Source organism: Mixophyes fleayi, chromosome 6 (assembly GCF_038048845.1).
Source record: "Mixophyes fleayi isolate aMixFle1 chromosome 6, aMixFle1.hap1, whole genome shotgun sequence".
NCBI classification, from domain to species: domain Eukaryota; kingdom Metazoa; phylum Chordata; class Amphibia; order Anura; family Limnodynastidae; genus Mixophyes; species Mixophyes fleayi.
The window spans coordinates 203616186-203688274 of NC_134407.1; the positions used below are offsets into that span (position 1 = coordinate 203616186).

At 41.2% G+C, this 72089-nt stretch overlaps 4 protein-coding genes across 8 annotated transcripts; 3 read left to right on the top strand and 1 right to left on the bottom strand.

Annotated features, from left to right (window-relative positions):
- The first annotated feature begins 947 nt into the window (after positions 1-947).
- On the top strand, positions 948-37777 carry MAP2K4 (mitogen-activated protein kinase kinase 4). 5 transcript variants are annotated; one of them, XM_075178135.1, is made up of 14 exons: positions 948-1129; positions 6277-6309; positions 15330-15395; positions 17063-17156; positions 17955-18116; positions 19352-19526; positions 20610-20729; positions 21148-21267; positions 21675-21726; positions 24078-24205; positions 34499-34576; positions 34762-34910; positions 36181-36226; positions 36757-37777. In XM_075178135.1, exons 1-14 carry the CDS (start codon positions 1027-1029, stop codon positions 36868-36870), a joined length of 1440 nt encoding a protein of 479 aa, XP_075034236.1. In that variant the 5' UTR covers positions 948-1026; the 3' UTR covers positions 36871-37777. The 5 variants fall into 5 exon arrangements, with proteins under 5 accessions (XP_075034236.1, XP_075034239.1, XP_075034237.1 ...); XM_075178137.1 differs by having other exon boundaries at positions 949-1129; positions 18003-18116; XM_075178138.1 differs by lacking the exon at positions 15330-15395.
- Positions 37778-44121: 6344 nt separating this feature from the next.
- LOC142095240 (E3 ubiquitin/ISG15 ligase TRIM25-like) lies at positions 44122-46500 on the top strand. Its single transcript, XM_075178145.1, has one exon. The coding sequence runs from the start codon at positions 44136-44138 to the stop codon at positions 45789-45791; it is 1656 nt and encodes a 551-aa protein (XP_075034246.1). The 5' UTR covers positions 44122-44135; the 3' UTR covers positions 45792-46500.
- A 9719-nt stretch (positions 46501-56219) lies between these two features.
- Positions 56220-58675, top strand: LOC142095239 (E3 ubiquitin/ISG15 ligase TRIM25-like). The gene has a single exon (XM_075178144.1). It carries the CDS (start codon positions 56363-56365, stop codon positions 58058-58060), a length of 1698 nt encoding a protein of 565 aa, XP_075034245.1. The 5' UTR covers positions 56220-56362; the 3' UTR covers positions 58061-58675.
- Positions 58676-61463: 2788 nt separating this feature from the next.
- LOC142095241 (E3 ubiquitin/ISG15 ligase TRIM25-like) lies at positions 61464-64121 on the bottom strand. Its single transcript, XM_075178146.1, has one exon. The coding sequence runs from the start codon at positions 64082-64084 to the stop codon at positions 62498-62500; it is 1587 nt and encodes a 528-aa protein (XP_075034247.1). The 5' UTR covers positions 64085-64121; the 3' UTR covers positions 61464-62497.
- Between the last annotated feature and the right edge of the window lie 7968 nt (positions 64122-72089).

The following is a 72089-nucleotide window of genomic DNA, read 5'->3' on the forward strand; positions in this document are numbered from 1 at the left end:
TAAAGTACAAAAAAAAAAAAATGCAGGTAGGCCAGGACCCAGCCCAAGGTCCCCGGGTGACATATACCCCCCTGCCCGGCCAGCCCCTGCGGACAGGTTGTGTTTAGATGTTTGGTTCTGCAGAGAATCCTCTTGGTGGCTTAGTGGTTAGCACTCCTGCCTCACAGCACTGGGGTCATGAGTTCAATTCCCGACCATGGCCTTATCTGTGTGGAGTTTGTATGTTCTTCCTGTGTTTGCGTGGGTTTCCTCCAGGTGCTCCGGTTTCCTCTCACACTCCAAAAACATACTGGTAGGTTAATTGGCTGCTATCAAAATTGACGTGTGTGTGTGTGTGTGTTAGGGGATTTAGACTGTAAGCTCCAATGGGGCAGGGACTGATGTGAGTGAGTTCTCTGTACAGCGCTGCGACATTAGTGGCGCTATATAAATAAATGATGATGATGATATCACCAATACTGAACTAGAAGCTACAGCTCCAGTTATCAGAGGAGCTAAAGCAGCTGAGATCTTGGAGTTCTGCCAGTGACTTATTGTTGCTAGCTCAGGCTACAAGAGAACATGGCAGCTGTTACCTGCAAGAAGCTCTGCAGCAGCTCAGGCCCAATAGTATTTAGTATTTAGTGATAGTGACCTGCAATGGGCAGCTCTAATGAGGGCAGCTCTGCCCTGTAACCCTGTCAGCTGACAAGATGTTCTGCAGCAGCCAGGGCCCTGTCAGCTGACAAGATGTTCTGCAGCAGCCAGGGCCCTGTCAGCTGACAGCTGCTCTATGTCAGCCATTGCATGTAAATAAATGTGAACTATCCGGCCAGTGACATTGCCACATACTGCAGGAGAGGGATGCAGCTGCCAGCACCACCCCGGGCAGTTCGAGCTCTGGCCCTTCCTGGTAATCTGCAGGAGGGGTCGTGACGTCACGCCGGGAGGCGGTGTTGTGACGTCAGACTGAGGGATTCTGGGAGGGGGCAGGCACAGTGGGGGTTGCTGCATTGCAGCCTTCATTTGGAATCTAATATATTAACAATGGCGACTTCCAATCCCAGTAACAGTGGCAGCAGCGGCGGCAGTGCGGGCCCCGGGATCCCAGGACACGGCCAGCAGCACAGCACAGTCAGCAGCATGCAGGGTAAGTGCGGTGCCCAGGCTCAGTGTGTGCCATCCTCTGACCTGTGCCCAGGCTGTGTGCCACCCTGACCATGGCACATCTGCCCAGTCCAGGCCCCCTGCCCCCCTATTCAATGTGCCTCTAACCTCCTCAGCTCTCCTGACCCCCCCCAGTTCCTAGCAGTGCCCCCCTAATCCTGTGATCACCCATGTCCAGACCCCCAGTGACCCCTCTAATCCTGTGTGCCACCCTGACCATGGCACATCTGCCCAGTCCAGGCCCCCTGCCCCTGGCATATTCAATGTGCCTCTAACCTTCTAAGCTATCCTGACCCCCCAGTTGCTAGCAGTGCCCCCCCTAATGTTGTGATCACCCATGTCCAGACCCCCAGTGACCCCTCTAATCCTGTGTGCCACCCTCATGCCAGGGTCTATGTGTACCCCCTCTCCCCTGAGTATCAGCTCACATATGTCTCTAGCTAGAGCTCCCTGTTATGATCTCAGTACCAGTGAACCCCCAGATACATTGTATCACCCTGACCTGTGACTTGGGCTGCTGTGTGTATAATTGGTTTGCAGAGACTCCTGTGAATTTGATTACCAACCCTCCCAAAAAAACAGCTGTAATATCTGGTGCCCAGGATGAGAATTGTTGTTTTTCCTATAATTTCCTGTGCCATCCTGATCTCCTCTGCCTAGTCTAGGAGCGGTGCTCATCTTGAGATTCTTGTGCCCTTCTGATGCCATGATTGGGTTAATGATCATGTTACCCCCCCCTCTCTCCACATACATGACTGAAACATGCTATGCACAGACATGGTTAGTGACAACAGCAGCACAGATAATGAGGTGATCATGCACCCACAGTGCCGGTACCTATGGGCTTTTAGAATAGACCCTCATATCCTCCGTCCGGCCTGATCACCCTTACACAATGTGTTAACCCCCTGATTGCTGGCATGCTAATCAAACCACCAGCAGATTGCAGTACCCCCTCCCCCCTACCAATGTCAGTAGTACTATGTTGCCTCCCACGTCTCCTAACATGGCTTTCACACAACCTTTTCATCTCTGCAATGTGAGTTTTTATCACCCAAATCATGTGTTTTACTACTAGCAGATGAATGAGCCTTTGCTGTTAATCTCTTCCCTTCATCCAGTGCCATGAAGAGAAAACTCCCAGTCCCCACAGTAGTACACAGTGCCCCCCACCCCTGAATCCCCCCCAGTGAATATTGTGAGGAGCCTGGGCATCCAGTTTCATCTGCAGATCATCGTCACATAGCCCTCTCTTTTACCTCTGATAGTGCAGTAAACAGTGTCAGACCTTGTGCAGCGAGCTGCCAGGAATTACAGTGTTACCTGACCCTTGTTTAATGCAGCAAGCAATGTGGGTTTACATGCCACCCTATGCCACTGTGGGCGTCAGAATCATGAGTGTTATAGATTCACGGTATAAACCCACAGCTAAGAGCAATACACAGAATTGAGCCACATGCTTTGGAAATGCCCAGCAATGATTAGCCAGGGCCAGTCTATTACTATCTATATATATATATCTATCTATATATATATATATATATATATATCTATATATATATATATATATATATATATATATATATATATATCCATCCTTGGAATAATGCATAGTACAGCAGTGGCTCTTGTCATTCTTTTCTCAGAATCATGCGGTGACCAACCTGATTGCTATGTCATCCTCTTCCCCAGAATAGTGTACGGGCAGATTCATTGTATCGCTGTGTATTCATCACAATAGTGTGCCAAAGGCCCCTGATTCATTTTGTCTCCCCACTCAGAATAGTACAGTGATCAACCATTGTCCCGGTGTCACCTTGTCTTTGACTAGTGAGCGCTCCTGTGCCCTCCGTGTCTCCCTCTACAATATTACCATGGCCTCTGTTATAATTTTTGTGTTTACAACGGTGAAAGAGAGGTTCCTTGGGTCAATATGGCACAATACTACCCCCCCCCCCCCAAAAAAAAATCTGAGTTCCCTTATAAGCCACATTTTCATGTGTCCATATCCATCCGTGGCCTACTTGTGGGGTACGTAACCCTTTTCCCAGTAAGCAGTTGCCTGGTCTTGGAAACCCTACCCCTGTCATTCCACACTCTCACCCTAGCGGGCTGCTTTCCAGCTTTGAACGGGTTAAATTGCTTGTGTTACAAAGAGTTGAGTTCTATAATTACTCGCACTCTCTTTTGATGTTGGTTTTATGTGGTATTGTCATATCTTTGTTTTGGATCCCACTTGTGTGGCCAGCTCATTGGTGTTTTTTCAGCCGTGCTCCTTGTCAGTTTATTTTGGTGAACGTGTGAGAAATGTTATATTATTTGGGTTGTAGAAAATGCAGGTAAATCTATTTAATTCTTCATTAATGGGCAAACAGTATTTTAAGAACGCCTGTCACCTATAGACATACGGGCGACAGCCATTTTGTGGCCCGAACCAATATTTCTGAGAAAGCAGCCTATGGGTTTGTTAAGAGCTAGTGACAACGTTGAGATACTTCGCATACAATGTTAATGACGTATTAAATATCTTTTGAGTTCCTAGTGAATAGATAGGCTGCATTTTCAAGGATATTGGTTCAGCTTTCAAAATGGCTGCCTGCACTGTGCATGTAGGTGATAAGTGCTCTTTAATAATAATTTTTCAATAGATAAGTAACAGTGTAGTCATGTCTGAGTTTAAATGTTTGCCATTATATTATGACACACCTTGGCTAAAATACTTTGTTGCTGCTGAAGGGTTCTTTTGAATATTAAGGGCTTGTTCAGAATTACAAGCTTAGAAAATGGGTAAGAAACGGTAGCAAGCTTTAGTATTTTAGTTATGTGCTTTTAATAATGCAATCTATTGTAGCGTGGGTTAAAGGCATGAGAAGCGGATCATGTGGTGTCCTAACATTTTAAACTAATATTGTTAGAACATAATAGTGGAATTCTAAAATCTTAGAACATAAAAGTGGAATGAGCCTATAAGAAACCATTCAATAACATTCATTCATTAATTATTTTTTTTTAATGCACTTTTTAGACATTTTAGTTTAACAGCAAATAGGTGCGATCAATTGTAAACCGCTACGGAATCTGCTGGCACTATATAAAAAAAAATGATGATGAACACGCTCTAAAAGTTGTGCACTGTGCATGAAAACTAACATGCACTTTTTAGGCATAATTTGCACTTATACCAAAATAATCTTTGTACTAGCAGTATTTTTCCTAAAATGGGAACCACACACTTTTTTTTTTTAATGCACTTTTCAGGTGTTTATTAACGTGTGAAATGTGGGTAGGTGTGAATGAGCCCTTAAAGTAGTTTCTCTTTGTTGTGGTGGGTTAAAGCAACCTGATTGGTTGTTTTAGAACAGGCCTGGTCTGGTCTAGAACATTGGGATCATCCTATTAAATGACATTTCATTCTGTTTTACACTGGCTGCACAAATAGTTGTGTTGTGAACTAGGCCGACTGTCAGGTGTTGAGAAACTATCCTGCTTTTCTAGGCTGTGACTTGTAGCTGACTAATATTAAGGCGCTCCTCCTTTTATTTGCATTAAAAATCAGGACACCCATGTCATCTGTTTGCAGAGGCTTTAAAATCCACCCCGTACTTGGTTATAGGTCCCAAAGGAGGTAATGCATTATAATAATCTATTCTATTTTGCCCTAGGACACCTGTGAGCCTTATTCAGCAGCTGTTATAGGCTGACAGGTCTTCAAGGTCATTTAAAGGCAATCTGTCCTATTAAACCAGAGGTCAGCAACCTGTATCTTTCCAAGTCCCAGCTGTTGGCTGGCAGAGAATGATGGAACTTGTAGTTCTACAACATATGTATAGCCACAGACTGCCCAAGGCTGTATTATACACTGATGGCAACTGAGAAGGCCTACATATAGACTTTAGTTATAGCACGTATCTTTCAGACTAGGGCTAACAATTTATATTTTGGCTTCCTCACTTCTACATTTCGTCCTCCCAGTTTCACCGAGGATTGTGGGAGGCTCTATGTCATTGGCTCAGTGCTTTTTCTTTCATTCATTCATTCATTCATTCATTTATTCATTCATTCTATTCTTTCAATGTAGAACTAAACACCTGATAATTACAAATATAGGTATAATGTCCCTTTTACTTGACCATTTATTTAAATGAAACATTGCTTATTTATTATATGTCCGGTGGTATCTAAACCAAGATAATGGTTTCCCTGTATCTAGTAGATTGTGTGTTCAGAGGTCACTGCTTGGTTTGATTACAGTGGAATTGTTGCCTATACAGACTTTAAGCCGCCATTTTCTGGGCAGAACCAACATTTCTGACTATGCAGTGTGTCCATTTACCTGGAACTAGGGGCATCTCTGGCACAAACGCCACGAACCAGTGATGCCACTAATTACTTAATATATAAATGCAAAATAATTTTATTTGACTTTGGTACCTTTTTTTGTACACACACAGCGACCGCTTTTTATTTGTAACAGAGGTTTTTAGACGGCGACTAAGTTACTTCCTTAAAGACAAGGCTGCAGCTTAATTAACGTTAGCGGCATTTATGCCACTGGGTGGTCCTTTAATATAGTTTTGTCCCCCATACCATGTATTGGTAAATTCAGCGTCCCTCCCATGGGCCCTCCACCGTTACCTGATAAACTGGACTGTGCCATTTTCGTGGCATAAGAGGAGAGAAACTTTAGCGCAAGAGATTTCTCTGTGGTATGAGATTTAGATTCCTGTAAACAAGTGTTCTGATTGGGTGACTGCTGCTTCCCCTACACCTGTCCTTGGTCCTCCAAGTGTGGTAGCCTCTTCTCAAATGATACAATCCAGAGTTGATTCCTAGTTACTGGTGAGTGCCCAAGGAGAAGGACCCCACCAAATTGCTACGATTCCCTATGTTTGGGGGGAACATAAAAATGTTGGAATTTGTTTTCCATTAAATTGTTAATTTTATTAATTTAGATGTCAAGTTTTTAATAAAAAAAATATATATTATTTTTGTGTGAAATTAAAGATCTTGTGGGTGATAAAACGTAATTTGTGCATTGTAAATGTGATCTCTTGTGTATCCCCCCTGCTGATATTCTGTTTTGTTTAGCTAATGCTGTGAATGAACTAGAATTTGTGTTTTCCACTTTAGGACTTCAGATAAACTTCTGTGAAAGTGCACAAAGTAAGATCTGGTTTTCTTTCAGCATTGTGGTGCCTGTCACCTCCATCTTGGTATTGGGAATGTATCAACTGTCGCTCCAACTAACTGCTGTTTAAAGTGAACCTGTCAGCCCCTTATAAACATTTTTGTCTAGTAAATTGTCCTAAAGACAGAGCTTGTTGTTATAACGACACGATGGTCATGAAATGATTGCAAAATAAATACATAATCTATTGCACAGATTAATGCATGTTCATAGTTGGAATCATTTAAACAAGGAATCCACCTAAATCTGAGAATTCAACAAAACATATAAATGCACAGTATTGCCTTACTGGACACTGGCTGGGGGGGTGGTCTGTTCAGTTGAAATTAAAAAAGTATTTTATTTTGCATTAATTAGAAGCACTGTACCTTCAGAAGTTGCTAGTTTCAGATTTTTACTATGAGCATAGGTCAGACAGCACAATGTTGTGGTATTAGCCGCTTTCTAAGTCAAAGTTTTGCTCGATAAAGGGGTTAATATCCTGAAATATTGTTGCACCGTGCTAGCATGATAAAACTGCAACTTCTAAGTTGTTCTGCAGCTGATTTTCCACTGTCCTGTCTCACTGGGCAGATATAGGGGCACATTTATCAATATTCACATAAAGTGAAAAGTAGTTTTCAATCCTTATCGCAATGATAAGGATTGAACTACTTCTCACATTTATGTACAGCCGTGCACAGAAACAGCAGTTCCGAAAAACTGCTGTTTCAGTGATAAAAAAAATCATACTTATACCCCTCTTAGGAAGCGCTGTCTTTGGGTCTTCTCTTCAATTGCGCATGTCCAGTTCCAAGAACTGGACATGCGCACACAGATCCCCTCTCTGTCTCTGCAACGATAGTTGCAGAGAGAGAGCGCTGAGTGACAGGGAGGGATCATGTGATCCCTCCACACATGCGCTGTCCAGCTCTGCTCTCCGGAGCAGAGCTGGCAGCATTAGATTTCCTCAATTCAGATGGCGTACATTAACATGACAAGTTCCCGAAAAAAATGTTTTTTCGGGACTTGTTAGATTGCGGCCAGGAGCAGTCACCATTCTGTTGAATGGTGACTGCTCCCAAAAACGAAGAGGAATGCAAAGCAGCAGATATCCATGATATCTGCTGCGATGCCCCCTTAATAAATTTGCGGAGGACACTGTGGGACCTTAATGACCCGTTAAAAGCACTATCGTGTTTTATTAAATATGCCCCATAATTTGGAGCAAAGTGCCGCTATATCTCTCCGGAACACTCTGCGAAGACACATCGCCTCGATGTTCTGACTGAAATCTCTGCCCATTTCCCCCTCGCGTAACATAGACGTGCGTAGAAAAATGAGCGGATATTTCTTATCGTAATAGGGGGCAATATGTGCAGCTGAACGTCGAAGCGGTTTTCGGTGGCGCCTCACACTAAATTGAATCTGCCCTCTAGAGTACTGGTGCAAAGGACTACTTACTGTGTGCGGGGAGCTGTAAAATGACGTGAGCTTGAGATTCTGCAATCAGCTCACTTAAATTCTACGCTCCGGAACACACCATAGCATCACAACATTGTGTTTGGGTTCAAAACGTACACTGGGCCACCGCAACCAATCGGCAGTAAGCTTTTATTAGTCTAGTACAGAGTAGACAATGAAAGAGAGTGTGCAATTGGTTGATGTGGTTTGACAGGTTTTGTAGCGAAGTGCAGTGTTTGCAAACAAGCCCTTGTGATAACAAGACAGAGCAGTAGTTATACAGTGATGTTTAGGACTATTTAAAACAAAAAAAAAAATATAGATTTTTTTTTTTTTTTTTTTGTTCCTCCAATTGTGAAAATGCTTTAGCTGTGCAATGAATGATCTATACCTGTGGCTCTCTAGGTGTTGTGAAACTACAAGTCCCAGCATGCCCTGTCAGCAATCGGCTGGCTATCTACTGGCAAAGCATGCTGGGATTTGTAGTATCACAACACCTGCAGAGCGACAGGTTGGCCAGCCTGATCTATAGTGGCCATCTTTCTTTTCAAGCTGCTTGGTTGGCTTCTGAATCTTTCTCCTCCCTCTGCATATTGCTGCTGACATTGGGGAGAAGCAAGTTCCAAAGCCATATATCCAGCATTTCTTGAAAAGTAATTAGCATGGAATAAAGGTAGGTTTTTTTTTCTGGTACACTTGAATCAGAAAATTTTGGTGACAGGTTCATTTTAAAGAGACTTACCATAAAAATATATATGTTAAACTTGTCCCTTCTAACTAGCAAGCTGATATTCTGCACACGTTATGGAGTCGTGTATGGTTTTATATTTATACAGGACTGGTCAACTGGCTAAACACATCCAGCTGAAGTTTCTTGTGATGACCCCAACCGTCTCGCAACCAGGGATTAATTAATACACATCCCGGGTTTGCCTAGAGTTGGCGACGTATATATGTCACATACACCGATCAGCCACAACTTTAAAACCACCAACAAGTGAAGTGAATAACACCGATTATCTTGTTACAATGGCACCTCTCGAGGGGTGGGATATAATAAGCAGCAAGTGAATAGTCAGTTGAAGTTGATGTATTAGAAGCAGGAAAACATGGGCAAGGACCAAATTGTGATGGTTAGATGACTGGTTCAGAGAATCTCCAAAACGGGTGGGGTGTTCCCAGTATGCAGTGGTTAGCATTTGCCAAAAGTGGTCCATGGGATGACAATTGGTGAACCGGTGACGGGGTCATGGGTGCCCAAGGCTCATTGATGGGCGTGGGGAGTGAAGGCTAGCCCATGTGCTCCAATGCCACACAAATTGCTGAAAAAATTAATATTGGGTATGATAAAAAGGTGTCAGAACACACAGTGAGTAGGCGCGGGCCGGTCAGAGTTCCAATGCTGACCCCTGTCCTCTACCGAAAGTGCCTACAATGGGCACGAGAGCACCAGAACTGGACCATGGAGCAAAGGAAGAAGGTGGCCTGGTCTGATGACATTTTCTTTTACTTCATGCGCACGGTCGGGTGCATTTGCATTGTTTACCTGGGAGAGAGAAGGCACCGGGATGCACTATGGGAAGAAGGCAAGACGGCAGAGACAGTGTACTGCTCTGGGCAATGTTTTGTTGGGAAACCTTGGGTCCTGGCATTCATGTGGATGTTACTTTGACATGTACCACCAACCTAATCATTGTTACAGACCAAGTACATCCCTTCACAACAACAGTATTCCCTGATAGCAGTGGCCTCTTTCTGCGGGATAATGCGCCCTGCCACACTGAAAGAACTGTTCAGGAATGGTTTGAGGAACATGACACAGAGTTCAAGGTATTGACTTGGCCTCCAAGTTCCCCAGATCTCAGCCCGATCGAGCATCTGTGGGATGTGCTGGAAAAAGTCAGAGCCATGGAGGCCCCACCTCACAACTTACAGGACTTAAAGGAGCTGCTGCTAACATCTTGGTGCCAGATACCACAGAACACCTTCAGAGGTCTTGTGGAGTTCATGCCTCAACGCTTCAGAACTGTTTTGGCGGTACGAGGGAAACCACAATATTATATAAGTGGTTTTATTGTTGATGCTGATCGGTGTATTTTCTCTTGGGTCCTAATAAAAAAAGGGAAGAAATAATATTAGTTTTATATTATTTAGCACAGAGAGCTATGCCAAAGACCTTCAGCTGTTGAACTACAATTCCCAGCATGCACTTATTCAACAGCTGGAGAGTGTTGGGCCTACTAATGAGTATATGAATGAACTATGTAGTTTCTGAAGCTTGTGGAAAAGTCTTGAAACAGGCTCCAGTTGTCCGGCTCTCCTACAATTTGCTAAAACCACAATGGCTTGCTGGTTAATGGGACTGAATTTACATATTTATGATTTTTGTTTATTCATTTTTATTTTTTTTGTTTAATGAGGAGTGACCCTTAATTTGCATTAAAGCAGCAATCCTTGTTGGTGTAAACCAGGCCTGTCCAACCTGCGGCCCTCCAGATGTTTGTGAACTACAAGTCCCAGCATGCCCTTCCAGCTATCAACTGGTTGTCTACTGGCAAAGCATGCTGGGGCTTGTAGTTTCACAACACCTGGAGGGCCGTAGGTTGGACAGGCCTGGTGTAAACTATCCAGGACGGCGGCCTGGCCACTTTCCCTTAGTAATCTATATGGAATCTCACTTTGCATTGACCACTTCTTGCCTCTCCATAGTCTATCATTGATGCAGAAATATAGAAACTGTGACTGATTTTAATGCAGAAAGAGCCTAAAATATGTATACAGTTATATGGATTGCTGCTTTTATTTTAAAGTTTTATTTATCACATTATCATTATGATCATCAATTGCTTTTTTTCCCCATGTGTTTAGAGCTGTACTAAATGCAGGATACAAGGAAGGTATAACTAAAGACACAGGAACCTGTTAAATGTATATATAAATATGTGTATATTCTAGCCAACTGTGTATATTTCATAAAGATATAATCAATGTGTGTTGAGGTGGATGAGAACCTTTTGTATGGTCGAGTATATGCGTACTAACACGGTATAATATATATAGCTGAACGCATTGTGTGCCTTCTGCGGACTCTCTCCTGCGATTTCTAGTAAAAAATAAATGTGCCCACTACCTCTATATCTATATTCTAAAAAAAAATCTTTATTGCACAAATATTACAGCACTGTTCTGATAAGTTTAAATGTGTTTAACCATATGACCTTGTGTACAGACACAAGTGTTAATTTTAAGCATTTAATTCAATTCTGACGGCCCATTAGACACTCATAGTACATGGATAATGTAAACGCATGGACATGTGTACACACACTTTCTGACAAGCGTTTCGTTCGTGTCTATTTGGATCTTTCGCCTGCAGCGTTCAGATGGGTTGTCGCTCCGTAAAATACAACGGAGATCAATGGAACACCTATTAAATCCACAATACTCAATGCTGCCGGGAAGCTTTGAGATACAATAATGAACCTGCTTCTAACGCTTTGTTGAAGTACATGGTGTTGTCTATACTTTAACTCGTGCTCTTTTTCAACACCCGCATGTGTGAGCCCTAAGGGAAACGGGAAATGAATACAAGATTTGCCAATCCTCTCTTTAGCGTTTGGAGGGTTAGAATTAAATGTGAAAAAAGGTTTTAATCCCCATTCCCACCATTGGGGCCTAAAATTTGAATGCCAGACTTAGGGCTAGATTTACTAAGCTGCGGGTTTGAAAAAGTGGAGATGTTGCCTATAGCAACCAATCAGATTCTAGCAGTCATTTTGTAGAATGTACTAAGTAAATGACAGCTAGAATCTGATTGGTTGCTATAGGCAACATCTCCACTTTTGCAAACCCGCAGTTTAGTAAATATACCCCTTAGTGTTTAAACGTGAGACAATTTGTCGATAATGCATTACCAAGCGCTATCCGTACAATACATTGTATTGGTAAATTGAAAACCTGTCCGAAGCGCATGTAAACAGTGTTAATATGCATTACTAAAATACACTTAAAGCATGTCCATCACCCATGGTATGCAGTACTAAAACTCAAGGTATTTAGTCACACCAATAGCATTCAATCAACAATTGGCTTTCATCTGCCCAGTGTAGGTTAGACAATGAAAGCAAATTTCTGATTAATTGATACGATTTTAGTGCAGATTTGGACCTATGGGCATGCTTAGTAAATAACCTTTAATGTGAGTTTGAGCCTGCTCAGCCAACCAATGCTGCACAGTAATATCATGGGTGAAAGGAGTGGCGTTTTCCGAAAAAAAAAAAAAGAAAACCTTAGTCTCCACGACATTGGAAAAAAAATAATAATAATCATGCTTATTCTCTCAAAAAATGCCGTTTGGTTCTGTATTGTACATTGTAAGTATTAGCCCACCTTTGGCTGTGCTTCGGTCGAGCAGGTGTCTGCATGGCTGCCAGTGGGAAACTACTTTCTAAGCAGCAGGAGGAGGTGGCGGTACGGAGCGGCACCAAGATCTTGTAGAACTCTTATGGAACCCAGAGGTGGTATGATTAAACCATGCACACGTTCCAAAGACTAGTAACAATAACTTCACCACTGTCACTGTTCCATTGTAGGATATGTTGCCTCAACCAAATGGGGGCTCGTCCAGATACCTTACATATGTATAAAATTTTTATATATATATATATATATATATATATATATATATATATATATATATATATATATATATATATAATCAAATTTTTTTTTTTTTTTTACACATACACTGCAGCAGTGAGTGGGTTTGAAAATATTGTGTCTTAGGATGTCACACACTTTGAGCATAAGAGCTATGCGGACAGCCAGCCTCCCACACACAACACGTCTGCAAGATATGAGGTTATATAATGCAGGGAAAGAAAAAAAAAAAAAAAACATTGATATTGCTTCACTCTTTTACAAAGGGCACTTTGCTGCCATGTCACACTGAGGAGCTCCTGTCACACAGAGCGGAGGCAGCCATTTTGTGACAGAACATTGCTCAGAATATACATGACCATGCTGTTTATCAGTGTTATGGGAGTTTTCAGGAATAATTCCAAAATGAAGTCTCTTCAGTATATGTTCAGTTTATTCTTGTATGCGCAATACATACCATTCAATTCAGTCAGAATAATAACTTTTCAAGCATTTTATGCCCTAAAACCACAAACTAATACGCAGATAAAGCATTATATAAGACTTTAACCAATAATATCACAACATCACCCCACATCACCCAGATACAGGCATAAATCCAAGAAGACCCTGCCACATCTTATCTGGTGTAGACTAGCAGTACCCACAACTTCCCCGTGTCCCATCATGAACAGTGGAGGGCACATTTCAGTTTAGATAAGTTACGCTATATAACATTCTTTTAGACAGGTTTCCTCATATACCTTAAGCAATACTGTCCAAGGAGCAGAAAAACAACTTAATTTGTCAATACATATATGCACTGTAGCTTTGTTAACTCTTAGGCATCCTACTACTATCTTATAACTGGCTTTAATTCAACTTCTATTTGTATAATTGATTATCCATATCAGTCAGGGCATAGACCACAATGGGGTGGGATTGATATGGCTGCTGAGATTGGGCACTGGATAACTGATACAATGGGCATATGTGGAGATTACACCTCTGTGTGGCTTTTCACTGATATGGTGCCTTAGCTACATGAACCAGTGTAAGCTTGCACACACACAATATTATCTTCCAAAACCTAAATACCAGTACCTGTCTCTAAACCATTCCTGCCTGAATAACAAGCAGTACCCCCATGGCAGAAATAACCACTGAACAACTGTACCTAATTTCTGGCTTTCAGTAACCAACGGCACAGAATATTTCCTCTTATTCTACATCATCATTGTTTGTTTATTTACCTGTGTGACATGCATGAGAACAGTAAACCTAATAACAGGTACATGGGTACAGTTTAAGCAGAATAGTAAATTTATGGATGCAATTAATAGAAAAAAGGCATTGCGTAGAGAGAGAAAAAGAAATGTGCATCAGATATAATTAGGGACATATGAGGTAGGCAGAGAACAGACTGAGGACATAAGGTAGAGAGGAGCCTGCCCATAAGAGCTTACATTCTAAAGGATGGGGTGAAGAGATGTAGAATCGTGTGGGACAGTTTAGTTTGGGGTATGGAGCATGTGGAGAGATGTGGAAAGCCGTAGCAGTGAAGCACTGAGGCACTATCCGTAAGGACATGATCAATCGGAGGTTGTAAGGGTCAGCAGGCTCCAATGTGGCTGTGAATGCGGTTTGGGGGAGGGAGGAGCTAGAATGTAGATACAACAGAGCCTAGCCACCTGTTATAATGCCTCTGGTGGGGTGGATAGAGTCAGCCTTATGCTGTGGATCTGCTTTTCGTCACCCCAAAATTGGAGGCCGATTATAGAACCCACAACTTGGCGCTCTGTAGGGACTCGTCGGCCCTTTTGCAAACACAATTAAACAGAAAATAAAATATATGTACATGTAAAGATATCTGATTCTATTTAGACAACACTATAGATGAGACGATGCTATTGATTACATGACTACACCTTGACACCATGTATGTAGGCACAGATGCAAATAACAGTCTGAAAGAGTCTAATGTGCTGGATGGGAAGAACATTGGATGGAGGTCGAGGAGGTGGGATGTATAGTAGGAGAAACCCATCCAAGGTAGTGGGGGCAGAGGGTGGATTTGGAGCCACAGCTTGTGTCTGGCAGTCTCTGTGAGGTGAGCACTATGAATGCAGACCTACAGGATGGATGGGCCACGGTCCGGTGTGTCGTCTATGCAGTGGGCCCTAGAGAGTCTACATACTGGGTGCTCCTCTCATGCTGCCATCCTATAGCCCAGTGACAGGGTCACTGTCTAATATGGCCACAGATATAGACCAGCAGATCAATGGGGTTTATCTTCAGAGTGTATCTACTAACATGCCCAATAATCTTATTTTGAACAGATGATTGTTGGGCAGGACGGGTTGGATCCAGAGATAACGTCTGCAGAATTATCCTGACCCTACATGTTGCAATATTACAGACAATTATTTGGAATGCAAAATAATGACCTGACATCTGGGTTCAGTAAACAGGATATTATCACAGTATGGATTGTAGTGAATTAAGGTTGTCCGATGTGGTCATGCTTTGTTACACCTGCAAAATGGACCTATAAAGTATTTTTCAATTTCTATGGAGTTATTATTTTATTATTATTATTTATTATTATTTTTATTATTATTATTATTTTTATTTTTTTAAACTGAGGTGATGGGGTAGAAGAGTAAATCATTTAATGTGAACTTTACCGGAGAGAAGAGAACCCTTTTTGTCCCGTCCCCCCTCTGATTTGCGTGTTTTTTTTTTTGTTTTTTTTTGTATTCAATGAGCAGCCCTTATAGAATAGAGACCTTCTCTATTTTTCGTACATCACGCCAGTTTGAAGGCAAAACCAAACGAAGATCACCTTACATGAGCTAATTATTATAAATATATTAAAGTTTTTCTTAATTTTTCACATTTAATTGTTTTCTAGAAGTTAATGAACAAGAAAAAAAGACAAGAAATATACAAAAAAACTGCATTGAAACAAACCTTAGTGGTAAGAAGAAGAAAAAACGTGTGTTTGTTTTTTGTTTTTAATTTTTCGCTTGTTGGTTTTACTGTTTTTTGTTTTGTTTGTTTTTTATTTTGTTTATGTTTGTTTTATAAATCCGACTGAATTGTCAGATGCAGGCCAAACACACAAGTGTTGATGATTTTAAAACGATAGACTGTGTGTGTTTTTTGTTTTTTAGTTTTTTTTTTTGTACTTTATTCTTTTCTTCGCATACAATTTAGGGTCCCTTTTTATATCATTCTCGGCAGCATTACCTAAATATAAATACATAAGAGGCATGTTCTTGCCATCACCTAGTTAACTCTACATAAGGATAGCACGCCATCTATTTTTTATTTATCCGTTTAATCCACACAAAGCCGCCATCTCTGGCTATTTGTGTGCATTGCCCCATCACCCCACTGAGGCTGTACATCTTTAAATGCACCAGCTGCGTACACAGAGAGCCTGCGGCCGATCAATAATATATATGGCATGTGACGGCATTGTCCTTTATGGGAATATCATTGAATATTCATCAGCTGTGCTCCCGAGGTGACGCTTACTAAATTTCCGAAACCGTTCCACTTCCCCTGCGTCTATCAGAGCTGAGAAGCAGGCCGCAGCCTGCCCTCGTTTCCAGGAAGCTGATTATCGGAGCTGTGTTAAGCTGCCCGTCTGACCGTAAAGGGGCTTCTATGCTTAATTAAGACCTGCGCTATTAGGCTGCCTGTGTAACATCTGGTCGCTAAGCTGTGTCACTTCTGAGAACCGGACAAACCATTAGCTGATTCCTGGCTTTAAATCTGTTTGATATTGAGTCATAATGTCACTGCTTCATCAGGTGACACCCAGCACGATATTGCGGCCTTCTGTTATGTTTTAATGTTAATAACCCTTTTTTTATTATTATTATTATTATTTGCTATATTATTTGGCGAATAAAGGTACTTTTGATCATTCCTTTAATGGAAAATTAAATAGTGATTCTAGTCTCTTCTGCAATAAAACCTTGGTATCTTCAGATTTGTTTAATGTTCTAAATGTGCGGTTTCTGCCATTGGGGTGTTTTTGTTTATTTTTTTTTGATAATTTTTTTTTTGTGAGTTATGTGTGTTGGCAATTACTCTGGTGTTTAAGTGTAAACAGGAGGAGTCTATATATTTTATGTACCCCCCCCCCCTCCTGCATGTACATTGTTTGATGTGTGTGCAGTGTTTTTGTTTTTTTTTCTTTTTTTTTTTTTGTTTTCAATTTTGTTTTTTTTTTGTTTTTTTATGGATGATGTTTATTTCAAAATCTATAACTAAAGATTAAATAATATTAAATACAGTTTTGGGTCAAACATTTAACACAAGTTTCAGGCAGCGTAAAAAACCCCAAAACTTTTCAGCAAAGTTAATGTATAGGCAGGAACTTGTCTGTCCTTATATGCTCGCTTTATAGACGTATCTCCTTTTTATCACCCATGTTTTTTAATTTTTTTTTTTTTTAAAGTTCTGTATTGGAATGCATTTATAATTCAGTGATTTAATAGCAAAGATAACAAAATCCTGTATACTGATTTTTATTTAATTTTTTTTTAATTTATTTATTTTTTTTATATTTTTTTAGTGATTATGGTAGATAGTGTTGGTTTGTAGCTAATGTTCCTTTATATGTCTCCTCAGGTAAACGCAAAGCACTGAAGTTGAATTTTGCCAACCCGGCTTTCAAATCCACAGCAAAATTCACACTGAATCCCACTGTTCAACCTGCGCACCTGTAAGTAGTTCTGTCTGAAATTTTTAGCAAAGGACCCTGACTTTATAATACACAAACAAATACCCTCTATACTATTAAGTGTTTTAATTAAAAAAACAAACAAAAAAAAACAAAAAACTGTCTTTTGCCGAAGGAGATAAAAAGATGTTATACATCGTCTCCATGTAATGTCTTCGGATTAAATTGTTCCTAGACAGAAACTAGGCGCTTTTTTCTGCTATATGACGGTAGCTGTTGCCATGTTGGTGTGTGCTCTCTGGCAAACATTGTCTGTGGTCATCGTGTACAGCAATATATATCGTTTGTTTTGTTGTATTTCTAATTAACTCTGATATTTTGCCGAATGTTTCTGTGTGATTTTGACGAGAAAAATAACTCCTGAACTGTTAAAAAATGTATTTTTAAATCTTGCATGCCAACTATTTGCTAGATTTGGTAGAAAAAAAAGCCATCATAATTTTCTTTGTGTAGGAATTAATAGCTATATTAAATGACAGTGCAAGAAATCATACCCTTCATACAGTAGAACTTATGTATATATTTTTAAATGTTAGTAAATGTTTCCATATTTTTATGTTTGTGATTAGTGGCCCATTTTAATAATTAATTTCTTTCCTCCCTCTCTCCATGAGTGGAAAATTAAATCTATCGTCCTGTGTAGAAAGGGGGAATTTGTGGGGGGGCCTGAAACTGCTTGATCGTCTTTAAAAGTCCCTCCCGTTATCTAGGATTCTGGGTAGTGTTGTGTTAAAGAGTGTAAAACTTGACTATGAATATTTATACCCTGTCATTACCCAGAAAACCCCTGGGTAACCCCTTTCTTTGTGTCTCCTTTCACCTGCCAAGGATGCAGAAACCGGACGCCATCAGGAACCTGGAGACATCGTACCAAAAACAGGAAGTGCGGTTGCCTTGTGCAAAGACGTACAGTTCCAATGAGCAGGCTACAAAAAACAGACTGTAAGTTTCTTACTAAAGGGGGCCCCCACCCCGTTACCTCCCCACACTGGTGGCAGCCATTTTGTGAAGGAGACCATTTTCATGACCCAGTGACCTCACGGAGTTCCAAAGCGGTAATAACTCCGGTCATAAAATGGCTGCCTCCTCTGTGTGTAAGTGATAAGTGCAGTCATGGATTATTTTAGTATATGCATGAAGAATTAAAGAACACCCTATGTGGGATGTCCTGTCATGGTTCCGCCTATCTGTTATTAACTAGTTTTGCGCGGTGTCATAACGGCCTTTGTTTAACTTGAAACCAGCAATAGATTTGATCAGCTGAGATTTGGAACGTGAAACGCGCAGAGTCCCAGAATTGCATTAAAGGAATATTATTCATTGCCTTTTAGATGTTTTATCGCTCACAGCAAAGACACTCCGGGGAATATTAGACACACTAATGACTGCGGATTGGTTAAAGGACATTACCCAATTAACAATTTAACTGTTTTAGCATCCATACAGTTGTAAGAAAATTGTTCTCTGTAGGAAGAAGTGTTACAGCAAAGTTAGCTCATCGACTGCTAAACTTGCATTTTTATTTTATGTATCTCACACACACACACACACACACACACACACACACACACACACACACACACACACACACACACACACACACACACACACACACACACTATTTTATTTAAACTCCACACAGATCAGGCCATGGTCTGGAATCTAATTAATGATTCCAGTCCTGTGAGACAGAAGTGCTAACCACTGAGCCACCATGCTGCCCCAGATCTATTTGGCTATGTTGCTCTCTAGAAATTCTCTCCAAAACTGTGGACACAAAAATAATCAGGAGATGAAGAATTAAAGCAAAATGGTGCTCTGCTCACAGTCAGATGTGTGAAAACTGCATTATTGTCAAAGAACACGTTAACTACCTTCCGTATAACCATATATTAAAGCCTGTGTATGACTAACCAGTTATATGGTATCTGAAATAACTAAAATATTTACAGTACACTTGGCTAATTCTGTCCAGTATGCTGTCAAGAAAATTTGAGTGTTGGTTTAGGGGGAGAAGTTGAAGATAGGAGGGGCCAGGGTGGAGGAGGGGTGGGTGAGCGTGACGGTTTAGATAAGTCTGTTAATGTGTGTAACGGGTTACCTGCATATGTTTAAATAAACAGAGAAAAAGAGTGAACTGACAGTAACTTATCATGTTTTATTTTACATCTGGACAGAGAGCGATTACGAACACACAGCATTGAATCTTCAGGAAAATTAAAGCTTTCCCCGGAACAGCACTGGGACTTCACGGCCGAGGACCTGAAGGATCTTGGCGAGATTGGGAGAGGCGCGTACGGCTCTGTTAACAAAATGATGCACAATCCGAGTGGGCAAATCATGGCTGTCAAGGTGGGTGCCATCCTTTGGGAGGGATTCTTTAAAATAGAGGAACGTAGCAGAGAATTCCATTAATTCTTGATATTCTGGCATGTCGGGGCAGTTGATATGGAGACACAGTTGTAATATCAAGTTGGATTATAGGAACTTCATTTCGGATACAGGTGCAATTTGGCATCACAATCTTCCTGCACAGTGTGACTTTAACTAATATAACCCAATATAACAAGTACTGATATAACCCATGCAAAATGGTGACACATTGGCCTCATAGTACGGGGACCGTGGGTTCAATTCCGACCAGGATCCAAACTGTGGGAGTTCGTTTATTCTCCTTGTGCTTTGTGTGCTTTCTCTGTAAGGTTCAATTTAATGCTTAAAAAACAGGATACACCCAAAACTTAAAATTTACATTTGGGTCACGGGTCAGACATCAAGCGGTGTTGTAGGCGCCCCCCTCTCCTCGCGGGTCAGGCATGCAGCAGCGTTGTAGGCGCCCCCCTCTCCTTGCGGGTCAGGCATGCAGCGGTGTTGTCGGCGCCCCCATCTCCTCGCGGGTCAGACATGCAGCGGTGTTGTCGGTGCCCCCATCTCCTCGCAGGTCAGACATGCAGTGGCGTTGTCGGCGCCCCCGGCTCCTCGCGGGTCAGACATGCAGCAGCATTGTAGGCGCCCCCCTCTCTTTGCGGGTCAGGCATGCAGCGGTGTTGTCGGCGCCCCCCTCTCCTCGTGGGTCAGACATGCAGCGTTGTTGTCGGTGCCCCTCCTCTCCTCGCAGGTCAGACATGCAGCGGTGTTGTCGGTGCCCCTCCTCTATGAACTTGTCATTTATGTGAATGAGCAACTCACAGGGCAGAGGTATAGACAATACCACCGCATCTGAAATAAGCGTCACTTAGCAGCATGGGACGAACTGTTGGAGACATTGCTGGACCCCACCAGATCAGAAGAATATTACTTTCTCACTATGTAATACTTTTTTTTTTTTTTTTTTTTTTAAATTTGGCATAATGAACTGTTTGAAAGTAAATGTAGTTTTTGGGTGGTGTTCCTTTAAAATTCTCTTAATTCTTGTTCCTCTGTCTCTCTTTTCAGAGGATTCGATCCACTGTGGACGAGAAGGAACAGAAACAGCTCCTAATGGATCTTGACGTCGTGATGCGGAGCAGCGACTGCCCGTATATTGTTCAGTTTTATGGGGCACTATTCCGAGAGGTGAGTTTTGGAATCATGTCCTGCCAGAGACCAGAATGTTGGAAATGTAGGGTGGACAAGATTTCCCCATCACAAAGTACAGGCCATTGCTCAAAACGCTGCTGGCAGTGGTATGGATTAATAAAGTTAAGCAGATCCCTCTGTCATTTAAAGCTGGGGCCATTTATATATAAAACAATCCTTGCTTTAACCTTTCTGGGTGATCCAGCTTGTGAGAGTTGTTTTAGTGCAAAAATGATCTATGGGTAAACTAAATCGGCCGTTCTACCATCTTTCTTCTGGAGTACTGTTCTGTTAGTTCTATGGGATGAGGTTTCAATTTTTCATCAGCCTATTTTATTTTACTAGTATGTGTCTTATATCATCCATTGACTGTTACAAGGTGGCTGAATTCCATTGTCCTCTTTCTCTATTCCAGGGTGACTGCTGGATCTGCATGGAGCTCATGGCTACCTCGTTTGACAAATTTTACAAATATGTATATAGTTCATTAGACGATGTTATTCCAGAGGAGATTTTAGGCAAAATAACTTTAGCTGTGAGTGAACTTTTGTCTTGTATCCTTACTACACCTACTTACTTACATATTTGTGGCTGATTGGTTGGTGTGTGGAGATGCTATATAAGAGATATAAATTGGCTGCCTACTTTATCACAGCTGTACTCAATGAACGCTACCTTTTATTATAAAAAAGAAAAAATTCTGCTTTGCCACGAGTCAGGCGGGTTCCCGATGTCTGCCGCTGTCTGGGTATATAAGGCAGGATTGTACCCTACAGGCATAGGAGCTGGGACACTTTCCCTGATCACGGCAGACATGGGGGCACCACCAGATCCCATGGATCCGCAGTAAAGTAATATTTTTGCATTTTATGTTTTTAATGTTTTGTGTTGAATTGGCCTTCGGTGGTTGCTCCTTTCGTAACTTTTCTCTTTCTCCGCCAGACTGTGAAAGCATTGAACCACTTAAAAGAAAACTTGAAAATAATTCACAGAGGTGAGGATCCTTTCATAATGCCTTTCAGTCTAAAGGGATTTTCTTATGTTCTGTGTTTAGATAGGGTGGTCGGTTACGTTCAAGCAGTGTACTGTAACTTGATTGTCTTCTCTGCCGTTTTAATTTATCTTTTTTTTTTTTTTTTTTGTTTTGTGTTTTCGTGCCCGGACAACTTGCATTGCCTTGATATGTTTTCAGTTCATGGTCTCCTTTAGGGTCAGTGTCTTGGGTTTAAAGGTATAAGTCGGATAGAGGTACTATCTGCTTTCAAAGTTAAACACATAAGTTTGAACATTAAGGGGATAATTCATTAAGGCACGCAAAGTGTACGCACCGTGCGTTGTTTTTATATTTAAAAACGCACGGAATTCAACTACAGGTGGATCTGAAGAAGCCTCTTGTTGAATACGGGTCTAGGTACATCAATCATCACTATCACTCGGCACGTACACCTGACCTGTAGCTGGTTCAAGCGACTGAAAATCGCGTACCTGACAGATGTCCAAACTTGGACTCCGTTGTTGCTGCGTGCTCTTGACCTTGGCTTGTCCTTGGTGTACATTAAGTGCACACGCCCTTTCCCCTCCCTGTTCCGCCCCTGAAATCTTAGGCTGTCGGAAGTGTCCTTTATGTTTGAAGATGAATTGCGCACACTGGCATATAATCCGTTTCTAGCTATGCGCAGAGCAATTTAACGCAAAATATAGCACGTATCAGCATTTACGTTCCTTAATTAATCTGGCATTTGCATATTGTGTGCCAAGTTTATGTTGTATATAAAAATAACCCAGCAACTCAGCCAGGCTCTTCCATAGGAGTACTTTTTATTCCATAATAACCAAAGTATACAATATTTTGAGAGGGTCTTCCTCAGTGAGATTTACAAGTGCGGTCTTTAAATAGTGGACGCTGAACTTGTAGACATTTGATCAATCAATAAGCTGTTATAATCTTTATACATATGTTTAAGACACATATTAAAATACAATTTAATATATCACACAAGTTATTACAGAATAAACTCATATATGGAACTAGAGCCTATCACATATTTTAATTCTGTTTAACTATCCTAATATTGTACCGGGGATCCATATGCATAAAGATTTCACCATTTTCTAAAGGTACATGGAAAATGGGTATACAACAACTAGTGTCTTTTATGGTGTCAAATAAATTATAATGAATATGTCTCATCTAGTGGATTCTTCTTTCAGTCATAAACACTTAAAATTGAAAGCAAGGTAATCAACTATACTGAGATGTTCAGGTCATAAACGTCAGTCATTTATGATCACTCCCAAGAGTGACAACAAGGTGATCAACGATACCAAAATGTTTAGGTCATAAACTCCCTTATTAACAAACGTCACATAACCGACCAGAAGAGGGACTTGAAGAAGCAAATTTATATCACGCTATCGTATATCGCAAATCACATGGTGGAAAACAATGACCTTGTTTGACTTTCCCCATGCTGTTAAATAGATTATATTGTATATGTCTCTCACAGTAGCGTCTAAGTGTCATACGTAGTTCCTATACTCACACTGACATTGTAGAAGGTAAATTACATTCATATAGCTGCAAGTAAAGAGGGTTCTGCACTAAGCATGCACCATTCATCATATAGGTGAAGCTGGTTTAATAGGACGGCTGCATCTTGGACTGTTTCTATGTTTATCACGTACATAGATGTGTTAATGGCCTTTCCGATGGGCCATGGGGATTAGGGTAAACTGAAGGAGTTCTCTATCTTGCTTGCTGTGACCTTTAAATAGTTTGCAAATACATTTGTATTTTTGCACTATGCCAGGGCCTGATTACCCAATAGGCTGACTAGGTTTCAGCCTAGAGTCCATGGCTTTGAGGGGGGGGTGCTTAATTTTTTGGGGTGCAAAATTGTGACAGTAGAAGGTATCAACAGAAATGTATTTTAAAATATAATATAGTTGTTCTCAAAAGTAGAAAATAAAACTTGAAAGAAAAATGTAGGAAGATTTTAATCTTGATGATAGGGGGGTTAGGGAGTTTTTAATTACCGCGTATTAGCCTGACATTGAAGGTGAGGGGACGATATGAGCGTATTAGCCTGGGAAGGGGGCCTGAACCCTTAATCGGGCACTGCGCTTTGCTTAACGATCATGGTGCACAGTTGAGAGATGTATTCCGAGCACCTTGTGCCATCCAACGCAGACCTTTTTCACTCTGCAAAAGAAGCTGTCTAGAGACACAAAGCCGTGTGCAGAGGGTAAAATACGACACAATGTCACAACGGAGAGAAGATGACATTTGCCTCTACACAGATCAATGGCCTCAGTAATTCTCATATCTTTCTCGCTGCATTACAGACATCAAACCTTCAAATATCCTTCTGGACAGAAACGGAAATATTAAACTGTGCGACTTTGGTATCAGCGGACAGCTCGTGGATTCCATCGCCAAGACCAGAGACGCGGGTTGCCGGCCGTACATGGCGGTAAGTCCAGACATATGTACCGTTTTTTCTGTGGTTATGATTACGCTTCTGGCTAACTGTGGACTGTTAAAGGGACTGTGATCTTTTTTTATCCCCCATGTAATGATTGTGTCTGTCATATTGTGAGTGCTTTCCGCACCTAGCCTTGACCCAATGATGTCCCGCCTGGCCTCCAGCGACTACGCACTTATGCCTTACCGCTAGGGCAGTAGAAGAGCATTATAACACCACAATAAGATTTGCCAGCAGAGACCTGGGAGCTATTCTGCAGAAATATAAACCAACGTCATCTCTACTGATTGGAGTTGCTAGTACAGCATAGAAACCAGCTAAAGCTCCATAACAAGAATATTTTCTTTTTACATTCATTTAAATAAATAGGGTTAAAAGAGAAGTAAAAAAAATAGTGTCAGAGTCCCTTTTAAAACCTTATGCCAGACGTAGCCAATCGGAATGAGCTGTGTGCACCGTTGTATTTCTGAATGTAGAAGAGAGTTCCAAAGTATAACTTGTTGCATTTGTATGTTTTTTTCCTTTAAAGGATATCGGATAGTTTTAAAATATTTTTTTTTTGTCTAATTTTCTAAAATTAAAACACCAGGTTAAAAGCTATTTTTTTTTTTTTATTTTTTTTTTTTAACCCCCTTTTAGTATAGTTTATTTTTAGTACTACCCACTGATCTTGGACCTTTAAATGTTGGGGTCCCTACCGTATTATCCCATCATCCACACTGTTAGGATCCCTGATGGAATTGGGCCTACACAAAAGTGAGCCATTTCTACAGTAGACCCCAGAGGCTGCTGGGACGGCACCCTCTCTCGTTGCATTATCATGCTACTTTAGCCGCTGACGTGATACCCATAAATTGTTCTGTGGGTGTTGGGGACCTCAGCATCACAGTGGATGCACACAATTCATATAAGGAGGTGTGGGATTGGGTTTGAGAAGCGGCTGTAGCCTCTAATGTTTTTCTCTTTTTTTATTAACTTATCTGTGCACAATTCCGCCATCTCTCCGCAAGGATCTTGCGCAGCCGCCAGGCCCGCAAGATGGGAGACCTATCACAATAAACAGGGTACATTTAAAAGAAAAACTGAGCCAAGACTGATGCAAAATGATCATTACTAGAAGTGTTGCCTTGTCTGAAGACAAACGTAATAGTGAAATGAAAAAATAGAACCTTAATGACCCTTTTAGAACTGGTGCAAGATATTTATTTTTGCGTTCCATGTGAGGTCATGCTGCCTCTTATCCCAACCCCCCCCGCGTGCACGAGCATCTGGGATCTCTCAGTTTCCGAGCCAAGTTTGGCAGTTAAGTACAGGCGTCGGGGGCCCGGCACGTATCCACGTCACTCAGAACTTGTTGGGTCATTCCCAGAGTGAGCTCAGTCTGGTGGAATGTAGAGGCTGCGAAAGCCAGGGCTTCCTATCCAAGTAAAAATAGGAGCTGACGTCTGGCACTTCGCAGCTCGAGTTCATCTTGGAGATGTTAACCCTTAGCCGACGTGATAGAGACATTCTTTGTATTGTTTTTGCATTACGTAACTGTATTGCAAGCAGAAATGATTTAAGGGGAACACATTGCATTTTAATTTGTCATGAAGTATGATTGATATTTTTTTATTTGTTAAACGATAGCCTTGTCCGTCAGCTATTTATTAGCAAAAGCATTAAACGACTGGACAATTTTTGCCTGACTGGAGGATTGTCCAGGTTTCTGTGGTGGAAATTGGTTCTAATCGCTTTTTCTTTGCCTGCTTGAAGTTTTGCGCTCTCTCGGATTAAATAAGTAATTCCCTGTCAATGGCGCAAAGTGGTGACAGGGAATCTGTGTTCAGCCCATCAATTTTAGAGACCCGAGCCAAAATGGCTGCCCCAACGCACCTTTTATACCTGAATCTTTTTGAGGTCTAAAGACTTGCAAATGTGTGCCTCAAAATGAATGTCATCATGGCAACTTACAAGTATTTGTTCTGTGTATGTTTCCCGTTTAATGCATTAACATGTCTCTGTTATAATGGTAAGGGATCTGTTACCCAGGATGCTTTGGACTTTTTTTTGTGGTGGGGGGGGTGGGGTGGTTTGCTGTGCCCAAAATATGCTAAATTACATTTACCAGTTTTCCAAAGCACAGCGGATTTTCTGTCAGAAAATGTCAGATATCAGAGAACAATAGCTTTCACTCATAGCAAATGTAAATGGGTGTTGTCAATGTGTGAGACTGTTTCCATATGTGTGTGTATATGTTACTAGTTGTGTTTTTATAGAAGGCAACTTGTTTACTGACCCTTTTAAGTTCCAGGAGAAAACTATACCCCCCCTACTATACACGAACACGAGGGTAGCGTACAAATTCCACACAATCGGCAATGCTAACTCTGTGTACTGATCTAACATATTCCTTTTATAAGGGCAGCCTCCGATAGCGAAAGAGCATATTATGTTCTTATACTTTTTGCCCCCCTAAATCAGAATTTATGACGAGCATGAATTCATTAAAATTGTTCAAATGTTACCGCAGCGCGTCCCAGCACGGACCGCTCACAAGAAAGCTAACAACATGGAGGGTCTGCCGACATAGAATCCATTGCACCAACTGACTGTACAAAGTCTGTGGGGAAAAAACTGGGTTATTTAGCTAAAAGTCCATTATTCGTAATCCCTCGAATGTTTGGTACACTCTGGGAATGGGTGGGGGCACCAAAGATTGTGACATGCAGAGAACTCTGGGCTGATATGCCAATGAATGTGACGCACACACAGGGAACTAGGTGGGCGACAATAATTGTAACACCGTGGAAACTTGGGGCGGGTGGGGAAATTACCCTCTACATTGTAAGCTCTCTACCCTCTTTCTCATGTCTGCACCATCTCAGCCAACCTCATATTTCCTTGTTCTGTTTCTGTCTATGATTTATTTTTCTATGGTTTATTATACTGATAGGTGATGCAGAGCTGTGTAATCCTTCTAATTAAACCATGAGGAGATTGGTGACATTAACACCAGATAGGTAGAATAAGTGACCTGTGGGTGAGAGGTCGGGGTTTTGGTCACAATCCTCGAAACCCTGTGTTATACCTAAATCTGGCAGAATTTTATGTATTTGTTGATTTGATTGTGTTGCTTTTGAGTGTTTTGTAGCATTTTGGCTTCAGAAAAGCCTTGGGTTGAAAGGATTATACTAAGGTATACAGGAATATGTTTATGCAGGTTGTAGTTATATATTTTTGAGCTGCAACCAGCATGGTTATGGTGAGCGCTGTGTGTTTACCAGGGCTCGTAGACACTCATGGGGTTACTTAAGTGTAGACATGAGCTAAGCTCGGTAATGAAAGCTGTTTAGCATGGGCAGAGAACCAAGTGATGTAATGTCCTATTTTTAGACTCTCCACAGTATTATAACACGATTGAGTTTTCCAGACCCCCCCCCCCCCCTTCCTCTCTCTTACTGCTTCCGAATGAGTAAGCTGAGGTATTTTCTCAGCCGAAACCGCTGAAGAATTTGGGTGATGACATCGGCATCCCCTCTTGATGTAGGACGCTTAGTCAGAGCCTCAGCGTTTCTGGCGTTAATCTGCAAGGGGCTGATGTCACAGACATGGAACGCAGACACGTTCCAGGGCTCTGCTATCCCTACACATCACTACATCCTTACAAGTATTGATCCAGGGCAGCCAGGCTGCCTGATGGCCTTTGCAGCTTTCTCCAGCTAAGCGTGCACAGCAGCCATATAAGCCGATGGTAAGTCGCAGACGCCAGCAGGTTGACCCCTCGCCCGGATTATGTCACTGGGAGAAGAAAATAGCGCAGTGCTCTAGTTTAAGTGTCCGTCCCATCTATTGAATGATAAACAATATACGTCTGTGTGATTGGTTAGTGCAAGATGAAGAGATCAGTCGGGTTTTGTGAGCAGGACAATTCAATTTTTATAGAATATTTATTAATATATATATTTACTATAGACATTGGTATAGATTTATTTCACATTGTGGGTACGGAAGGAAGAGACGCTGGACGTTAAAGAAAGTCTGTATGAATGAAGTCAGCAGCTCACAGACTAATAGTAATAATTCACTTTTATATAGCGCTTTTCTCCCAATAGGACCCGCAGCACTTTGTGTTAGGTTTTTTAATCTGCAAATGTAAACATATATAGGGTTAACTGAGTATAGAAGGAAGCTAAGCATTGGGTGGTTTAGAAAATGAAGGGGCAGTTATGAAATGATTGCGTAATCAGAGAATCTGTCTATAGTCTGATTTTAAAGAATTCTAGTGTAGGAAGCAGCGAGTTCCAGAGAGTAGGAGCCGCAAAACTAAATGAAGTATGGGAGGTTGTAGGAACTGTTCGTAGTCCTTCATCTGCAGGTCAGTGTGAGTGAGTGGGAGATACGCACGTATCGTACACCTACACTACTTACCCCCATCTATACACACATATCATATACCTATACTACTTACCCCATCTATACACACCTATCATATACCTACACTACTTACCCCCATCTATACACACATATCATATACCTACACTACTTACCCCCATCTATACACACCTATCATATACCTACACTACTTACCCCCATCTATACACACATATCATATACCTACACTACTTACCCCCATCTATACACACATATCATATACCTACACTACTTACCCCCATCTATACACACATATCATATACCTATACTACTTATCCCCATCTATACACACACATCATATACCTATACTACTTACCCCCATCTATACACACATATCATATACCTATACTACTTACCCCCATCTATACACACATATCATATACCTACACTACTTACCCCCATCTATACACACATATCATATACCTATACTACTTACCCCATCTATACACACATATCATATACCTACACTACTTACCCCATCTATACACACATATCATATACCTACACTACTTACCCCCATCTATACACACATATCATATACCTACACTACTTACCCCCATCTATACACACATATCATATACCTATACTACTTACCCCCATCTATACACACATATCATATACCTATACTACTTACCCCCATCTATACACACATATCATATACCTATACTACTTACCCCCATCTATACACACATATCATATACCTACACTACTTACCCCATCTATACACACATATCATATACCTACACTACTTACCCCATCTATACACACATATCATATACCTACACTACTTACCCCATCTATACACACATATATACCTACACTACTTACCCCCATCTATACACACATATCATATACCTATACTACTTACCCCATCTATACACACATATCATATACCTACACTACTTACCCCATCTATACACACATATCATATACCTATACTACTTACCCCCATCTATACACACATATCATATACCTACACTACTTACCCCCATCTATACACACACATCATATACCTACACTACTTACCCTATCTATGCACACACATATCATATACCTATACTACTTACCCCCATCTATAAACACATATCATATACCTATACTACTTACCCCCATCTATAAACACATATCGTACACCTATACTACTTACCCCCATCTATACACACACATCATATACCTATACTACTTACCCCCATCTATAAACACATATCGTACACCTATACTACTTACCCCATCTATACACACATATCATATACCTATACTACTTACCCCCATCTATACACACATATCATATACCTATACTACTTACCCCCATCTATACACACATATCATATACCTATACTACTTACCCCCATCTATAAACACATATCATATACCTATACTACTTACCCCCATCTATAAACACATATCGTACACCTATACTACTTACCCCCATCTATACACACACATCATATACCTATACTACTTACCCCCATCTATAAACACATATCGTACACCTATACTACTTACCCCATCTATACACACATATCATATACCTATACTACTTACCCCCATCTATACACACATATCATATACCTATACTACTTACCCCCATCTATACACACATATCATATACCTATACTACTTACCCCCATCTATACACACATATCATATACCTATACTACTTACCCCCATCTATACACACATATCATATACCTACACTACTTACCCCCATCTATACACACACATCATATACCTATACTACTTACCCCCATCTATACACACATATCATATACCTACACTACTTACCCCCATCTATACACACATATCATATACCTACACTACTTACCCCCATCTATACACACATATCATATACCTACACTACTTACCCCCATCTATACACACATATCATATACCTACACTACTTACCCCCATCTATACACACATATCATATACCTATACTACTTACCCCATCTATACACACATATATACCTACACTACTTACCCCCATCTATACACACATATCATATACCTATACTACTTACCCCCATCTATACACACACATCATATACCTACACTACTTACCCCATCTATACACACATATCATATACCTACACTACTTACCCCCATCTATACACACATATCATATACCTATACTACTTACCCCCATCTATACACACATATCATATACCTACACTACTTACCCCCATCTATACACACATATCATATACCTACACTACTTACCCCATCTATACACACACATCATATACCTATACTACTTACCCCATCTATACACACACATCATATACCTACACTACTTACCCCATCTATACACACACATCATATACCTATACTACTTACCCCCATCTTTACACACATATCATATACCTACACTACTTACCCCATCTATACACACATATCATATACCTACACTACTTACCCCATCTATACACACATATCATATACCTACACTACTTACCCCCATCTATACACACATATCATATACCTACACTACTTACCCCCATCTATACACACATATCATATACCTACACTACTTACCCCCATCTATACACACATATCATATACCTACACTACTTACCCCCATCTATACACACATATCATATACCTACACTACTTACCCCATCTATACACACATATCATATACCTACACTACTTACCCCATCTATACACACATATCATATACCTACACTACTTACCCCCAGCTATACACACATATCATATACCTACACTACTTACCCCATCTATACACACATATCATATACCTACACTACTTACCCCATCTATACACACATATCATATACCTACACTACTTACCCCATCTATACACACATCATATACCTACACTACTTACCCCATCTATACACACATATCATATACCTATACTACTTACCCCATCTATACACACATATCATATACCTACACTACTTACCCCCATCTATACACACATATCATATACCTATACTACTTACCCCCATCTATACACACATATCATATACCTATACTACTTACCCCCATCTATACACACATATCATATACCTATACTACTTACCCCCATCTATACACACATATCATATACCTACACTACTTACCCCATCTATACACACACATCATATACCTATACTACTTACCCCCATCTATACACACATATCATATACCTACACTACTTACCCCATCTATACACACATATCATATACCTACACTACTTACCCCCATCTATACACACACATCATATACCTATACTACTTACCCCCATCTATACACACATATCATATACCTATACTACTTACCCCCATCTATACACACATATCATATACCTATACTACTTACCCCCATCTATACACACACATCATATACCTATACTACTTACCCCCATCTATACACACACATCATATACCTACACTACTTACCCCCATCTATACACACACATCATATACCTATACTAATTACCCCCATCTATACACACATATCATATACCTATACTACTTACCCCCATCTATACACACATATCATATACCTATACTACTTACCCCCATCTATACACACATATCATATACCTACACTACTTACCCCATCTATACACACATATCATATACCTATACTACTTACCCCATCTATACACACATATCATATACCTACACTACTTACCCCCATCTATACGCACTTACTGTACACCCCAACTACTTACCCCTGTCTATACTTTCTTATCCCACACCCAAATTACTTACCCCTGTCTATATGCACTTACCCTACACCCAAACTATTTAATTATCTCGTGCAACAACACTTACATTTTTGCACACTTACCTTTTAACATCCAGCCTGTTAAATACTGAAACGAACTAGTCATCTGTTGCAATAATCATCCATAGTCACGTACCATAAAGTCAAAACTAATTACTCCATTCATTTATGATTTCTTTAACACCCAAACGTATTGCCCCAATTAATTTACATGCCCAAACATATTAACCCCATGCACCGCTGCTCTGCTTGCTCCCAATCTATACACCGTTACCATAACTGACATAGCGTCTCATACACAACCATACCGTACAAACTCAATGACCTAAGTTCACCACACTTACCATATCTCAGATTACCCCTAATCTGTGTACTCCTCTAATTACCCCCATTCATCCTCCCATATCACAAGGACCTCCATACTCGGCAGGTGTTTTGTGCTGCGGTTATTAAGTAACTTCACTGTGACCCAGTTTGTGGTTGGGTTGTGGAGCCCACGCTGCATAGCACAGCAGTCATGTCACACATACTTGTAGTGTGTCCCTTCCTCTCTCCAGTCTGTATGGAGTGAAATGAGGGAGGGATCCTTTGGCTCCATGCTGGGCTCTGGCCAAGCTGTACTTGGTAAAAAATGAGACCCAGCCTATTTCTCCGGCTGATGTCATCACTACACAATGACTCCGTTTGTCTGAGGGAAGGAATCTCATCTCTGTATGATGGTTCCATGTCTGTCTATTCTGCTATTCTTAGAGAACTTATCATGATCTACCTTCTATTTCTTTCTTTTTTTGGGGGGGTAGGGGGATACCATTTAATTGCTATGAGTAATCTGGTGGGGTGAGGGTAGGGGTTTACTGTGTCTGCCACCTGCTTTCTTATGGTCGGTCATATTTTGTCCCTTTCTGGGTTGAGCAATGGCTCCAGTGATGTCATGCCAGTCCTCCAGTGATGTCATGCCAGTCCTCCAGTGATGTCATGCCAGTCCTCCAGTGATGTCATGCCAGTCCTCCAGTGATGTCATGCCAGTCCTCTAGTGATGTCATGCCAGTCCTCCAGTGATGTCATGCCAGTCCTCCAGTGATGTCATGCCTGTCCTCCAGGGATGTCATACCTGTCCTCTAGTGATGTCATGCCAGTCCTACAGTGATGTCATGCCAGTCCTCTAGTAATGTCATGCCAGTCCTCTAGTAATGTCATGCCAGTCCTCTAGTAATGTCATGCCAGTCCTCTAGTAATGTCATGCCTGTCCTCCAGTGATGTCATGCCTGTCCTCCAGTGATGTCATGCCTGTCCTCCAGTGATGTCATGCCTGTCCTCCAGTGATGTCATGCCTGTCCTCCAGTGATGTCATGCCTGTCCTCCAGTGATGTCATGCCTGTCCTCTAGTAATGTCATGCCTGTCCTACAGTGATGTCATGCCTGTCCTCCAGTGATGTCATGCCAGTCCTCTAGTAATGTCATGCCAGTCCTCCAGTGATGTCATGCCTGTCCTCCAGTGATGTCATGCCAGTCCTCTAGTAATGTCATGCCAGTCCTCCAGTGATGTCATGCCAGTCCTCCAGTGATGTCATGCCAGTCCTCCAGTGATGTCATGCCAGTCCTCCAGTGATGTCATGCCAGTCCTCCAGTGATGTCATGCCAGTCCTCCAGGGATGTCATGCCAGTCCTCTAGGGATGTCATGCCAGTCCTCTAGGGATGTCATGCCAGTCCTCTAGGGATGTCATGCCAGTCCTCTAGGGATGTCATGCCAGTCCTCTAGGGATGTCATGCCAGTCCTCTAGGGATGTCATGCCAGTCCTCCAGTGATGTCATGCCAGTCCTCCAGTGATGTCATGCCAGTCCTCCAGTGATGTCATGCCAGTCCTCCAGTGATGTCATGCCAGTCCTCTAGTGATGTCATACCAGTCCTCCAGTGATGTCACACACATCCTGTGGCTCCGGCAGCACTCCGCTCGTTATCGCCACACCCCTGCTTGTTCCACGTGGTTCTGATTTATCCATATATAGCGATCTATCTGTGAGCCATTTGGTGCTTTCTGCTGTACAACAACCTGTTTTCTTTTAATAAGTCTGCTGTTCACTTCTGTTAGTAACTTCTTTTTGTTTTGTGTTTTTTTTCCTCCCTCCAGCCGGAAAGGATAGACCCCAGTGCTTCTAGACAAGGCTATGACGTGCGTTCAGATGTGTGGAGTCTGGGAATTACATTGGTGAGAAATTTAATTTAATTGTTTGAACGTTTCGATATAGATTTCCTTTTGAACAGCTTCAAAACATGTTCAGTGATTTACAAGAGAACGGTCGGCAGTGACCCCTGGTGTTGTCGTCTCCGCACAACCTAGCTATTATCTCATGTAAGCTGCATGTTGTTCAGCCGCTTTCTTCTCTCTGGCAGTATGAGCTGGCCACGGGGAGGTTCCCGTACCCCAAGTGGAACAGTGTGTTTGACCAGCTGACGCAAGTAGTGAAGGGAGACCCGCCACAGCTGAGCAACTCTGACGAGCGCGAGTTTTCCCCCAGCTTCATCAACTTTGTTAACCTGTGGTAAGTGCATGAAATTCAACACGTAAATTCGGCTATATATCGCTCATAATGCCGCAGGAAACAGCATCTGTAAAGCGTGCGGGCTAATACGTACACTTATGCGAGTACATTAGAATCGCTTGTCCGCTTGCTATTTTTTTTTGTAAACATAGGCGGCGCTCATAGAGCATTCTCGTGAGCAAATGAGTCGCCGTATTTGTTAGAGAGGCAACAAGCTGAAATCGAAAAACCTTCGCAGGCAGTCCGGGCGGCTGATCTTTATATGTGGTTTGACGTACCAATCAATCCAACGCATTGTTACTGAAATTCATTATGGAGTCATTTTATCACACCACTGGGGGGCGCCCTTTCTCTTATGGTAGGACTCCTACTGATTGACTGGTCTGTTAGTGATTTACACAAATGAAATGGCTGGTCTTCTTTCCTGCCGCATGAAGGGTGGCCATCCACTTTAGAGTAATGTAAGAAGTGGTATTTTACAACCCTACCAAGAATCGTTACTAAATGCAAGGGGTGTGTCTTTATACAGCGGTCCCGTTTGCAGCGCATCGGGTAACAACACTATCATATGGAGCGTCCATCAGTATCCTATGTGGATTCTGTAAATACTAATACTAATGTCTGTCTGTGAGTGTGTGTCTATGTTAGGGAATTTAGACTGTAAGCTCCAATGGGGCAGGGACTTATGTGAATGCGTTCTCTGTACAGCACTGCGGAATCAGTGGCGCTGTATAAATAAATGATGATGATGATGATACTAACCATTTAACTTTCATGCCATCTTCCTCTGATATTTGTTGCAATAACATTTTTGGGGGGGGGGGGGGTATTTTATATTCCCAGATTGTGCATTATTTTATTTATAACTTCATTAATTTTAACATCAGTGTGTGAAAGTTTCCTGGGGAAACTAATCCTAACCAACCTTAATTAATGGATCTAAGCAAAATTGTTACATATTATGTGTTTTCACTGCCACCTACTGGGCAATAATTGTTCTACCGCCTATGTTTTATTTTAAGGGAAATATAAAACTCATGAAAGTTGTGCTGCTGCCACCTGTTGGCGAATTCCACTTACTGCCATCTTGATTTGTCGTTGGCTGTTTACAGATGGTGTAATAGGGCTAATTTTTTATATTTTTGTAGTGTTCTAGTTGATAAGAGATTTGTTTTTGTTTTATTAGAAAAAAACAAGTGTTTTATTATTGTTACAAGACTTCTCTTATTTATACAACACACATTTTTCCTTTTTTATTTTTTTTTTGCAGCCTTACAAAGGACGAGTCTAAGAGGCCAAAGTACAGAGAGCTTCTGGTTAGTATGAAGAGATGGCTGACCCTGAAGTTGTACCTTTTTTAAACCGGAAAGTTTTGGGTGGGGTTCCCTATGTTAAAAAAAAAATTACCAAGTGAAAGCTGGTCGCCAAACTTTACCGTCCAGCGCACAGGAAGCGCTGCGAGTTCGCTTTCCTCTCTTCAGCCGCTACTTCCCGTGCTCGCGTAAGCTTCCGCCTTGATGAAGCAGTGGAAACGGCAGGGAAAAGAAAGAAACACTTCGTATTTTGCTTTTCATAATAGTTAGAACCAGAATACCTACCGTCAACTGTACAGCTTAATGCTGATGATTTGTTCCTGCTTTTCTAATATTTTTTCCAAGTGCTATAAATTGGGTTGAATTACTGCCGACCTATGACGGCAGTATACACTCCTGTTCATGTAGTGTTCCGTTAAACGTGTAGCACACTTCAGATCCCCCATCTCTCCCATGTCACATGACTCTCGCTAATAGTGTTTTTTTTGTTTATAATTCCTATGATGTGTAAATACTCTGTTCTGTCCACACAGAAACATTCTTTCATCATGATGTACGAAGAGCGACCTGTGGACGTTGCTACATATGTCATCCGAATCCTGGATCAAATGCCAGCCACCCCCAGCTCCCCGATGTATGTCGATTGACCCTGCTGCCATCCAAAACTCTAGCAAAACCACATAAAAAAAAAAATATATATAAAAAAAAAAGAAAGGGCTGGAAGCTAAACAAGACCTAGAGAAATGCCCATCACGCGACCAGTCGTGACCTTTTCCTCTATCGCGCCAGCGCCACGTGCAATAAGATCCATGTTTGTTTCCTATCTTTCCATTGTGTCTGTATGCTAAAAGTCACATGTAAAACGCATCCCTTTAAACTGCTGGTCACACGGCCCTCGTCTGGTGGATAGAAGGGCGACTTGTTTCAGCTCTGACCCGCTCAATGGATCTCGGTGAGACTGGAAAACTTACCTGCGCTGCAACCTCTTCCATCTGCCCACCGAAAAAACAAACTAAAACTAGACCGCTGAAAAGGTCAGCCTGGAGGTTCGGCCTTGTAGCAAGGAGGAGAGGGGTCGAGATCTGGCGTCACCGTGCAACCATTTTCCCGCTGCTCTCCCAGAGGCGGGGCAAGGCAAAGAATATGAATTATATAAATATATATATATTTTTTATTATTTTTAAATAAAAAAAACAAAAAAAATTTTTCTTCACAAAGTGCAATAGGTTAACCGATTCTCCGCCAGGCGGTCCTGTGACGGTTCTGGACACTATTTTTTTATTTTTATTTTAATTTTTAAAATTTTTGTTTTTGTGGCCCCTCTGGCAGAGAATGGAGTTAATGAATTTGAAATCATTTTCTGCTATAGTTATTTTATGTTGTTGAGAGTGTCGGTTGAATTTTTATTTTTTTTCCCTTTTTTGTTATTTTTATTTTCTATTTTAAAGAATCATAAATATAGTAAATATCTCTACCAAAAACCACAAAAAAACACAAAACAAATTATGTTGCATTGAAGAAATCTAACATTAAATATTAAGAGATGGAGTATAACTTTTTGTTGCAATGCTCATTCCTTCCTTTGCATTAATGTGGCACGGTCTTCAGCAAACTCTAGACATTCGTTCATATCAGAGCCTGTGTATTATTCAGAAAAATAGTGTATATGAAATAATATATATTTATGCTTGGCATATGGTACTGGAAAGATCTACCTGGCTGTGCAATTAATCTACTGAAAGCTGACATGTTAAAAAAAAAAAGCTGTTTCGGGGAGGAAGGAGAGGTGAACGGTGCACTGAATCCTAAAGCTTTGTAATTTATTGATGGCTTGATCCCACGAACAGTGATCTCACAGAAAGTTTGAAGGGCTATGCTCGCCTTTGATATTGAAGCTTTTATATATTACTGCGGTTGACTACACAGGACAAATTGAGTGGGAGAGGGTTTCTGTTAGATGGGATGTCTCCAAACATCTTTACAGTAGATTCATTTTCTGTCTTGCTCATTTTTTTTTTTTTCAAAAATATACGTAGCTGTCTTGACAGTCAGATTCTGTGAATGTCCAGTGTTCTATAAGTCACGTGTTAAAACCTAAGTAAAGCAGGGTACACATCTATGTAATTATCGTGCAGATCACACGATCAATGAGCGTTTGGTCAGATATTGCTTTATTGTGTACGTTCCCACCATCATGTTGTATCGTACCAAAGCACATCACATCTGTTGATTTTGGTTTTATCAACTTCCTAAAAATCACGATGAACGATGTCGGGCAAATGTGGAAGTGTGTACGCACTCACGAACAGTAGCGTTGGCAGATATCTGTAAAGTGCGTACAGAGTCACAATCTTTTTAGCAGATAGTTATGCGAGATGAGCACAGATTTGAAGGTAAATCATATAGGTGTGTACACATAACTCTACATGCTCATCGGGACTTTCAGTCATTGGTAAAACGGGTACAGAAATCGCATGTGCAGTTATTTTCTGTAGTGTATACACAGCTTAAGGCATTTGTAAGATACTGTGGTGGTTTTCAAAAGTTTTGGGGGAAAAAATGTATACATTCTAGACCAGGTGTAATAGATGATAAGGTTCTTGTAACCTATCTATTTCTTTAGTTCTAAAAAAATTTTTATGATGGCTAATTATTTTGAATAGGTGTCGATATATTTTTTAACTATGAGAAATCTATAGGAAGAAATGTCATTACTTGAGGTTTACATCCAATATAAGAATTTACACATCAGAGCGGCTAGGGATGGGACATTGTCTAAACAGAAAGGAATCTAACGTGTGATGAGACATTGTGATATAGATGTAAAGTTTGTTGTGGAAGTGGGCTGTACTATGCAGTGACATAGACACCATCTTTTTAAACTAAAAAAAATATAATAATTTATAAGCAAGCTACTAATAAATTTATAGTTAAAAGTTTCAGGAGGGTATCAGAACTGAATATATTTGGGATGAATTTATGACAACAGGGGGATTGTACACACACCAGGAATCCGTAATCTCATGGATGCATTCACTTTCTCCTTAGGCTGAAACAGTTGGCAGAACAATAGCTTAGACTCATTTGTGAAGCAAATGTAAAAACAATATGAAATATCTCATGTTCTGGCACTAGGCAGACACTTGTACATACACATGTGCTCATGCCAGCTTAATGCTATTTCTGGCTGTGTAGGGTCTAGCAATGGTCAGGTTGTAAGAAAGTCGCTACACCTATCATGCCCCCCACCCCACCTCCCGAGAAGCACTTGCAATTGGAAAGCATTGCCAGCTGTACCACAAACCACCAGTGCTTCCAACTCTGTACCCGTCCACTCATGCACGAAGATGTGTGAAATCGATTATTGCCCACAATATATCTGGAGATGCCAATGTGTGGTAGAGGATTGTTCACAGTTTGGTAATATGTTTGAAGTTGGTGAGATATATTTTCCTTCTCTGTTCCAATGAGCATCTCTAATTACCAACTGGATTGTGTTCTGCCAAAAAAGTATTTACCAAATGTGCAAATATCCCTCACCAAATCATCTACCAGAACTACATCTCGATAGTCGCATGTAAATAACCCTTTTTAATCTGCCAAAACTGATGTATTTGAAATTGAACAATAGTGAACAAGTAAATAATATAAATTTCATGTAGTAAGCTAATCTGATTTAATTAACCCTAGCATTAATGAAACAATATATTCTAATGATGAACATCAAATAGTCTAGCCTATAATATAATTTATTAGAAATGGAATGAAAAATAAATGATTATATGTAACATTTTATTTTCACGTGGAGCCTTAACTTTAAATATAAGTGGACTGGCACCAATAATTGAGAGAATATGAGAAATTGCCCATACAGCCTGAGAACAGTTACTAATGTATATTAAATTGTATAGGAAATGCACAAGGACTAAATGTGTTTTATCACAGTATAGTATGCCAAATTCATTAACATAAGTAATGAAGCAAGCTATTTTTTACCTATTATTGTAATTTTTACGAGAAATTACAGATTATTATCTGAATTAGAATGCTCCTTGATCAAGATAGCACAAGTACCTTACACTTCCAACGCTATCACCAAATCTCTTCAGGAGCTTAACGGGTTTAGATTATTTTTCCATTTGGAATAGGACCTCTCTCCAAAATATGTTAAAATATTACCATTTAACGGAAATACCTTCAATTCAATCTCTTGACGTCTAGCGTTCGTTCAGTCATTTATTAAGGTTTGGTTGACCTAGGTTTAAGCAAGTTTTGAGGTTTTTTTTTCTTAATCTGTTCTTTCAGGGCTGGCTACAGTTTTTCTCTTGCAGCCAATCGGTTCATCCGTATGCTCACAGCACTATAGAGTATTTCAGGAGACGAGTTTTGTGATCTCGGGAGACTATCCAATTATATGATTGTATCCGTACGGACCGTGTCGTGATGTAAGCTGGGTAAAGACACAGAGTAGTAATGTGATGTGCTTTGTTTAGATATTATAATCTGTATTGAGGACAATTGTTTTTATACACAGTCATGTAGACAATTGGTTGACAAAAATAGCTTTTATGCTCCAGTTTCCAACTGCACAGCTGGCAATCCAGGAATTGTTCTAAATGAACAAGAAGCCTCTTTTCTGAATTACTGGATTTGTGTAACGTAATTGTAGTTGCAGTATATAATAGGGTTAAAACTTGTAACAAAAACAACTTTATTGGCACATTCATCATGTGCATTTTTCTTGCTCAAATTGCAACTCATTGGTCCTACCCTGCTCTGTGTGACAAGTTAAGTAATGTATGTAGCACAGAGAGCTTCGTGGGGTACTCACAATGCGATCCTTTACTTGATCCTCTACAATACAGAGAAGGGTAGCGATAAGAGATTGTAAAAACAGACTTGTCAGCGTTTGTTCATTTATTCAGTCTCTATATGCCTTAAAGCGAGCTGTGCACCTCACCTCAGGCTGCAGTCTGGGGAGTGAATGAAGGCAGAACTTGAAATAAAATAGAGAAAATCTGTATTTTATTTTCCTGGACTACTTGTGAGCTATCAATTTTCCGCTGACATGTATCATTTCGGTTTGAAAACATATTAGTCCCAGCTCTAACAATAATAGAACTTGGCATGTCCCAACTAATGTTAGTTTTTACCTTGTTGCAACAATGTTGCTGCCTTTTGTAAGGTTGACCCTTAAGCTGGGTACACACCAATGCAATAATCGTGCAGATTACACGATTCACGACCGTTTGTACAGATATTGTAAGACTATGCATCTGTTGATTTTAGTTTTCTCAACTTTATAAAAATCACGACCAACAATGGAACAAGGTTGGGCAAACGCGGAAGTGTGTACGCATTCACGACCAGCAGTGTAGTTAGATCTCTATAGGGTGTACAGAGTCAGGATCTTTTCAGCAGACGGTTATAAGAGATGAGGATCACAGATCTGAAGGTAAATGGTGTAGGTGTAGATGCATGAATCCCCATGCTCATCGGGACTTTCAAGTGTTGGTGATTTTGTTACAGAACTTGCATCTGAAGTAAGATTACATAGGTGTGTACCCAGCTTTAGTGCGGTAGAGGAATGTTTGTAAATCATGTTATCAATTGGATTGTATGCATTTAAAAAGTGGACATTTCTTATTACGTTAAATGGGAAAAAAAACAAATTAAGCACAGCAGACTCTAGTCCAGGGGTGGCCAACCTGTGGCTCTCGAGCCGAATGAGGCTCTTTAAACCTGGAATTGAGGCTTCTGGCTGGTGCTGCTCTCCGGGTATCGACAGCCACAGATAAGTGAATTTCCGGCAGCTCGGCTGTCTGAGAGCAGCCAAGTCATGTGACCTCCTCTACATAACGCGGGGAGGTCACATTACTACAGCAATCCAATCGGGGAAGGAAGAGGAGAGTGTGTAGTCTGCTCTCCCTCCTTATGCGCGGGATCCAGCATCTATGTGACAGGTAAGTAAGGGGCATGTAAGGAAATCTGAGTGCATTTGTGGATATCTGTTGGAACATGCGGAGGTTTGATTGGCATGTATGGGGTATGTGTGGAAGTCTGACGGCATGTATGAAGATTGTGGGTAGATCTCGTGGCATGTAGGGAAGCATATTGGCATTTATGGGGAATGTGGTGAGGCTGATGGCTCTATAAGAGGCATGTGTGGAAATCTGATGGCATTAAGGAACTCGTGGTGAGATCTGGTGGCATGTGGGAAGGCTGGTGGGTATGTAAGGGCCATGTAGATAGGTCTGATGGCATGTATGAGGAATGTGGTGAGTTCTGGTTGTATGAGTTGAGGCTGCTTGGCACGTGGGGAGGTCTGATGGTATGTAAGGAGCATTTAAGGAGGTCTGATGGCATGTACGGGGTGTGTGTGGAGGTATGATGGCATATATGGGGAATGTGGCTAGGCTTGATGGCATGTGGAGAGGTTTGATGATGTGGTGAGGCTGATGTGCGAGTAAAAGGTCTGATGGGCATGTTGGTCATATATGTGCTGATTTTATGATTACTCTAAACGTTTTGGCAATGCTAGATATTTTCTTTTACGCTTGGCAAGTTATTGTATATTGTTATATTTTCAATGTATGTCTGTGCAGTATGTATGTATGTGTTTATGCTGTGTATATGTATATGCACACGTATAAAAGGTAAAGTCGGCTCTTTGCGGTAACTATAGATATTTTTTGACTCTTGGGGCTAGATTTACTAAGCTGCGGGTTTTAAAAAGTGGGGATGTTGCCTATAGCAACCAATCAGATTCTAGCTGTCATTTTGTAGAAGGTACTAAATAATTGACAGCTAGAATCTGATTGGTTGCTATAGGCAACATCCCCACTTTTTCAAACCCTCAGTTTAGTAAATATACCCCTTAGTGTTTTAGAAGAGGAGACAAATCAAGTTTTCTTTAGTAGAGGTGCTCAAACCCACTCCTCACGGACTACCAACAGGTCATGTTTTCAGGATTTCTGTCTAATAACAGGTGCGATAATTACTGACCCAGAAAAATAGATTAACACCTATGTGCATGATTAGAGAAATCCTGAAAACATGAACTGTTGGTAGCTCTTGAGGACGGAGTTTGAGCACTTCTGCATTAGTGGGTGCTGTGGAATAATGATTTACCCCAATCCTGCTCCTTATACAGTGACACCCCTCCCCCTTCCTCTGCTTGTCTATGTTCTGCCCTCGTCTCCTCATGTTGTTTCTGCTCTTCCTATATATGAAAAGGACATTTTCAATACAATATTGCCTTTTAGCTGGCACTAAAATAACGTAGGGATTACAAAAAACTGTTTACATCATCTATGGTTTAATAATTGGTAATAGATTTAATAGTTGATGGTGGAATTGCAAATTTCTTGTAATGTCTAAATCCTTTCAATAAATAGCAAATATATATCTTGCTAACTCTCCCGGAATATCCAGGAAACTCCTGAATTCCGGGTTGGCCTTAGAGCTGCAATGACACTATTCCCCTGTAAAATGATGCGTATGCGGCATTTCGTCACAGGGCCAAAAATTCCGCTATTCATCAAGCCCCTTCCACCCATAACCCCCCGTCCTCCCTGGAGGGAGTCATTAAAATGTTGGTAGGTATGATTGAAAAATAAAATATATATATATATATATATATATATATATATATATATATATATATATATATATATATATATATATATATATATATATATTTATTTTTTTTCATTATAATATACATGTAATTATAATATACATATAAAAGACAACCTTTTGGAACGTTTAAGTAAAATTTGATGGGGCCAAAACTGTCCATAAAGTTTTCTGCATCTATTCTCATTGGTATTGTAGCCACTAAATGAGCTGATAGAGTTAACAGGAAGTAGGAGTCTAGATCACACTCGTTTATTTCCTGCTGCTGTCAGTAATGGCGTCTGCTGATCTGAGAGAGGAGCTGACCTGCTCCATCTGTCTGAGCATTTACACAGATCCTGTGACACTGACATGCGGACACAACTTCTGTCAGGACTGCATTGATAGTGTGCTGGATGCACAGGAGAGCTCTAGACTTTATATCTGTCCCGACTGCAGAGAACAGTTCAAAGATCGTCCTGCATTGAGGAAGAACACGACTCTGTGTAATATAGCCGAGCGTTATCGGATTACTCAGCCAGAGCAGGAGCAGACTGGGATCTTCTGTACTTACTGCGATTCTTCTGTACCTGCTGTTAAAACATGTCTACAATGTGAGACCTCCATGTGTGGTAACCACTTAATGAAACATAACAAGACAGTGGAACATACTTTAGTTTTACCCAATACTTCCCTGGGGAACAGAGCCTGCTCCGCTCACCAGAAGTTCTTGAACTATTACTGCTATGTGGATTCTGTCTGTTTCTGTGCGAGGTGCCTGTCTGCTGAACATAGTGGGCACCAGGTCCAGTCCCTGGATGAGGCCTCTGAGAAGAAAAAGGACAAACTGAGAAATGTTTTGAAGAAACTGACCTCAAAAAAGGAGGAGGCTGAGAAAGAAGTCCAGAGTCTGCAGGAGTACAGGAGAGAAGTGCAAGAAAAAGCAGCTGGTATAGCAGAGAGCATCACTGCCCTGTTTAGAAACATCAGGAGACAGTTAGAAGACCTAGAAAAGAACACTCTGAGTGACGTCTCCAGGCAGGAAGAGAAGGCATCACGCTCAGTCTCTGATCTGATCCAGCAGCTGGAAATAAAGAAGGACGAGCTGTCCGGGAAGATGCGACACATTGAGGAGCTGTGTAACGTGTCTGATCCAGTGACTGTCTTACAGGAACAGGAATCGGATAGAGATGACTTTTATGATAAAGAGAACCGAGAGAAAGATGATAAAAAGGTCCATGACGGCGGGGATCTGGAAGAGGGTCTGATCTTTGAGAAAGTGTATACAGGTTTATCTGGTATCCTAACAGATCTATACACAGGGGTCTATACACAGGCTGCTGCAGACATATTACTGGATGCAAACACAGCTGGTAATACATTATCCAAGACAATGATGGGTGTAAAGGGAGGGATCTATGTGCAGGAACCTATAGACCTATTACTGGATGTAAACACAGCTTCTAATAATATACATATATCGGATGACTTGAAAACTGCATCCTGGTCTAAAATAAACCCGAATCGTCCAGAAACACCAGAAAGATTTCAGTATCCACAGGTTGTGACCACCAGAGGTCTATCCTCAGGGAGATGTTACTGGGAAGTGGAAACCAGTGATTCGTGGACCTGGAGGGTAGGGATGTGTTATCCCAGTATGGAAAAGAAAGGAGATCAGTCGTATATCGGGGATAATAATAAGTCCTGGTGTTTGCGATTGTATAATAATATGTATTCCGTTTTACATGACAATATAGAAATAATGTTATCTCATAAGACATGTCCAAGACTTAGAATATATCTGGATTATGAGGCCGGGCAGCTGTCCTTTTATGAGCTGTGTGACCCAGTCAGACACTTACACACCTTCACCGCCACCTTCACTGAGCCCCTTCATGCTGGTTTTAGATTACATAAGGCCTGGGCGAGAATCACAGCTTTCAAATATTAATACATGGACTATTTTTCAAGAACTCCTATGAGAAAAAGAATTCATGTATTGGGGTATAACATTAGACCCCTGCTAAGGCTCTACAAGTATATGCGGCAGGTACTTGTGGAATGCATGAAATCCAATTCTTACACCTCAGCTGAGTCTCTTCTATGGAGAGTATAAGTGCATGTCTCCTTAGTAGAAGCTGCAGTATAACCACCTAGAAGTCAATTTAAACTCCTTTATAATTTGCTGCTTATGATTGTATACACAAGCCATTTTGCAAGCTGAGATACACCCATATTTACCAACTTTGTAGTTTTACCCTCCGAGATACCAGAGGGAATGGGGTAAAGTGGGAGGGGACGGAAGGGGGTTTAGCGCAGCGAATCACGGCATGTCGGTGGCCTTGAATCAAACCATTGAAACACATGCGGGAGAATTGCCTGCGCCCCCCGGGAGTCCGGGAGACCTACCCGGAATTCGGGAGTCTAGTATGGATGAACCCCCCAAAATAAATTTTAGTTGCTGGTATACATTTTTCAAATATTCATTTTTGTTAAACCTTTCAGTGCATTGTTGTAGAATGAATATTACCACTTGCGCCACACTTAGGGAATGACAGTCCTTCTGGACCCCCAAATGCTGCATAAAAAGTGAGTTCATAGAGATCTCTATACTCATTAGAATACGCCCCGCCCCTCCCACCCCCGGATGACAGGAGAGACTGTCACCGGAATGTCTTGCACAGTGTCACTTGTTTTAGAGTGTTTGCAAGCTCTAACATAGGCATTTTATATCTATGATCATGTCTATGCTTTACCAGTTAAATAAAATAGTAGTTATAAAAAAGAATTGAACAAATAAAGTTACAAAAGTATAATAATTCTTTAGTGTTTTGTGGCATATACATAGCTGATACTATGTAGACTATTTGTATTCAAAAGTCGACGAAGGAATGTTTGTGCCTTTTTTATGTATCTCTTTTTTTTGCGGTTTGAAATTCGATGTATGTGTAATAATATGACCTATATGGGATAGTAATATATGATATATCTCCATCTATAAGATATATCTCCAATTTCTGCCCTGTGCCTAAAACCAACACTGTCAAAAAGATTAACTGGCCCTTTGGAGAATCACAAACTTTGAAACGTTTACAAAACAATGACAGTATTGTTAGAAATAGCAATGGCAAGGATGGCAGCACAATTCGTTAAAGTTAAGAGCAGGTACATATGAGAATGTTGGAGAAAATTAAAAGACATTGGTGCCGATGGAGAGTGGAAAGTCCGCCAGTTTGCAGAGCATATGTTGGGTGAAAGTTGGTGCACACATATGCGCCTATGCAGACGTGCGGCATTCTGGCACATACACTAGACTGTACACACACTTGCAGGAATGCATATATACCTGTTAGGCAGGCTAGTGCTCGCTGATGATTGCTGCTGAGGCAGAGGGAAGTATGGCTCTGCATATGAACAGTAATACATTATTTTTCCAGGCTCTTATTCCTATTCTGTGATCTACTCTGTGATTCAGCCACATTGTGTCTCCTTTACAAATCACATAATCTTCTTTTCATAGTGCATTGTGCCTCGATTTGTGTAAGTTCACTTAGATTTCCACCAAAGTGCACGGATTTGTGGAGAAGGGGGTTATTGGAGGAGCAGAATTTGCAACGGACTGTTGGGAGAAGTTAGGTGGAGTAAGAGCAGTGGCAGGCTGGGCTGGGCCACTCCCATAGTGGACTACCTTGGGCTGGGTCACTGGGCCGCCTGCATTTTTTTTCCATTAAAATAGGCTACTGAGTCTATTCTTGCCCCCCATAGCTAAAATTTGCCTGCTCTCCCCTGAGTAAGAGTGTTCACAGTAATCGCATTGGGACGCCTTGTTTTGTCAATCAGTGCAAAACTTAGAATTCATTTAGAAGTTATTTAAATTAAGAGGTGGTGTGGGCACAATTTAGGAGTGTTCATTGCCGCGTGGAGGGGGCACACAGTCATTTCCACTCATTTTATGCCTTCCAGTTGAATGTCTAGACCAGCAGTTCCCAAAGTGTGCGCCAGGGGTGCCGCTGTGCTGTCACTGAACTGCTGTGGCCAGGGGAAGTAAAAAAACATTAGCTGGCAGCCCCCGGGACCCAGCATCCTCCTCGCTTATCACGTCCGACATATTCAGTGAGCAGCGGCAGGAGAGAGGAGAATGCTGGGTCCCAGACACTGCCCGATTGTTGAGAAGACAGAACAAGTAGAAGAAAGGCCAAGTATGTTAGGTACAGAAACAGAAGGGAAATGGTGATAGGAAACAACAATGGAGGGCAAAAGAATGAAGGAGGGCGCAGCGTGTGTGGATGAAGGAGGGCGCAGCGTGTGTGGATGAAGGAGGGCGCAGCGTGTGTGGATGAAGGAGGGCGCAGCGTGTGTGGATGAAGGAGGGCGCATCGTGTGTGGATGAAGGAGGGCGCTGAGTGTGAGGCTGAAGGAGGGCGCAGCGTGTGTGGATGAAGGAGGGCGCAGCGTGTGTGGATGAAGGAGGGCACAGCGTGTGTGGATGAAGGAGGGCGCAGAGTGTGATGATTTTTGTACATGTTCTTGTTTTATTTTGTTTGACCTTATTCCTCTTAGTATTAGCTGTAAATTATTCTTTGACAGAAATATAATTGAAAAAAATGTATAAAAATATTCTTTTCCCTGGGATTTATGTGTATTATTTTTGCAAACAACTTACTAAATATTTCTGTCCTGACCTAAATACTTATTACGTTATTTTGACCCAACCACTTATAAAAGGGGACTGCTCGGTAATTATTTTGGAGGGGTGCCTTGAAAAAATTATGGACACTCTAAGGGTGCCGCGAACTGAAAAAGTTTGGGAGCCACTGGCCTAGATGGACTTTGCCCAATGTAAACGAAAGCTTCAAGCACACTAAAGTGTCATATATGATAAAAATAGTCCTGAAATCTCCTCAATCTCATGAGTGACTCAGTTGAATAAATAAGGCTGAGATATATTTTGGGAGAAAAACAGAAATGTTTCAATTAATAAAAGAGTTGGCTGTAATTTATTAGGATGATGGACACTTACATTTTTTCGGCTCTGTGCGCACTTCTAGTCTGCAGAAGATTCTGCTGAGAGCGCGGAGTGTTCATCCTTCTGGGTGGGACCATCCAGGCTCAGGGAGGAAAATCCAAGGCTTTTGTGCACTGTGCATCATAATTTTCAGGGGTTTTTATGTTTCCACTTCTTACAATTCAACCAGAGAAGTTAAACAGGAAGTAAACTCTATTTTTTAGTGTAGCATGGCAACCACTGAGATTTTTTTACTGGATTTTCACTGTATTCAAAAGCAAAGTGCCATCACCTTGTATACCGTATCGTGTTAGCAATGGTTTACAGAAGGGGTTTCAAATATGTGTCAGCAATGATGGAACTACGGCCATTGCAGAGTGTACAGCAAGAGGGCCCAGAGGTGAAAGCGGACCAGTTATCACTGTGCAATCTGCAATGGTGGTAGTAATTACTAGTGCCCTGGCCCACCCTCTCTCAGGGGGCACCTGGGACCAGGTACTCCTGTAGTACCTTATCAAGGGGTGCCAACGGGGCACTGTAATGTTCCTGGTGGCTGGCCCTTACTCCAGGACCAGCCACCTTACTTTGTGTGGCCGTGGATCATATATGATCCATTCCTCCCTCTATGGGGGGTATTCAATTGTTAGCGAGTTTTTTTTTTTTCCCCTGCCGCGTAAAAAAAAATAAAAATCTCCCGCTGGTTTTTGCCGGCAATAGCACCCGTTTTGAGTTAGCGCAGCGGGAAAACTCGTGCAATTCAATTGGAAAAGAGGGAACGCTGCCTCTGCGCGTTAAAAATTGTGTTGGCGAGATTTTAGGGGAGTGAAGGGGAGTTTTAACGCGGTCATGTATAACACAAAAAAAAAGGATTTGTAAACATTTCCATACATTAGATTGCATTACACATTGATAATATCTACATTACAATACTTTTTTTAGCATATTTTTTAATTGAACTATTTTTTTACCATACAATCATCTATACCATGTCAAAACACATTACTACATTCATATTTGTACCAAAAACATACATAAATATAATAATTAGTCATTTTATTTTTTGATTTTTTTATGTTTATTTTATTTCAGTATTGTTTCACAAGAAAATTAATTTACACAAGTTAGGCATTAGTGATAAACATAAGTTTAACTTTTTTTCCACATTATTACATGATTTAAAATTTTTTAGAGGTTTTTTATTTTTAACACACCCCAAGAAAGTGCGAGATAAAACAGCATATTTGCTTGTTTTACCCCCTGCGTTAAAAAACAATTGAATAGCTTTTAACGCGGCTGCCTCTCGCACACCCTATACTTTCAATAGACCTTCTACTGGAGCGCGAGAGGACAGTTTCATGAAAATAAAACGTAGCGTTAAAAACGGAATTGAATTGCGGGTAATGTTAACCCGCTCGAAAATGATAAAAAACAGCATTAAAATGACTTAACGCGGTCAAAAAAAACCAAAACTCGCTGACAATTGAATACCCCCCTATGTGTGGCTGCCTGCTCCTATCCCTGTCACTGACACGTCACATGTGACTCGCACCACATGACAGGCGTGTCGTCCCCAGGGCCGGATTAACCCGAGGTCTAACTGGGCTACAGCCCAGGGGCCTCGGGCATCCGTGGGGCCCTTTCTTGAAAGTATTTTTTTTTATGTTGAGCTGTAGCGAGCCGCCGGCCGCGCTACTGTACCGCGGTCGGCGACTCCGAGTCCTGAATGATGGTGACGTCACGTCACTCACCTCCATTGACAGGCTGCAGGCAATGGTCCGTCCGCGGCGTGCACCTATCTCCTTACTAAGGAGATCTCGTGAGAGTGAGATCACTCTCACGAGATCTCCTCAGGAAGGAGATAAGTGCACGCCACGGAACGGACACTACAGGCAGCAGGGACAGGGTGTGAGCTGACAGAAGAGAAGACCAGCATTGAAGACCGAGGTAAGCTCGCTCTTGGGGGCTGGCTGGCTCAGACAACTGTAAATTGTATTTTTGGGTAACAAGATGAGGTACAGGGCTCAAAAGTATGTGCCTAAAGCTGGAATTTATTCTAATATGTGTACATAAATGCAAATAAACATGTTCTGGCCAGAACAAAGACATATAAACAATAAAATGTGCACAATGCAGAGCACGGTATGAGATAATTGCACTGGGCAATACAGTAAACAGTATACTGAATAAGCAAAGAAATGTCTAAATGTAAAAAGGGCAAACTGATCAGGGGTATGAAAAACGACTAAACAGTCTATGAAAAAATGATATAAAATAGATTAAAAAAAAAAATGGAAAAGAAAAAATGAAAAACAAAAAAAAGAGTCCAAACACAAATGAGTTGGGGCCAAAACCCATAAAATGAAAAGTAAGTAGCTGTTCAATGCACGATACTACCGAAAGTTTGCCCTTTTTACATTTGGACATTTCTTTGCTTATTCAGTATATCCAGCTTTAGGCACATACTTTTGCGCCCTGAACCTCATCTTGTTACCCATCTTTATTTAGGAGGGTGGGGATTTCCCTCCGTATACCACGGGTTCTATTTTGTGGCTGCATCCTCACATATAAGGAAGTGCGGCCCTTCCCACTACCATTTTCTTATTGTATTTTTGGTGCAGAGAATTACAAGGGGGGGCTGGCTGGCTCATACTGTACATTGTATTTTTGGTGCAGAGAATTACAAGGGGGAGGGGCTGGCTGGCACGCATATTGTGCTTTTGGGGGAGATATTTGCAGGGCGGGGTTTGGGGGCTGGCTTGCAAAGTGTGCATTTTGAGAATACTGATTTAGTATATTAAAAGGAACACAGCTCAAACTACTTATGCCCAATCCGATATTACTAGGGAGCCCCCAATAATATCGGATTAGGCATAAGTCGCTTGAAAAATGGGGGCCTCACAGTACCCCTAGCCCAGGGGCCTACAGTGTCTTAATCCGGCCCTGGTCGTCCCATGTGTGCAGAGCTGCAAGAGAAGAAGACAGAAGAGTCTGCATCTCCAACAACAGCATGGGTGGAACAAGGTACGTGTGAGGGAAAGAGGGGGGATGGCCAGTTATCCTTAGTCAGGATTTGATCTGACGTCCCGACATGTCACAGGACGGCTGCTGTTTGACTTTGTAGACGGCACAGGTGGGTGCAATATATTGGTGTCAGAGGAAGGCAAGCTGAGATGATCAGCTGTTGTTGACCTACAAGCAGGGAATGCTGGGATTCATAGTTCCATAAAAGATCGGAGTGAAGGGTTGTCTAGCACAGTTTTAGCAGACAGGCTAGTGTGGGATTATGTCAGAAGTGGGTGCTCTGCGCTCTCAATGCATTAAGAAGGATGACCAGCACTTAGATTTAGTATTCTTAGATATGTTACAGATTACACTATTGTTCTAAATACAGCCCTTACTTTCAATAGCAATAAAATATAGATATAAGGCACATATAAAATATAGCTATAAGACACTTCAAAAACAAACTGGTAGGTTAATTGACTGCTATATAGTATAAAAAAGTGTCACTATGTATTAGAAGTATGTAAATATAAAACATAATAGTGATATAAAATATGAATGTGATGAAATAATAATGACAATATTGGAAATGATAGATAAAATGAAAGGGTTAGATATTAAAGAATAAATTGTCTATTAAGGTGCAATAGAAGCGTAAGCACTAATACGAGCGATAGGCAGGTAGAAAGATTTTCACAACCAGTTTTGTAACATGGAGGACTTATGAAATAGTCTTTGCAGTTTGTGCCTCAGCATCATTGAGTTATCCTGTTTGGTATTATCAGATAATGGGTAGTCTTCCCTAGGTTAAATATGACATTAAATGGAGACACACAATCATCAAACTTATAATTAAGTTGAAATAACATTGCGTGAAGTAATGCTAATGAAGCACTCTACAAACCAAGGAGTTAGGTACAGATCTCTCTGGCCTGTTTATTGGATACAATTGCAGACACAGCACAGGTTGTCGTTCCTAAGGAGAACTAAAACAAATGAATGTGCATGGACAATAGAATTCCGTGAAGTTTGGGTTCTCCTTTAATAATAATAATGTTTGTAAACATTCCGTCTAAATTTCAGTGACTTCACATACGCTGTGGAATTGGACAGAAACATTATACCATTTTTCGATGCACAAGAAGAGAGCTTACTAACCACTTTGTATCATAAGCCTTTTACATGTAACACTATACTACATTAAGCGTTCTTGTACGCAAAGCACATAATGAAAACTATGTCTAAAGGAAAAGAAAAGAAAAAGAGAGTGAAGCACACTAGGCCGGGTTGAGCATTAGCCTATTGTCGTCACTACCTGAGGCAGGTCTATCCCTGAACTTCCATGAAATGAGTAAAGTCACGCGGGGTCTGATTCCATCAAGGTAACGCAGTAGCTTGAGCTACCAGCATACAGCAGTCCCAGCTATTTTTGCCTAGGCAGTAATTAACTGGAAGGCCATGAACCACAAGTGCCATGTGAAAGTCTAGATAATTGGATGAAGTCGTTTCAAATTAATGAACATCGATTTAACTGACGTTACGTGACAATATGCGAATAGCACGGTACGGCGTGGAAGGGGTGTATTATGCAAAACTTGCGAACACTTCTAAATACATTTACACTCGCACATACATTTGTAAATAGTTCACCTTAATAAAGTTCCAGCACATTGTCTTTAAATGTAAATATAATAGGTTTAATAGTTTAATATAATAATGTTAAAACCACTTTATTGATATCTTAGGTTCAGGATATAGGAAACCTATCATTTTTGGTGTCATACTAATCCACTTTTTACCATCAGACATCCAGTACGATCGGCTAAATGATAGCACCTTACGTATGCTAGTTATGGATGATATAGGATTAATGCTCAAAATGATACTGTGTTTGTAATGCTAATAGTCTAGTTTGAACCAGTTTTCTGGCGGGAAGACACGTAGGCAGCTGTTGGAGAGTTGTCCCCCACCCTTGGAGGGCATTGTTTGAACCGACCTATGACCTGCATTATACTGGACTGTCCTAAATCCTGAAACAATGGAAAATCGCAATGACATCACTACTGTTTTTTATGTACCACAAACTGTATATAAACCAGGCACTGAGACCATCATACAGTCTACTTTGACCACAGGCTTCAGGAGTGAATGACTGTATGCTGGATCCAGTGCGCAGGACAACCGAGACGGGGGAAGGGTGGGTACTAATTACCTGGGTCCCTCACTGCCGGCCTTTTTCTTTTTGATACCTAAACTGTTTGGTGGGGCAGAGAAAGGCACAGTGATGAAGGAGAGGGGGGAGAGAGAGAAAGGCACAGTGATGAAGGAAAGGGGGGAGCAGCATGGTACAGTTATGAAGGAGAGGAGGGGGGCAGGTGAAGGGGGGAAAAAGCAGCATGAAGGGTGCAGTGTGACCATAAGGGGGCACAGCGTGGTGGTGATGAAGGGGCACAGTAATGTGTATGTGATGGCACAGGGGGCTTGTGGTAATGTGTGTGTGTGATGGCACAGGGGGCTTGTGGTAATGTGCGTGTGGCACAGGGGATTTGTGCTGTGGTAATGTGTGTGTGTGTATGTGACGGCCCAGGTCTCTATATTAAATGTGACTATGAAATATTTAATAGCAGTGATTGTTGCAGGAAATAGGTATATTTCTGAAATGTAAATACTATTAATTTATTGCTGGGGCTGTTTGGAGGGAGGGAAATAGGTTTATTTATTAAATGGGAATACTATTAGTTTAATGGGGCTGGAGGAAGGCCTAATTATTACTCGTGGGTGCTATTGATTTAACGCTGGGGCTGGTTGGAATTTTCTAAATGTACCCATTTTTTTTTCCAAATAGGGCTCCAAACATTCCAGGATCCAGAATCCAGACAAGCCGCAACTAAAGAAAGCAGCAGCCACAGGTGGTGAAAGTGACAAGAACAAGTAGGAGAGAGCAGGAGTCTGTGAAATGTTGTGATTCTAGTGGGACAATCCCAAATTTTGGTGAGTGTTCTGCCCAATGTAAGGGGCAGGCCAAGACTGTGAACTCTTTATGTACACACTGCATTCTTTATATACTACACTATGGTGCTAGATGTCCTGAAAGTCAGGAGTACTGGGACATATGTCACGCTCCGGCGAGCTGTTCACTGCACCCTTGTGGAAATGCTGTACACAGCAATTGAAGTTTTTTTCTGTAGGAGTGTGGTCTAGCGCTTTTCACCTGCTGACCACGCCCTAATGATGCATAGCCACCCCCCCAACTGTATGAATACACCCACTATAACTTTTGCACCGCCATGCAGCGGCAGCCCTTTTTTTTTTGCCATGCTCAGCTATAGGGGGGGGGGGGAGGGTTGGGGGCCATGAAGTTTTGTACTGGGGCCCTGAATTCCTCTTGGCAGCCCTGCCAGTGCGCTGCGTATGTGTCGGCTGTACTTTATTTTATTTAATTATTATATGTTACATATTGCCATTAAATCTCTTTTGTGCGTTGGAACCACATTGATCGCAGCGGACAATATCTATTGATAACAACTTAACCAACATAACAATCAGCATACCCTTCCAGTCAATGGCTGCCTATGCATGCTGGGTCACAGGTAGTTGATATAGTTCCATTATAATGGACAGGGGAACCTAAGACCCTTTCCCCTTATAAAAAAAATAAATAAATACAAATCACGCATATTTCAAATGAAGCGTGATTAAAAGAAAACACTCAGAAAACCACTATAATATGTAACAAAATCCTCCTACTTTTTTCCTTCTTGTAATCCAGTTAGAAATTCTTCTCCGGTGGGATTTGGTATGCTACTTGGTAAGAGTGAATGGAAGATATTGTCATTTTATAGTAATAGGAGATGCTGAAAACTGCCAGAGCAAGAAAGAGGTGTAGTAGAGATTATAGAGCGTTAGTACTCAGTACGTACCTATCTTTGATGATCACACAAGAATTAAACGTGATCATGACGTCTCCTACATGTCTGGATTTTAGAAACAAAGCTGATTGGTTTGCAATTGTTTTTGTAACATTCCCATTTCTTGTTGTATTGCCACTGATAAATACCATGGTATCCACACAGAGCAGGCAGTCTAAGGCAGTGTTTCCCCTAACAGTGCAGGTTTTTCAGGTGACAAGGGAAATAATTATACCACCTGTGGATCTGTTACAATGTGTCAGTCAGTAATGACTACACCTGTGCTAAAGCAAGGAGATATAGAAAACATGCACTGTTAGGGATCCTGAGGACCAGGTTTAAGAACACTGCTCTAAAGCACACATTAACAGTACAATAATTAAAGAAACTTCCAGGAGCAGGCTGGGCTGGGGGGCAGGGGGGAATATGCCCCCCGAGCCGGTACTATAGTGTGCTACCATAGTCTGGGTCTCTGGGCCACATGCATTTATTTTCCTCTAAAATGTTTCAAATCGACTGCTGATCTAAGTCTCGCCCCCCTGAGGTAAAGTTTGTCAGCTCTCCCCTGCAAACTTCCACTTTCACTTCTAGTTCCTGATTTCTATAATGGCGTCTGCAGATCTGAAAGATAAGCTTATTTTCTCCCTGTGTCTGAGCATTTACACAGATCCGGTAACACCGAGATGTGGACACAACTTCTGCCGGGTCTGCGTTGGAAGATTGCTAGATGCACAGAATGGATCTGGAGTTTACACCTGTCCTGAATGCAGAGCAGAGATTGAGGACCGTCCTTCACTGCAGAGGAACATAACTCTGTGTAACGTAGCAGAGCATTTCCTGTCTACTCAGCCAGAGCAGGAGGAGACTGGGATCTTCTGTACGTACTGTATTCACTCTCCTGCACCTGCTGTTAAGTCCTGTCTGATGTGTGAAGCTTCACCATGTTCTGATCACCTGAGAGTACACAGCAAGTCAGCAGAAAATGTCATATCTGATCCCACTACTGCCATGGGGGGCAGAAAAACCTCCATTCACAAGAAGATCCTGGAGTATTACTGTCTGCAGGATGCTGCCTGTATCTGTGTGTCCTGCAAGCTGGATGGAGAATCTCAGGGTCCCCAGGTGGAGATACTGGATGAAGCCTCTCGGATCAAGAAGGAAAAACTAGGAAATATTCTGGAGAAACTGATCTTGAAAAGAGAGGAGATTGAGAAAAGAGTCCTGAGTCTACAGGAGCACAGACAAGAAGTACAAGAAAAAGCCATTGGTTTAACAGAAAGAGTCACTGCCATGTTTAGTGACATCAGTAGACAGATGGAAGACCTAGAGAAGAGAGTCCTGAGTGAGATCTCCTGGCAGGAACAGGAGGCTTCATTCACAGTCTCTGATCTGATCCAGGAGCTGGAAATAAAGAAGGACGAGCTGTCCATGAAGATGCGTCACATTGAGGAGCTTTGTAACGTGTCTGATCCAGTGACTGTCTTACAGGAAGCATACAAAGGTGACTTGTGTGATACTAAGGATGGAGATAATGAGGACAGAGAGAGACATGATAAACAGGTCCATGATGTAAGTGATCTGGATGAGGGTCTCATCCCAAATAGATTGCACATAGGTTTAAAGAGAGGGATCAATTTTCAGGACAGTTTTGGCATTTCAGCAAAAATAAATTCAGATGATAAAGACATAGATGGATTTTCAGATGATGTGAAGGGTGTATCACAGTCAGAAATAGATGATGAATTTGAAGAATTACCGATTAAACTAAAATCTAATCAGCGATATTTAGACATACTACTTGATTTTAAAACGGCAGCTCATGATATAGATGTATCCCATAACTTGAAAACTGCGTCATGGGTAGTAATATATGATCACCGCCCAGAAACGCCAGAGAGATTTCGGGATTGCCCTCAAGTTTTAAGTAGCACTTATTTTACTTCAGGGCAACATTACTGGGAAGTGGAGACCTGTGATTCAGGGGCCTGGATGGTAGGGATGTCCTACCCTAGTATAGACAGGAGAGGGCGCCAGTCATACATTGGAAATAATAATAAGTCCTGGTGTTTGTGTGGGGGTTACAGTAAATATTCAATGATACATGACGGTAAAGAATCCATGTTATCTGTAAGGTTCTCCTGTAATAGATTCAGGATATATCTGGATTATGAAGCCGGGCAGCTGTCATTTTATGAGCTGTGTGACCCAATCAGACACTTACACACCTACGCTGCCACCTTCACCGAGCCCCTTCATGCTGCATTATGTGTATGGTGTGACAGCTGGGTGACAATTAAAAGCTAGGAATTCTGACTGAATCTGCCTAGTGATTAGTGACAGTTTATGTAGAAAAATTTTGATTGGTTATAACAAGCTCACTAGCAGATTCCTATAGGTAAGTTGCTAACTGTCCATAATTTTCAGAGTCGGTCCCAAGTTTGAAACATTTCTTATTGGAAATGTCCATATTTTGTTTTAGAATAGAACTACTATACTAGAAAATACCTCTTTTATGTATGTTTGTGCAATTCTCACCATCTATTCTTTCAGGGCTTTACAGGTTCATAATAATTAAATAGGGTTAATTCAAATTCAAAAAAAGTGCTATTTAATCAAATCGGGAACATGACATGATGGTATCTGTAGTGCTTCAAGGTCTGCCGTCACAGTCTTATACATGGCGTTCTTTGATTCACTTGTTGACAAGTATGTGTATGAATATGACCCATATGTTATAATTACAATATATGATATTAACCTTAGATCATCGTTTTATGTTGTGTGTTGTAATAGAGAATGAACATTTACTGGAACAAGCCGGGTTTACATACAGATCTTTTGTTCCTCTGCTAAAATCAATGACAATTTCATTATGTTGTTTTAGGCTAAACATAGTAGTTATGTCTTCAATAAAGTTTATGTGCCTTTAAATATAGGGTGTGTCTAATTTTTGCTTTGGTGTTTTGTATTTTTGTGGTGTTCAAAAAAACAAATTCAACCATTTACAGTTAAAATACTTTACTTAGCCTTAGGACTTACACTTTACTTTCCTGTAAATATTTAATAAACCATAACAGCACAAATCATTTGCCAAGAGAATGTGCAGTATCTTATCTCCATACCTGCTGACCAATGCAGCCTTAGGGGTATATTTACTAAACTGCGGGTTCGAAAACGTGGAGATGTTGCCTATAGCAACCAATCATAGCTGTCATTTTATAGAATGTACTAAATAAATGATAACTAGAATCTGATTGGTTGCTATTGGCAACATCTCCACTTTTTCAAACCGGCAGTTTAGTAAATATACCCCCCTAAGACTTCTACATAGCAGTGTCTTCATAGACCAAATAATAATAAAAATGTGACACATTGTTTTAAAAGTCGCTGTTATGTGTGATGAATAGATATGTTTGTACTATGTGGAAAACTTCAAAGCACGGTGCTGTACAAAGTCGGAACATTCTTTTTTTTTTTTAAACAAGGAAATGAATGTTTTAACTTCTGCATTTTGTTAGGAACAAAGCAAAGAGGCAGACCAAGTAAAAAAGGTTTTAGATAAGTAGTTATTAGGGCAAAACACTGGATTAAAATTTTTGGAGGCAAAAATAATATAATTTTTATTTTGAATATATCAATCATTTAAGTTTACGTAAGGGACACAATTATTTATTTATTATAAGGAGGACATAATTATTTAGGGGGGGTATAATTATGTATTCTAAGGGTAAACAATGATATTTTTAATATAAAGTGGGCATTTTATTTTTATTTTTTATGTTTTATTTTACTATGTTTTCAATATAATAACTGTTTTATTTTTTATTGGGGGGTGATTGGCCATAGGCACCTGCTATACTAATTAATCTGGCCATATTAGAACTTTCATTTTGAGCATGTAGCCACCCCTTCTGACGAAGTCTCTGGCGAAACGCGTTGAGGGTTTGGCTCACAACAAGTTTTAATGAAATCATTTGTATGCTGTGAACATGCTTGGTGGGGATAAAACACAATCTGCGTGGACTGTACAGCCCTCAGCTGATACGTGTCTGCATACATTTGATTTCTGGGACGTGTGTAATATTTTTATACTCATTTTAATAAAATTGTTGTAATGATATTATACCAAGGAAGCTGCCCCTTATTCCATTCATTTTTAGAATAAAGTGGGCACTATTAATTTATTATTTATATGAAGGGGACAGTACTTTTTATTTAATTTATTATGGAAACAGCATCTATAGTGCACTCTTGTGGCACTACAAGTGCAAGTATGCCCCCCCACCCATGTGCATGGTGGCGCTTGTAGTTCTATAAGCACCAGCATGCATGCACAGTGATGGGCAGTCATTGCATGCTGACACTTGTAGTGACACAAGAGCGTATACTATATTTTGACTGTACTACCATGGGAAAGGCATTTGAGCACAGATGGTGATGCGGAGCAAGTCTGCCTTGCCTAGGGTCACTTAATCTGCTTCTAGTTGGTACACAGTCCTACTGATGGAAATAAAGGGCGACAGTTAATCTTCTTTGGGAATAAGTTATTATGCATTATTGCTTCTAATTTCCCCACTTTCAGTACTTATGTCCCTATGCCTTTATCCTGGGAGATCCCGTATACATTGGTAAGTTCATATTCTCCATACTCCGTCTCATTCTTCACATTACTGTGCATCCAAGCTCTCAGCTCCCATAGAATAGATATTTACAGTCTCTTCTAGCATCCCACATTCTCAGCATTTGACTCTTCTTTGACATAGCACATATAACGCTGCATCTCTATATAGTGATAGTACTCAGGAACATCGCATCTATCTCAGCTCTCCACTCCAAACGCTCAACTCTTCCCTTACATGGTAACCTCTCTCTCTCTTGTTCCGCTCTCTCTCCTGCTCCTCCAACCTGGAACATCACACACACTTTATGCCACAACTGGACATTTCCCTTAAATAAAAGTATAATAAATACATATTAAAAAATATTTAATATTGAATGAAATGCTGGTGGTACTGTGACCCCATTACCATTGGAATACTACTACATTAATATCATTGTTATTATATTGTGTTATGGGATGTTATTGCACTTATACTCTGGGTTCAAGCTACTTGTTCTTTTCCTGATTCAATATGGTGGCCAGCGACATTTATCCCTATCCATAATATTTTCATAATGCCCACTGGCATTAGGGACCGACTAGGTGGGGGGGGGGGAGGGGGAATCCCATAATGGGCTACCTTGGACTGTCTCTCGCTACTTGCATTTGTTCCCCTTTAAAATGTTCCAAATTGGCTGCTGAGCTGAGTCTCGCCCCCTGGGCTAAATTTTGCCAGCCGCCCTCTGACTGGTATTATCCTTTCTTGTTGTGCGCTAATAAATGTGCCAGGTGTTTTTCCCCCAAATCAGGTGTATGTCTCATTTACTAAGTAACTGCTGTCCACAAGTCAGGGAGGGGAATCCTGAGTCGATCCCTATTAGGAATCTGACTATACTTCTGCTCCGAGGACCACAAGTAAAATTCGGTGGAGGCCCAGTGCTAGAGACCAAGGTGAGATCTTAGCTACATACACACTTATAGTCATACAGTCACAGGCTGGAACATGTAGGTTTACATTCATCTCGGTGTTTGATTAATCAGATTCAGTAATACAGAGTCAGACCAGATGCTTAGTATGAATTAAAAGTATTAAAAGCAAAGACACACTTCACATTGTGGTAGAAACATACATATTACTGAAAAAAAGATTACATTCTCCATAGTCATCAATAGCAAATCTCAAATTGATGCAAGCACACAATCACATTGAATTGTGCACAAAATGATTATTGTTCTATGTTTTGTCTATTTTGTAGCTGAAACAACACAGACTGTGTGTATAATTAAGATGTTGTGGTGCTGTAGGACAGAGCTTGCACACGGCTCACTTAGCTGTGTGCTCTGGGCAAGCCAAAAAGAATAGTGTGAGCTTTTGAAGCTGCACGCTTGTCAGTAAAGGTGAGTGTGAGATGGATCTGAAACTAATTGTGAATTAATTTTAAGAAAGCGACCAAAACTAAACATAGAAAATTGTTACAAGGTAATAACAATTGGAGGCTGGTAAGTGACTTCAATAAATAGTTATTAATATGCGTCAGTTTGATTTTTATGTCTTCGTTCCACTTTAATTTTATATACTTTGCAAACTTTGCATTCCAGCTGGACAAATATTCAATATGATGTAGCACTTACCCTTGTTTATCAAACCATTGTCCCATAGATTGTAAGCTTGCGAGCAGGGTTCTCTTATCTCTCTGTCTGTATGTATTACCCAGTATTGTTTTATTACTGTTTGTTCTCAATTGTAAAGCGCTACAGAATCTGCTGGCGCTATACGAATAAATGATGATGATAGACAACATCTCCACTTTTTCAAACCCTCAACTTGATAAATTTAACTTTAGGACTTGCTAAATATGTCATACACTGGCTGACAGTGTTATTACATCTGATCACAGCAGTTAAAACATATGAAAAAATCTCACATAAAATACTTATAATTGAAAACTAGGCCACACACGTTTGTTATACAATATCAGGAGGATAATCAGGAGGCAAAATAGGAGGGTCTCATCTCTGGCTCCATCTGCTGCTCAATCCTATTGGCTGAATAATTAACCAATCAGAATCACATATATGTGAGGTTACTATTCTCTGAGCAGATTTATAACATACTTATAATTTCTGATAGCTGCTGATTCTTAGCCGGTTATCTTTATAAATCCATCTTTCCATATACAGAGTGCAGCATGAAGAGGCTCAGTGAAGGTGGCAGTGAAGGTGTATAAGTGTCTAATTGGTTCACCTAGTTCATAAAAGGACAGTTGCCCGGCCTCATAATCCAGATATATTCTAAGTTTATGGCAAGAAAACTTGTGAGGCAGCTGGATGACTTTACTGTCATACATCACTGAATACTGACTACTATTACTATAATACCATCTACGCAAACACCAGGACTTCTTATTATCCCCAATCCACGACTGATATCCTCTCCTGTCTATACTGGGATAGCACATCCCTACTCTCAAGTTCCCTGATTTACTGGTCTCTACTTCCCAGTAATGTTGTCCTGAAGCAAAACTCTTGGTGCTTAAAACCTGATTGCACTGAAACCTCTGTAGAATGTTTGAGCGATTCTGGTTTATTTGTAACTGTGTGGCAGTTTTCAAGTCAACTGATATATGTATATAATTACCAGCAGTGTTTATGTCCAGTAATATGTTTGTCGGCTCCTGCACATGGATCCCTCTCTTTACACCTTTTATTATTTCAGATAAACCTGTATGTAATGTCTCTGAGATAAGACCTTCATCCAGATCACCTACAGCATGGACCTGTTTTTCATGTCTCTCATTATCTCCATCCTCAGTATCACAAAAGTCATCTCGGCTTGATTCCTGTTCTTGTAAGAGAGTTACTGGATCAGTCATGTTACAAAGCTCTTCCATGTAAAGTATTTTACTATACAATCCATCCTTCTTCATTTCCAGTTGGTGGATTACATTGGATACGGAGAGTGAAACCTCTTTTTCCCAACTTGAGATCTCAGTTAGAATGGTCTTCTCTAGTTTTTCCAGCTTTCTCCTTATGTCACTAAACAGGGCAGTGACTCTCCCTGTTACACCAGCTGCTTTATTGTGTATTTCTGTTCTCTGTTCCTTCAGACTTTTGACACTTTTCTCAGTCTCCTGCCTCTTTGAGGTCAATTTCTTCAGAAAATTTCTCAGGTTCTCCTTCTTCTTCTCAGAGGCTCCATCTAGTGGCTCCACATGGTGTCCCTTGTGTTCTTTGGCCAGGGTGCAGGCAACACAGATGCAAGTTTTGTCCTCAGTGCAGTAATACTCCAGACTCTTCTTGTGGATGGAACATTTTCTGTTCTCTGGGGAAGTGGTGAGGTCAACTAGGACATGTCCTGCTGACTTGCTGTGTATTCTCAGGTGTTTATGGCATAAGGAAACTTTACACAGCAGACAGGATTTAATAGCAGGTACAGAAGATTGAGCGCAGTGTGTACAAAAGATTACCGTCTCCGTCCGCTCTGGCTGAGTGGAATGGAAATGTTCTGCTATGTTCCGCAGGGCTATAGATCTGTACAGTAAAGGACGCTTCTGAAACATTTCTCTGCAGTCAGGACAGGTGTAAACTCCAGATCCATCCTGCGTATCCAACGCACGATCTATACAGACCCGGCAGAAGTTGTGTCCACATCTCAGTGTTACAGGATCTGTGTAAATGCTCAGACAGATGGAGCAGTTCAGTTCGTCCTGCAGATCAGCAGATGCCATTACTGACAGCTTGACGGAGCAGCCAGATGTGAAACTGAAAGTCTCCTTCTCTCAAAAAACCCTCAATTCTCATGTCACAGGCAGTTTTTTTTTTATTAACCCTAAAGCTTCCTGAGTAAAATAATCTTTTGAAAAAAAGTTTTAATGCTTAAAGGGACATTTTAGTGAAGAATTACCATATGCACAGACCTCATCATGTTTAATTGATCAAACCGACTACCAGAAATTGCCAAATGATGCCCATTGCCAAAACTACCTATATCTGCTGCAATATTCTGCCCGTGTTACCACCATTGCTGAAACAGCCTCTGCTTTTGTCACAATAACTTACTGAGACAACTAGTCCAAACCATTGTTTCAAATCACGGAGGTTGTGTCCATCCCATGTAATTGAAGCAGGCAGGGGTAGAACAAGCATTAGGCAATCAGGTCATCAGAATGGTCTCAGCAGCACAGAGTATTTCAGGCGAGGCGTGTCCGGACAAAGAAGCGGGGGAAGGGCTGACGGATGGGCATGGCTTGTATTGATCTTGGCCTGGATTAGGGGACGTGAGCAGGTCAAAGAGTGGCTTATTTCGTCTTGAGATTGCCATATATCTGCTGGAGGCATGCACTCCTTTTTAAAAAGAACATTGATGACGAAGAAGTCACAAAGCAGAGCAAAAAAATCTATGATGCCCAGCGTTGTATCATCCTAGGAGGGGCCCATGGATTCATATAGCAATCTGGGCCCACTGCAGAATAATATGAAATATAGCAAATACATTTTGTATGCAATAACATATAATATTGTCATGTTTCAGGTTTGAGCCTTTTGGTTAAAACGAAATGATGTTTCATATTCCTTGTGTCGGGCATGCCGGTGGCCGTTCAGTACTTGTTGCCTCCAATTGTCTTCTCCCCTCATTTATTAATTTTATATGCAGATATGCACTGGGGTGGCCTATATTTAACTAATATATTTTATACTACTTGCTAAGCTTGTTTAAAATATTTGGCGTCATTAGCCTTAATTCTGGACAGCAGAAATTTTATTTTTTCTTATAACATTTAACATGCAACAGGTTTAACAACTGTGCACTGCCGGATAGTCTTGGGATTAATTGTCATTTGACATTTTAAAATTGCCGCTGACATGAATGTGAGGGAGAGGACCAATAAGAAGCTCTGTAGGGGGTGCAGTGTGTAGCGTGATTATTTTCACCACACGTGGGAATGCAGCTTTAAAGGTGCAAAGGGGACTATTACGGTAAGACGGACTATTGAGGTAAACGGACTCTTGTGGTATGGGGACTATTGCGGTAAGAGGTCTATTGTGATAGGGGGACTATTGCAGTAAGGGGACTATTAAGGTAAGGCGGACTATTGAGGTAAATGGACTTTTGCGGTATAGGGACTATTGCGGTAAGAGGTCTATTGCGATAAGGGGACTATTGCGGTAAGGGGACTACTGCGATAAGGGAAATATTGCGGTAAGGGGAATATTGGGGGAAGGGGACTACTGCGATAAGGGGACTATTGCGATAAGGGGACTATTGCGGTAAGGGGACTACTGCGATAAGGGGAATATTGGGAGAAGGAGACTATTATTGTAAGCTCCACTACTCTAGCAGGTCTACTATTCCTTAAGGGCACACTTACCAACATTTTAAAATAATGTCTAGTTACAATTTGCTGCATTTAAGCATGTCACGCACAATACTGCCTCAGTGGAATTTGGAGCACTATAATCCCCTGTCATGTCATGATTTCTCAATGTATCAATGTAATTTAGAATATACTTGAATTTTATTGTGAAGATGGTCCGTGTTGAAAGGATAGAGAATTTTCCAGGGACTAAAGCCTGGGACTGTCAATGTCATTTATTTATAAGACGCCTCAAAACCCTGCAACGGCGGACAGTGGGTACAACGTATCATACATAGAAGGAGAACAAGGACATACAAGGGTGACTGCGTAGGTGCAGGCATGAGATACAAAGTAGAGGTTGCCTTGCTCGGAAGAGCTTACAATCTAGAGGGACTGTCCTTGGAAATTAGTGATAGCTATTATTAGGGGCATATTCAATTGTTGCCGTTTCCCGCGGTGTTAAATATATTACCTTTTATTACGGTAATTGTAAGCTGGATTTCAGCTCGCAGCTCCCTGAGCTGCGAGCTGAAATCCAGCCTTAAAGGTACGGTAATAACTGTATTTACACGCACTATTACCGTAATGACGGTGCACACGTCGCGTTACTTTTACATGTATTGCCAACAATTGAATATGCCCCTTATATATGTGTTGCGAAACGTACAGGAATAACCTCTAGAGTACAGGAATTGATCCTCATATCCAGGATCAAGGATGGGTGACTTTGTTTATGCAAAATGTCCAGGAATTTGAGAAAACTCTGCTAATCAAACTCCAAACTCCAAACTCAGCAAGATAGTTATGTCTACCCCAACGAGCAATGCTTACCCAGAAATAGGTTTCAGTGAAATGAATAGCGTTCCGCGTCAAGATGCGGAACAGAACAGAAATTAGCTTAGTTAAAGCAGAAGATATAACAGAATCTTGTGCTGATTTCGCAAATTTCCCTAATACGGACACAATTGGTGAAAGCAGCAAAAAACATTATTGGTAAAATTGTTGATATCTTTACTGCTTCCAAATCTATTAATTTGTTTCTACAGTATAAATAATTAATTCACTTTATTTTAATATCTAAGTACCTTCATGTTTTTTTTATATATGCCTGTTACTTTAAGACTAACGTGTTATTATAAACTATATACATTTTATTGTAAAAACAATTTTCTACATAATTTGTTGTAAAATAAGTATGAAATTAAATGAAAAGTTTTATTGCAAACAGTTTGTCAAACTGCATTGTGGTTTATCAGTGCTCCCCTATAAACACACTAATACATATACTATATTATATTGTATATCATCTTATATCTGGGATAAAGAGGTATGGTTCCCTTTAACTGAAAATCAATGATAGGATGTGTTTCTACCTCAATATTTGTTTCAGGCTCCAGGAATTATTTTTAAATTAGTTAAAAAGCCCTCATTACGACTTGCAGGGTTAAATTGCAGCACGCTGTGTCAGACAGATAAAGTAGGAGAACTTAGGTTGGGTGTGGTGGCTGAATGCACAGGAAAGATTAAATTGTGTATTAACCGTCAGCCAGTGGAGTAAGTACATACTGTGCCAGTTATGTGTGACGCTGGTTAGACTCCACGTCATGTACAAGTTTGCTGGTTTATTGCATATACAATTTGTGTCAGTGTACAGGGCTTATATCATGTTACTGCTTTGATAGAATGTAGCGTTGGCAGTCATATGTGTGTAGACAATGGAAGGTGTATACGATACTAACCTGAAAAGAGATATTGAACAGTTATTAAATGTTTGGGTGGGTGCATGGGCTGGCGGGCCAGTCCTTTAGTGGGCTACCTTGGGCTGGCTCCCTACAATTTGTTTTCCTTTAAAATGTTCCTAATAGGCTGCTGAGTAGAGTATTTTAGTCCCCCTTTGCTAAAATTAGCCAACTCTCCCCTGGGTAGGTGATACTTACAGACATGGGAAAATTTGGGAGTGGGAGCGATACATGTCCATCCTATCCTGAGGCCCACACTCTGATCTTCTGAGCAGGTGCAAAGGGACGGACAGACTGAATACCTCCCAACGGTCCAGATTTAGGCGAGACAGTCCCGCCATCCTGATAGGGTCAGATTAGTCCCACAGGTGGGAAATTTGGGTGGTATATCTTATCCTCTGCAGCTCCTCAGCGGTGCACAGGTGTCGCGTGCACGGCAATGAATGTTGTTTCAAGGGGAGGAGAGTGCAGGGCAGCTAGGGGTTGTGACCCCAGAGGCGTACCTAGCTGATTGGGCTATAACTTATAAGTTATATGTCACTTAACCTCCCAGCCATAATACAATATAACATGGTGATACTGAAAATACATTTTTTGTTGTTGTCCTTAGACTATGCCTAGACGGGTGCATTTTTCTTTTTGAAAACCTCTACGGGGCTGATGTGGACTTTGAATGTATTTGTGTAAAAAACATACAAAACGCGCTCACCAAAAAACTCGCAATTGAGTGAATATGCAAAGTTGGGCGAATTTACCAGATGCGTACAGCTCTGCACCAATGGCGTTTGCACCAGCTGTTCATTGGGCATACTTCACATACACTAACATTTTTAAACACTTGTTTATTCGCTATTAGGTTGGAATAAAAAAAACGCACATCTCTCAAATACAACAAGTATAGCTCTCCTTCTCATATAGGCATGAAAAACAAATCTTGCTAAAATTTGCTCATGAAATCATATAATATATGCACAATTAATGAAGAAAGCACCTATCAGCTTCAATCCACAATCGGCCAATAAGAAGCAGCTAGCTAGTGCCGTGCATTTGCAGGAACCCGCAACAGATACGGCTCCTGGCAGGCGTATATTCATCGCTGCGCTGGTCTGCCTCAGCCGCAGTTGCGCTAACACACCGTTACCGTACTTATGTTAGACCGGCTCTATCCTCCCCATCCCACCTCTCCACTCACAAGAAGTCATGTCAGATGCAAGCAAATCTGCATGCGCACAGTGTGCGACTTGTGGTCATGCGCAGTACAAATTGCAGATTTAACGCTCAGCAAACGGACATACATCCCACTCACCGTCAGGCCCTATACATTGCAGCGCCCAGGAAAGTAGAGAATGCCAAGCCTCACTTTCCATCCATCTGTCTGGAAGGATCTCATTATAGTGAAGTGAGCGGAGTTATAGAAATCTATTAGAGACGTCTGGCTTTAAATACACTCCCGCAAAACACTTATCTGGACAAAACCTTAGTGTGCGTCCAGATGGATTTTTTGGGGGGGTAACATTTCTGAAGTGCTTTGACACCCCTCCATTCAATTGTAATCTGAACAAAAATCATCTGATAAGCACATGTGATTATTTTTTAGAACACACAAGATACAGGATTGCCCCATTATCCATCTTCTTAGATGCAGGGCGAGGAGATAATCTATTACGTTTTTAGAATCTATTGTTCTAAAAAAAATGTCAGTCTGAACATAACCTAATGCTTAATGAAACACAGTGTTTTTACTAATCATCAATCTTTTTATTTAAACTCTTTTTTCTAAAGAAATGATGCAGTGGAGCCATGGCAGTCCTTCAAAGTACTGAGTTTTACAGCAGTTCTGATCCTCGGGGATTGGGTTTATCTCTATACTACAATGGGAGGCATTCTGTGCCCTCCAGGAGCACTGTAAGAAAATTTCCCTTTGGAGAACAAGGCTCAAGCAGCAACAGTGACACATGTAATACAGAGGGTTCGATTCCCAGACAGGAAATGGGAGCGAGTCCGGTGTATCGGCTGGGCAGGATGAATTAAAGCAGCTGCTCCTCTGTTGGGGTATTATCCTCAGTGATCACTGTCACGCTCACTTGGAGGAATGATTGAAGACAGAGTGGGGAGCGCTGGAAGAGATAACTTCTCATAGATGGTGTTGCTGGAACTTTTATTTCATGTATAATATTGCACTTATAAGCGCTGTTGAAAGAAAAGCATGTAACAATGAAAGGGTTAACCCGCTGCTGCCAATGTTCCTATCCTAGCAGGGGCAAACGCAGGATTTGTAGAGGGGAGTTTCCACACCACGCCGCCAGTGGGCGTGACCAGCATGCATGGGGGCGTGGCTATAATATTAGCCAGTGCTTGGCTGCTCTCCAACTCTTCCTATCCCCATAATATACATGGGCAATGCTGCGTGGACTACTGTTAGGTGCACACAGCTCTCCCTTTTCAAGCAGAGTCGTGTGAAGCGGGGGCAGGGTCCAGCCACCTCAATTATACAGTGCCCCAGGCTTGGAGGGGGTTTCCAGGCAGTCGGAACCCCCCCCCCCCCCCTCGGTTTGCCTATGCCTAGCCTTTTCTTCAGTCGGGACAGAGGGTGTGACCCATCAGAATGGGGGTGTGGCCACATCACAACTGGGGGTGGTACTAGCGCGTTTTTCTCCTCTCCCCTCCATTCAATGCCATGAGCACAAGTGATGGAGGTATCTGTACACCACTGCTCTGACATGCAGAGCAACAATGAACAGACAATACCTCCAAAGTATCTAACCCTTGGGAGAAAGCTGTCCCGATCCAGATGTCTTATATGCAGCCCTTAAATTGGGACTATCGCGCCTAAATCAGGACAGTTGGGGGGTAGGCCATGTAATAAGTACAGTGCTTAAGTAATTAATCCCTTAATTAATGTAAGCCATAAATAACGCTAAATGAGCAGTATTTTAGGAGAAAAACGGAACAGGTCAATATAAAGAAAGTGGTGGTAATAAAGTGGAGGATAATCCTGCTGGTGAAGTTTTGTCTCCCACTTTCCAGAACAGGAAACATTGGAGTATGGTAGAGCCATATTGAGTTCATCTGGAGGCCCGATGTGGGAGCCTCATCCTTCCTGGCAGTGAATTATAGAAGTCACCCAAGGACTTCTCAAGGTACCCTGCATACTTGTCACTCTCATCATCTGGTGCTGGTCATATGTTTCTTAATACCATTTTTGCTGTAACAGCATGTTGATCTAACTGTTTCGCTGTCATTTAATCCATCAATTTTGTGGCGTGCAGGGTCAAAGTAACATTTTTTGCTGTGTTTTGTGACCTGTACTAATTTTGTCTCTTTGTCTTGTTCCCAATTATCACACTATATCAGCGGTTCCCAAAGTGTGCGCCGCGGCTCCCAGGGGTGCCGCGGCCAGGTAGAGAGACAGAAACAACTTACCAATCCGGCGGCGCCCGGGACCAAGCGTCCTCCTCCTCGCTTCTCACTGAATGTCGGGCATGACGCCATCACGCTCGACATTCAGTGACAAGTGGCAGGAGAGAGGAGGATGCTGGGTCCCGGGCGCCGCCGGATTGGTAAGTTGTTTTTTTTTGTTTGTTTGTTTTCCCTCTTCCTGTTCCCTGCGATGCAGAGGGGGCTGCAGTGTGTGAAAGGAGGTTGCAGAGGGGGCTACAGAGTGTGAAAGGTGGCTGCACAGGGGGCGAGAGTGTGAAATGAGGCTGCAGAGGGGGCTACAGAGTGTGAGAGGAGGCTGCAGAGGGGCCTACAAAGTGTGAAAGGTGGCTGCACAGGGGGCGAGAGTGTGAAATGAGGCTGCAGAGGGGGCTAGAGTGTGAAAGGAGGCTGCAGAGGGGGCACAAAGTGTGTGGTGATGCAGAGGGAGCACAGAGTGTGTGGTGATGCAGAGGGAGCACAGAGTGTGTGGTGATGCAGAGGGAGCACAGAGTGTGTGGTGATGCACAGGGGCCACAGAGTGTGTGGTGATGCAGAGGGGGCACAGAGTTAGATTGACAGCAAAACCACTGGAACAATATTTTAGAAGTCTCTCTGCCTAGTGTAAAACTGTTCCTTCACTAGGAGTTAATCGCCCTTCCCATTGCTATTCCAGTACCTATATGTGTGACCAAATTGGACATTAACCAGGTGGCCCAGTGCTCCTACCAAGCTGCAGGGTTATCCTGTGTGTGGATGTGCTTAGTGAGGATGGGCATTGTATGAGAAAAGACTGTACTATGCTGTAGCAGGAGATAAGGTAGAAGGGCCCAGCTAGGCCGGGTGTGGTATACGTGTGCATCATGTTGCAGTACAGAGATAACTAGACAAGAGGGCTAATATTCAATTAACAGAGGAGTATAGGCTTATGATGCTGGATGTAGCTGCAGGCGATTATACCCACACAATATGTGCATTTATTAGTTGATTGATTGGGATATTTGTTCTGTGTGTACTATGTATAGAGTGTCACTGTCTTGACATCTTCTGTACTTATGTGTACTAATGCTTTTATGTTTCTATACAGAATTGAAATATTTTGTAATACGTGATGTCATTTAAAGGGGAAGTCTGGTATCACTAATATATACACACACACACACACACACACACACACACACACACACACACACACACACACACACATGTTGTGAGAGAGT

Excerpts from the sequence above, each read along its gene's own strand:
- LOC142095240 (XM_075178145.1), top strand. The coding sequence starts at position 44,136 with ATGGCGTCTGCTGATCTGAGAGAGGAGCTGACCTGCTCCATCTGTCTG.
- LOC142095241 (XM_075178146.1), bottom strand. The coding sequence starts at position 64,084 with ATGGCATCTGCTGATCTGCAGGACGAACTGAACTGCTCCATCTGTCTG.
- MAP2K4 (XM_075178135.1), top strand. The coding sequence starts at position 1,027 with ATGGCGACTTCCAATCCCAGTAACAGTGGCAGCAGCGGCGGCAGTGCG. Across the intron at positions 15,396-17,062 it reads CATTGAAACAAACCTTAGTG|GTAAACGCAAAGCACTGAAG; the intron begins GTAAGAAGAAGA and ends ATGTCTCCTCAG. Across the intron at positions 21,268-21,674 it reads TAGGCAAAATAACTTTAGCT|ACTGTGAAAGCATTGAACCA; the intron begins GTGAGTGAACTT and ends TTTCTCCGCCAG.
- LOC142095239 (XM_075178144.1), top strand. The coding sequence starts at position 56,363 with ATGGCGTCTGCAGATCTGAAAGATAAGCTTATTTTCTCCCTGTGTCTG.